The sequence below is a fragment of the Periplaneta americana genome, chromosome 1 (assembly GCF_040183065.1).
Source record: "Periplaneta americana isolate PAMFEO1 chromosome 1, P.americana_PAMFEO1_priV1, whole genome shotgun sequence".
NCBI classification, from domain to species: domain Eukaryota; kingdom Metazoa; phylum Arthropoda; class Insecta; order Blattodea; family Blattidae; genus Periplaneta; species Periplaneta americana.
In genome coordinates this window covers 77,254,961-77,327,049 of record NC_091117.1, presented here as the reverse complement: position 1 = coordinate 77,327,049, position 72,089 = coordinate 77,254,961, and the positions used below count along the sequence as shown (strand labels likewise).

The following is a 72,089-nucleotide window of genomic DNA, read 5'->3' as shown; positions in this document are numbered from 1 at the left end:
GTCAGAAGCAAAGGAGTATAAGTGCACTTCAGTTATTTTTGAGAAAATGTGGTTGAAAGTACTTAAGCTTTATCGTGAAGAATCACTAGAACAGAGAAAAATTCTCTCCGACACTGGGACTCGAACCCAGATTTCCAGCTTTACGTGCTGGCTTTAATCCACTAAGCCACCCCAGATTCAAGTTCCGATGCTGGATTGAATCCCTCTCATTTTTAGTTCTACCTACTGTGTTACTGCACTGAAACTCCATATGTACAGTAGCGGCAAAAAAAAAAAAAACAGGACCGACCCTTGTAGCTGATTTCAAAGCCTTGTTCACTCCAGAGCACGATAGTCTGGTAACTAAGACTTTCGTGGTTCAAATCCTGCCTGGGAAGGAAACTTTTTTTTTTTGTTCCTTATTCAAATTTATTCCCAATGCTTTCTGATTGCTGGTAAAATTCATGTTCTGGGAGTAATAAGTTACCGGTAATTAAGTAGTAAAATATCACTGCAATTCCCAGAACATGAATTTTACCAGCATCGAAAAGTATTGGGAATAAATTTGAATAAGGAACAAAAAAAACTTTCCTTCCTGGGCAGGATTCGAACCACGAAAGTCTTAGTTAACCGTCTATCATGCTCTGAGTGAACAAGGCTCTGAAATCAGCTACAAGGGTCAGTCCGGTTTTTTTTTTTTTTGCCACTACTGTACATCATAATAATACTTAAACTTTAGTAAATTCCATGAAATTTTCAATTTCAATTTCAATTTAATGTGTGATATGGTTGAAAGATCCCCTTGTCACTAAAATTTTAGATGATTTAGCTTGCCTTGGACGCACTAAACTCATGTTTTTAGAAATGTCACCCATACCCCTTTGCTTCTGACATCCTCATTTAAAAAGATAGAACCACTCCACAAAACTATGTCACCAAAACTAGCCAATGGCACGAACTTCGTTAATTATACAGTGAACACAAAGTTCGCACCACTCACTACAATTGACTACTACTTTCAAACACAGCAGAATGGGGATATTGCTTGCTCGTTTAGCATTGGAATATTAACTTTTAGTACATAAAATTATATGTTGATAAAGCATTGTAAAATAAACTGCAAAAAAAAAAAAGTACATAAAATTTCGATCTTTAATCCCAGTGTTCATTATTATTATTATTATTTTAACTGGCTCCAGGTGGTTCTATAACAATTTTTTTAAGTGAAAAACTTGATGCAACATAATTATTGTTAAGTCATATGTTTTTCTAAACAGAAATTTTACCATAACTTTGTGTAACATAGTGTGACAAGTTTCTCTGAAGATTTTATGTTCATATATTAATCCTAGGGAGTAGCTCTCGGTAACAGATCCAACAGATAAGTTGCCCTTTCTCTCTACCTTCCTTGAACCAATAACTAACTCCGAAAATTGGATGTTTCTACATGTAAAACACATTGCAAAAACTCTTGCATCATCACAAAGAACCAATTGGAGAAAGGATTAGAGGATATAGATAGGGAAGACTGGATGGAATGGAAAAGTAAAATTAAAGTGCCATAAACTTCGGATACAGGAAGATGTGTATGCATTGTAAACCTATTAGTATAATAATATTTTCAGTTCAGACACTATATATAGTCATATAATTTACGATAGTAATCACTTGCTTCTACCCTTCAGCAGAGGTACGTCTTAGTAACAAATAAGTTAAAAATCAGCTGATTTCAAACAGTTACCGGTATTTTTTTTCTTAACCAGTGGACGTTAATCTAACAAACTAATACATAATATCGTATAATTTGTAACTTAGTTTCTCCTGATTTTCTGCTACCCATTCTGTTCATGTGACGTCTATGCAATTGATTAAATCAGGGCTGAACACCAGGAGCGAATCCAATCTCTAAATGGGGATGCTTAATATTCATCTGTCACGGCATCAACTCTGTGCGGTGTTCGGCAGGGAAGAAACAGGTTGAAGAGAAGTCATGGCTCCCTGTGAGACAGTGGAATCCGCTCTAGGTGCCCAGCCCTGGTGTAAATGCTGCTGGCTTCCACAGTTTTTACTATATTTTGATTCAGATAAGAACGTATAAAAACTTTGATGTTTCATTATGAAATAAATACTAATTGGCATTAACAGTTTCTTAGGTTCCTGAGATCTTGCATTGTGGATATTTTATGGTTTAAACTTCATTAATTTTTCAGCATTTCACAATGAACTGTAACTTACGTCTTTCCAGGGGAATTTTTCAAATGCTACACAATTTCATTCAAATTTTTCCTTGCTTAATACCATAAGCTGTTGTCTCAACTTGTTTTAAGTGTTAAGACACTTCCAGTTTCCTGAAATTTATTTACCCAGTCATAATTTATTTTGCATTTTAACACTATGGAATCTTTCCTGAAATTATTTTTAAACTTCGTGGACCAGCTTTTAACATGATCATTCTTGGTGGTCTCATTATTATGCTAATTACTGGATCCAATAACCATGGGTTTAAAGCCAGCAGAGGGCAATGGATTTTAAAGGGTGATCAAATTCTTAGCACAGTTTTCTCCAGGAGAGAAGTAAAACTGCGGATCCTGTGTCGTATATTTATGGCATGTAAAAGAATATCCCTGACAGAGGGCTTCAGGCAAAAGCTGTCACCCATATTGGATTTCGACACTGAATAACTTCTGCAATGAAGTCAGTGTTAAATAAAATACTACTACAAGTACTTTTAACACATATAGACTGCGCAAAAGCACTTTGTGTAGTAGAATAATGCATATGTTCACTACTGCTGTGACCTTGGTTGTAGCAACACCTGCCTCTGCAAGTGCGTCTGCAAAAATGTGACACTTCGGACACACAATTTGGTGTTATGCTGAGTTGAAGTATAGGTCTGACATCGTTGATTAGGGATTAAGATGATTAAAGTAGATTTTTTAAATTGAGATTTTAAAAATACCTAACAAAACTGCTTCTTGCATCTTTTTCTGTATAGGAAATTACATATTTATTTTCTATACTCATTCTCTTAGCTCATTAAAATATCTTCAGTACGGTACCTTCTATGAAATTTCATAAGAACTGGTGATTCGGGAAGAGTAGGAAAATAAGATATTTCAAAGATGAATTTATTCATCATACAATTTTTTAAGTCTACTAATTATTATTCCATGATTTATATTTCAGGCATAACTTCTTTAGTACTTAAAGGATTAAAAGGTTAAGAATAGAGTCATATGTAGTGTTCGGAGTGCAGAGAATAAGTAGCAGTATGTACCTATACCGAAGATTCTGTATTGGCATATCTTACTGTTAAACAAGTTGCATGTTCTTTTGTGTTTTTTTATAATATTTTTCATGTAGGAAATTCATTGGTATTATTACATACCACTGCTTCACTTCGAGAACTTCAAATGTAAATTTCAAATATTTTAAATTGCGATATGGCATCTGTTCATAAACAGATATTTTTGAGTACCTAGTAACTTTTCATATTATTAACCTTAGTTTATAATTAATTTAGACTTTATACAAATTTATTTTCCTTGCTGTTGATCATAATATGCTTGTTTATAAATAAAAATTTGTGAGATATCAAATGTTGTGAAAGCTTTAATAATATTACTATGTAATGTATTTATGATGTTACTTTGAAAAAAATGTCCAATGTGAAAGGTGATAAATTATTTTTTATGTGTTTACACGTGTCTTTTATTTCATTTATACCTTTATAATTTTGAAAGTAATATAATATGTTTCAGATATGTGTTTAATACAATTTGTGAGACTCGAATTTTTCTAAATTCAAGCATTCATTATTACAAAATGCATAATGTTGCAATTGGTTTGAAAATAAAGACAGAATAGGACACATACCATTGAACAATAGCATCTACTACTACTACTACTACTACTACTACTACTACTACTACTACTACTACTACTACTACTACTACTACTACTACTACTACTACTACTACTACTACCACCACCACCACCACCACCTCCACCATCACACCAACACTACTACTACTACCACCACCACCACCACCTCCACCATCACCACTACTACTATACTACTACCACCACCACCACTACTACTACTACTACTATACTACTACCACCACCTCCACCATCACCACTACTACAATACTACCACCAGCACCACCACCACTACTACTACTACTACTATACTACTACTATTACTACTACTACTACTACTATACCACGACCACCACTACTACTACTACTACTATAATACTACTACTATACTACCACTACTACTACTACTACTATAATACTACTACTACTATAATACTACTACTACTACTATACCACCAACACCACTACTACTACTATAATACTACTACTACTACTACTACTACTACTACTACTATACTGCTACTATACCACCACCACCCTCACCCCCACTACCACCACCACCATCACTACTACTACTATACCACCACCAACACCACCACCACTATTACTACTACTACTACTACTACTCTACTACCACTACTACTAAGCTTACTACTACTACTACTACTAATACTACTACTATTACTATACTACTACTATACCACCACCACCAACACCACTACTACTACTATAATACTACTACTACTACTACTACTACTAGTATATTGCTACTATACCACCACCACCACCACCACCACTACTTTAGTTGGAAAATTAAAACCTAACTCTTTAAAATTTCCAGATTTGGTCGAAGGGATGTTGTTCTGCAGTCAAATCAGCTATATATTCCACCAAAAAGGGCATTTCTTATTGTGGTTACAATCTCATTTATGGAGCTAAACGATCATTCACACCCAAATGTTGATAAGCAATAGTGTCCGAAGCGCAAAGAAGTGGCAATAGATCATCTGGCTTTCCTTCTTTCATAATTTTTATATTGTTTATACTCCCTGCAAGCTCTAATAATTTTTCTGTTATCTGAGATTCTAAATTGATTACAGAGGTGCACTTTGTTCTCCATACATTAATGTAGTTCCCCAGGTCATTCGGATGGATTTAACACAGTTAAGTGATAGAAAAGATCATTATAGTTACTACTATTTTGCAAATTTTCATTCATTCTCTGTGAAATGACTGAGTAGTTAATAATCTTGATTTCAAATTGACAGCAAGACATCTATACAATTGGCGTGCATTGATGCTTTGTATGTTACTGCATTTTGACAGAGGCACAGATTTGAATTTACCTAATTTAGTCTTGCTATTAGCTACCTTGGAGAAATAGCACAGTCTAGTATATACAGTCACGAAGCTCAGTATGTAGGGAATATGCCTCCATAGATAGTTGCTAACCACTAGGATCGCTACTATCGCCTCATCACAGACAATGCGAAATAGTACCTGCACAGTCTATTGTTCCTAGTACTCTCAACAACTCAAGCTTCGTGACTGTATACATTAGACTGTGGTAATAGACTGGATATCTGCTGTTGATATTTCCGTAAATCAGGATCTTTAGCTCTTTCTTTTTGATCTCTTGTAATATCATTCTGAGCCTTTGCAAAATGGGAATTTAAACTCTCAAAGTTTTTCCACGCAGCCTGCAGAGTTCTTTCAGTTGATGAAATCCACCGAATTGTGAAAATTTTACCAATATGCAACATTTGTTGCCCCCAGACTTTTTTTATGGGTGTTTAATTCCCTTTGATTCTTAGGAGATCGATTATACAGTATATAGAGCATATAGTTTTTCTAAAATATATCTGAAAGTAATTTATTCTGTGGACTTCTCTGATAGAATCATTAACAGCTAGCTCTAGTCAATAGTTACTACAATGCCAAATTATGATAGAAGGAAATAATTTTTAAGTTCCACCCATACACCACTCTTTCTGTCTATCACTGTTGAGGCACCGTCACATGAAACACTTATGAGACATTCTTTTAAATATTCTTCACTCATTCCGAGTTTTTCAAGAAGGGCAGTAGTAATACTGGAAGCTGTTCCACTCTTGAATTCAATTAGATCTAAAAACATAGTTTGACACCTGTCAGTGTCCTGCATAGAAGCTTATAAACACAACTAGTGTCTGTTTTTTGCTTAGTGTGGGAGATTCATCTATTGTTGTTTAGTCAACTGTCCGAAGACAAGTCTGAACCTCACAAGTGATACCAAAAAGCACCACTTATGAAGCAATTAAGTCAGGAGATACTGGGGTAGGGTGGCCAGTTCCTTTCCCCCTCCATTGCATACATCGCCGATTAGCTACATGTTACACTAATCAGACCAGATGTATACAAACAATTGTTCTTCCTCTGACACATATCGTCAAGTGAGATGTACTGCCTAGTAATGTACATATCAGCCAGAATCTCAATCCAGAAGATATTCGTCTATTAATATACTTTTTTTTTTTTTTCCGTTTATTTTCTATAGTGTGTTTCACGATCCTATCACGCATACTTTCACCAATATGGGATGTAATGTTAGTGCAAGAGAAATTTGTGTGAAGGATTCTTCTTATATTGAGCTCGTTAAGAGATTGGAGATCTATATTAATTGGCATATTGGCGTAAACTGTTCTAAAAAACACGAGCAGTTGTTTCAGCCTCTTCTTATTGCATTGTTATAACCCAATGTTCTGAGTTTTACTTTTTGCTCAATTCTACTGTTTCTGATGCAGCTGTGTATGATTTACTTAGTTTATGTTCACGATTTTTTTTTTCCTTAGACTTTGTTGTTGAGCTTTCTTATCATTTCCATAGCAGTTTATTTTTCCCTCCACACCTGTTCCTGCGAAATGTGAAGTCCTTGAAGCGTGTTAGGAATAAAATTTGCTTCTGAACATATCTTACATTCTAAGTCACCTTCATTAATAATGATCCATAGATTCTCAGCACTAAAATAATTCCACTAACCTGAGGTACAACAAGGAGGCAAAAGAGGGATGAGTGTGTTACACAATTTATTCCTGAGCTTTCAGTGGTACCGGTACACTAACGTTCAAAGTTATCTGACCTACGATTTTATGATCGTGTAGGCGAACTTTCTAACCACAGATAAGTCAGAACCAAAGATATAACAAATTGACCAACTTTGAAATAGTTTTGCTAGTTCTCAGTAGGTTGACACCATTATTGGGGCGATTTAAAAAATGTCAGGGAAAATTATGATGTGGATTAAGCGTAAATTATTCTCATAATTGACGATATCAGCAGTTTTCAGCTAAACACAGTGTTGTTTTTACAATCAGTAGAGTGGTATGTAAAATTGAATTCAACAATGTGGGTATATTTGTGTTCGATTGGCGACACTGACTATTATCTACGCCATCTATTCATAGAAGTAATAACTAAAGAAGCCACACTTACACCAACAAATTATCGTTCACTATCATTTAGTCGGGTCATATATCTTTGAATGTCAGTGTACCTACTGCACTTTCCACTGCAGCAATTGTTTCTTCACATTCAGGTCTTTTCACTTCACCTTTGGCTTTATCATTATCTTTATACCAGACTTGTGCACTATATTAGACTGTGCTATTACTTTCAGCTTCACCGCACTGCTTTTGTTTCAGCCACTTTCACATTTTACTTGTCATCTCACGACCACATTTGTATGAACTAATTTCTAACAAGTCGTAATACCAAGAGCAATTGGGATTTGTTTCAGAAGTGAACAGAGTTGTTTTAACATTGTTGCATCATGTGACATGTAACAAAGAAGTCAGAAATACCATAGTATAAAGAAGATCTTCTCTATACTGTGGAAATACGTTGAGAAGTTTAATTTTGTTTTGTAAATTATAGTTTCCTAACTCTAGATACAAGGAGTCTGGTTAACTATAAAACGAAGATTAAATCTTGTTTTATTTCAATGCTAAGCAGTAAGGTATTATACTGACTATTACCGACAACATTTTACTTGGTTTGATGCAAGCGATCAACAATCAGTAATGTCACCGGGGCCAAACTAACTCATTGTCGAAACACATTTTTCTTTCTATTCTTTTGTAGCATGCTGCAAAAACAAATCTCTTTCTTCAATATTATTGTTTCCCCATCATTAAGTAAATGAGATTATTTTCTATTCAGTAAGTTTGTAGAATTTTATCCAAACAAGTGGAACAGCGTTGGTCTTGTAAGAACCTGTGCATACCACCATAGATCTGCAAGTTTTAGAATTTCCGGTACTCTCTTCAGACAATTCTATAACTACTGTACAGAGTACCAGCCCAACTAAAGCCCTGAATTGAATACGGAAATTATCTTTTATTTCGAGCAGTAATCTGGCATGTTCAATTAATTATTCATGGTTAATGTATTTCAACAAAATCTATTTACACGCTTACATTCTTCAATTCAATATGTTACCATTTTATTTTAATTTGAGTTACGTCACTAACATCATCAGTTGTATGTTATATGAGTTAATTGATAGCCTACAAGAAGCCTTGATTATTTGAAGCTCTAACATATCTCTTTTTCTTATAATAGTAAAGATGATTCCAAGCTTAAGTCTTATAGCCTTCCAAGTTGAGGGTTGTGCAGAAGTCTTGTAACCTTTCACATAAAAACTACAGTATATTACTCATAAGCTTCACGGAAGGAAAGGACTGGATGGGCTTCACAAAATTATATTAGTTAAATGAACAGTTTCATCAGGTAATAATTTTCTAGATAACTTCCTGAGAGTATAGTATACTATATCATACTTCATACATTGTATTGTATTTTATTCATTTACATTCTATGGTAGGCTATTCGTACATAACTTCACAGCTAGAATATAGAACATGTCAAATAATCTTAATAGTACTACAGAGTCTTAATAATTAAGACTATAATTATTATAGTCACAGTCTGGTTGAAATATATACAGAAGAGTTTTACAGTATATTAGTCAAACACAAGAGGTTAATATTGATACATAATATAAGACAAATATTCATGCAGTGTCATAAATTCATCTACAGAATAGAAGGTGTGAGAAATTAGATACTTCTTTAATTTGGCCCTAAATAATATTATGTTTTGATACCCAATAATTTGAGAAAAATTCGTTCTGGCACCGGGAACCAAACCCGGGACTTCTCAGCGCGCAGAGCTGGGTATATACATGTTGACTACTAACACAAAATAGTAGTCATGATTATTCAATGAGGATGGCGAGACCTCATATATATGAATATAGGTATACTTATGTTTCGAGTTTGATTTTTTATATCCATAGAGGGGCTATTAAAAATTTTTACTGCCATATAATGCACTTCTTTTTGATGGCATGATAGAGTTGCCAATGGAGTATGAAAGTCATTTTTTGACGAGTATTTATGCTGTGAACTGTTGCATTAGCTAAAAGTTTTCACGATTACATACGAGGAAGTTTATTAATGAAAAAAATACATGGGCATTATTTGTAGTTTTTTAAAAATGATCCTACGTGATTCCCTAGATTTGGCATCTACTATTTTTTTTAAATACTCTTTTTTGTAATAGGAATATACTGTTACTATCTGTAGAATTTCCCCAGAATATTATATTAATCCAAAACTCTTTATCAACTGGAAGTATGCAAAATACATTGTTTTTAAGGTATTGATATTTGCAATCTCTTGCACAGATCTAATAGCAAAACATGCTGAATTTAATTTGGGGTTAATATCTTTAATATGATTTTTCCAATCGATGATAATGATATAAGATGTATATTATTCCAAAACTCTTTATCAACTGGAAGTATGCAAAATGCATTGTTTTTAAGGTATTGATATTTGCAATCTCTTGCACAGATCTAATAGCAAAACATGCTGAATTTAGTTTGGGGTTAATATCTCATCATCATCATCATCATCTTCCTAACAAGTATTAGGCCAAGTGGCCTGTTACGGTCTCAAACTAGAATTTTCAGTCCATCTCTTCTTTGGACTGCCTAGAGATCTTTTGCCATATGGATGGTAATGAAGCAGTGCTTTTGGAATTCTGCATCGATTCATTCGTTCGAGATGACCCTTCCACTGAAGTTGATATTTGCTGATGAACTGCATAATGGGTTCTATTTGAAGTTCTTGCATTAGGTCCTCATTTTTTTTATGATCCCAGCGAGTATATCCAGCTGTTGCTCTCATAAACCTCATCTCACTTGCTGTTATTCTACTGACATCTTTATTCTTCACAGTCCACGCTTCGCTACCATAGCTTAATACTGGCTGTGCTAAGGTTTTATACAAGCCTATTCTTGTGTGTCTTTGTACTAGTGAGGGTTTCATGATTTTATTAATGATCCCCATTGTTTTATTATATTTACATATTTTTTCAGCAATATCTACTTCATCATAAGGTGATAGTGTATAGCCAAGATAAGTGAAGGTATTTACTCTTTCTATTATTTTATTATTCAAACAGATTTTGCTTGGTACAGGGAATTTCCCACAAAATGACATGATTTTCGATTTTTCAATATTAATTTCCATGTTATATTTTTCACTGACCTTATTTAAATTGTGTACTGAATATTGTAAATCATCTTCAGTTGATGCCATGAGAACTAAATCATCAGCGAAAAGTAAAGTATCAAGCTGCAAATTTCGATTAATTGGAATAAATCCATGTCGTGTCTGTCGCCAATCTTGAATGATTCTATTTATATATATAATAAACAGAAGTGGTGAAAGGCCACAGCCTTGTCGTACTCCACTATAAATGGGTCGCCACTGTGAAAGTTTATTGTTGCTTCGAATTGCTATGATGGTTGTTTTATATATATTGTAAATATTTTGTATAATCTGTTGAAGTACTTGATCATCTGCCAAAATCTGAAGTAATTTATTCCGATTGACTTTATCAAAAGCCTTTTTAAAGTCAATGAATGCCATATGCGTTTCTAAATTAAATTCTCTATGTTTCTCAACCAGTAATTTCAATGCGAAATATCCATCACAACAGGATCTTCCTCGACGAAAACCATTTTGTTCCTCACTGATAATATTGTCGTAATGCTTATTGAATTTGTTTTTCAAAATATTTGCATAAATTTTATATCCTGCGTTCAATAAACTTATTCCTCTATAATTATCCGTAATTTTCAAATCTCCTCTCTTATGTATAGGAATTACAATAGATTTAGTCCAGCTTTCGGGAAATCCTTGTCCCTCCCAAATCAAATTTAAAAATCTCAAAAATCTTTGTAGAAATTTATGGCTAGCATATTTAAATAATTCACTATTTATTAAATCTTCTCCTGGAGATTTATTGTTTTTCAATTTAGCCAAGACTCTTTGTAGTTCATAGAAATTGACTCCAATAAAGGATTAGTTGAAAATGGAAGCGTGAGAGATTGTGTTGATGTAGACCATAGTTGTTGAAAATACTGTAACCAATTGTCCTGAGAAATAACATTTATTCTTAGATTATCTTTTACTTCACAATTTAATTTCTTAAGAATTTTTTAAGTCTGTGGTTGAGGCCGAGTGATATCATTTTCTAAGTATGCCACAAAGTTTATCCAATTCTGTTAATATCTTTAATATGATTTTTCCAATCGATGATAATGATATAAGATGTATATGCAGAGACTCGAAGTATAGTATAATATACCTGCATTTGTGATGTAACTGTAACCTGCAGAATTTTTTCAGCATTTTTCTTTGTGTCAGTAATTTTTTTTTGCATTGTAAAATTATATTGAACTTAAAAAATAAAACAACAAATGTCTCAGGACTCAGGAGGCTGTGGTGAATGTTCGTAGATAAGCCTACTGAAAGTTTTAATAGGACTTAATTAAAGGATTGGAGATGCTCAGTAGATGTTATTTTATTTGCATTTAATTAATTTTTTATGTACGAATACTCTCTGACTGTTGCTGACCTGGGTGGCACAAAAAGAAGAGGCATGGAATGTCTCTATTGCTTGGTCTGAAGGGTTCATATAGTGTTCCGTAGTAGTTTAAAAAAACCGAAAACAAAAGAAAAACTTTAGGCTGGTGAAATTTATAGAAGATATAATAAAAACTGGAGAATGTGTTATTTCTGGTATTTTTAAATGCTATTTGTATGCCATAAATTGAAGGTTCAACTTATTTAAATGCATATTAAATGATATCATTTGTGTATTTTTAATATAAATTAGTTCTAGAAAATAAATTACTTATAAATAGTTATATATATATATATATATATATATATATATATATATATATATATATATATATATATATAATATGGTAATATTCACAACACAGCATAAGAACTTAGTTGTGAAACGTGTATCCTACAATGTATAATGGGAAAGTATATGTCACCCTCGTGACACTCATCCCATCCATTATTTTACATTGAATTTTGCAGTTTAATTTTTATTTTTCGTGTCTCCTCAGTTCATGAAGGGCTAAGCCCACCAGACGACGGAAGTCTGCTGGCCTCACCTCTATCTGTCTCAGCATTGGTGACTGGCCATTCAACCAGAACGAGGGTAACGTGTGTTCAGCACGATGATTCCTCTCTTCCCAACCATTGTAGCTTGTTTTCGTTCAGAGGAAAAGCGCATAAACGTGCAGATTGATTGTAGGTGGTTTTCGAAACCGGATTTTACTACTAGCATGGCTATTGTGGGGAGCTCACAAGATCAGCCCTGGTAGAAATGTGGCATAATGCCAATCTTACACGCAAGCAACAGCTAGCGTAAAGTTAACGTTTGCAGAAAACGACATAATTACTCAATACTTTACAGCAACTGACCAACGTGAAAATATTCGCCCAACAATAATTAAATAAATAAGATACAACATACCGACACAGAACTAGTCTCAAACTACCTGATATTTTCAGCCACAGTATAATTAAACACCATGTAGTGTCATAAGTCTGTTATCTCTAGTCGGTTCTAGGAAGAGCGATGCTTCATTCATCAATACCTCCCCTAATTAAAATACACCTCGCAGAGAGGCTAAACTACAATAGAACTGAGGTAGTTCCCTTCTTACTCCGCTTATACACTTTGCATAATTATATGAATCTGTGACCGGTTTGGTTTGGTTAGGTTAGTTTAGGCTTTTGTTATGCCTTGCATATAAGATCAACTACATCCCCACAAAAAATTCCTTACAAATTCAACGATTTTCACTTTCGATATCACCGTAACTACCTCAGCGCTAGTTTCTCCTTATTATAATAATTTGCATGCTCGGCAATGTATTTATTATTTCTTTTTTCATGATATCTCGAGGAATATAATTGGCATGAGTTTTCTTACAAAAATTGACCGTGGGCGAAATCGAAAAAGCCTCTCTTTCACATCCCACGATAGTGATCTATCACTTCTGAAAAACGTTAAATATCCTACGAAGGAGTAATAAAAGTCTGTGTAACCGTCTCTTGTATATTGATAAAATAAATTTCTTCTTACGTAATGGAAATTATTAGGGATTTCATCAATCATCAGTCGATTTTGAAATATGTAACTACACGTTTGTTTAATGCTTAAGTAACATTCTTTCGAATGTAAAGTGTTTCTGTAGGTATTTCAGCACTAAAGTTCTATTACGTTGGTACTCCTGATGGCTGACAGTTCTGTAGTAGTGGTAGTAACGAAAAGTCCATTTCTTATCGAAGTAACGCGCTTTAAGTGCGTGTTTGTGCTTTTGCTTTAGATTATTATTATTATTTGAAATTAGTTCAAAATTTTTAAGAGAACTCAGTCACTTTCATTTCGAGGTAAGCAATTATTGTGACAGTTTAATTACAGTTGTCTATAAATGCACAAAAATAATTAATATAACAAAGCACATGCACAGGTTCGATTGCCGTTCATGGGCGTCTGTTAAAGCCGGCAATTAGTATTTGAAAATAAATTTTAGACATATTCATTTCTTTACTTCATGCATTTTGAAGTTGGTTTCTTGTTTTATTTTTCTAACCGGGTTTTTTTTTATTATTTCATAAATTGATAGGAATTTAGCGAAATGACCTTCACGTTTTGCAGAGTGTTCCCCCACCCTTGGTACAATTGCCGATTATGCTGCATTTCAAATATTAATATCAGACAATGGACCTACAGTATCTCTAACCTACCAAATTGCATGTGCATGCGTGGAAGTATGATTTATAGTATATTTTGTATTTATTGCAGTTACAGGATCATTTTGTATAAACAACGAGATGTACGTTACATTTGTGTAATGTTTACTTAAATTTGAACTTGTGTATTATATTCTACTGTTTACTTTGTGCTAATTCAGATGAACGTTAGAATCACATGTAATTAAACATTTTTCAAGTTTAAAATATAATTTATATGACTTGCGGTTATGCTTAGGCTATTATGTTTATCAACTTGTATTTTTCTTCAGAAAATGTCTGCTGCTGTTGGAAAAACACCGGTTTCTGTACTTCAGGAACTTCTGAGCAGACGAGGAACAACGCCAAAATATGAACTTGTTCAGATTGAAGGTGCAATTCATGAACCAACATTTCGATATCGTGTCACAGTAGCGGATGTTGTAGGTATGTGCGATAATAGTTTTAGCAATATATAAAGTGTAGTGAATGTACCTCTTAAATAGCAGGCCTATAAGTCATTAAGGAACCTGATCTTTGAGTACATGACATTCCGATATTTGTTAGTTATTTGTTTACCTGCTCCTTAGTTCTCATTTCTACTGCTACACGTGCAAGAGGAGCTTTTTTGTTCACCGCTAGGGGTGCAGGAAACGTCCACCATAGACAAATGAGCAGATTTGTATTTTTGATCCAGGGAAATACTTGCACTGGTTCTGAAAGAACATAACAATGGTAGGGGAACTTATCCCACTCTCACCGCTTCTCACACAGCAGCTGCTCTATTATGTAGTGCCTACCGTCTCTCTCTACCCCCCCCCCCCCCCCGTCACAGTGGCTTACTCCCTAGGCTTTCTATAACAAACCTACGCCCGCCAAAATTCGTTGTGCATTCGATATTCACTTGGTAAAAATTACACATATTAACTCACTTTCTCAAAAATTAGGTGTGCATTCGACACTGACGTGGTAAAAAGTACACATTTTAACTAACTATCTTCTGCAAAAATTAAGTGTGCATTCGACAGCCCTCAAGTGATAACAATTACACTAATAACAATTTAAAATGACCATACTTAGCATAACAGGGATGTTCATTGTTGACTCAATTGAGTCACAAACACCACCCCTCCTTTTCTCCCACCACTTCGCAGCACAGCCAGTGCAGTTATTTGTGGCAAACAGTAGGAGAACATCATAAACATTCAGTGCTGGATTCATCATGGCAAGTTGATACCGGCACAATTTCTATAATGAGTGGGAAGTGCAATATTTTTTTGTGTACAGGAAGGAGTTTATGGAGTCAGATGCCTAATATGTAAAGCATTAATTAAAATTAAATCATTCTCCAGTTTCAACTTCAAAAGACATTTTAGACTGCATGATCGTGATTATAGAAGTCATGTTTTGTCTGGTAAGTGTAGTCATATTATCTGTAGTAATTTATTATCTCTGGACGTTATGTTAAAACGATTCTTTCTCCTTCATAATAAGATTGACACTTTCTTGAAAAAAAAAACTGGTATTATAATTTTCTTTCAATGGATTAGGGCCTACATTAAAATTGTTTAACTATGTGTACAAATAAATATTAGCTTTCACTTCTTTTCAGGGAACAATCATTCCTCAATTAACAGAAAAGAAGTGGATAGTTGATTTGGCTTTTATGACAGATTTGTATTCACATCTTGATGACTTAAATGTAGGTACGCAAGGAAAAGACAAAAATATCGTTACTTTGAATGACAGCATATGCAACTTTGTTAAAACTAAAAATGTGGAAACAATAATTACAAAATCGTTATTTTTCTTGCTTTCCGCTGTTGGCATCAGTTGAAGTGAATCAGAACACTGACTAACCAAGTGTTCTAAAGGAACTGCTTTACTCTTTTGAAAAACAGTTTTCAGAATTGCAGCCAATACAGGCAGAATTGCTCCTTTTTTGTATTCCTTTCAGGTGACAAGTCTCAGAAGCTCCTTATGATTTGCAAAATGAATTAACTGAGTTGCAGAATAATATCTCTTTAAATTTGTTCTGGTAGAGAAGGATGGGAATTGTATAAATCTTTGTTAAATGTCACATTTTCAAAGTTACGTTACTTTGCAGCATGGGTGTTGTCAGTTTTTGGTACAACTATATCTGCGAACAAGCCTTTTCTCAAATGAACCACATTAAAAATGATACGCGTACACTGCTCTCAGATTTTCATCTTGTTTGTCTTTTTTTGTCTTTCCTAACCTCAACAAACTTATAAATATGAAAAAGTGGCGTCTATGTTGGAATGAATGTCAGAAAGATTAATTTATTTTGTAAACAGGTTTAACTTATACAATTTGAAACAGTTGATTACAAGAGAAAAAAAAAAGTTTATTTTCGTTATAGGCCTACTGTGTTGTCTAAAAGGCACACCATCTGTTTGAGTTTGAAAGATTAAAACTATTATTTGTTGTTTTGAAGTTATTTATACTAATGTTCCTGGAAAGAAAAATTGTGCATGTTAAACCTATAGCCAAAGTTCCGCCACTGATTGCTACGTCGTCTCGTCCAAGTAGTAAGCAGTTGCTTTGCTACATATGAGAGGGGTTGGGGGCGTCAGATACTTCCCCTACCATTGCTTGTGAGCATGCCTGGCATAACACAACATTCACCTCTGGAAGTAATAGATCATTCCATAGATCATTCATATTTATCCAGACCATGTCACCCACTGTTAATTTTGCTGAGACTTTGCATATGTGTTACATATCTCAGTGAATGGCTTCCTTTAAAATTGTATTGAAATCTGTGAAGTTGTTGAAGCAGAAAAAGGTAATATTGTTATGGATGTAGTCACATGTCAGCAGTTGAGAAAATTGCAAATATTGCCACAGTTTCCAATGTAATCATTGGATTTTTGTTAAACTTGCTCTATAACGGAGATTTATATTGGAGATAATAAAAATTGCACATTTAAATTACTGTGACACTTTACCTTTTTTTTTTTTTTTTTGTAGGTATTATTAAAAATTATTTTTTTCCCATATATATATATTTTTTTTTTTTTTTAGAAAATGCTGAAAATTTTGTGTAATAATGAGAATACAGTGCTATATCTGTAGACAATAAATGTATAATGGGGAAATGATAACTTACTTTGTGGCAGAGAAATATAGAAGTGTAAGTCAAAACATTTCTCAGTGTGAACAAAATACAACTTTTTACAACTGAGACACTTTGGCTTCAGTTCTCGTGTAAGAATCTTGGTTTAAAGTATAGATCCTTCCTGTGGCTGTGCTGACATGAATTTGGCACAGAATGTTTGAAAATGGAACTTCACAACTGTCATTGTCAGGTCAATAAAATGATGGAGAGGGCCCATGTGGATGCATGAATTTTATTGGAGCATCAACTTCCTAATTAACTTTCTCAATAAAATTCAAACACAAACAACATAACATAAGAATTTACCTTGAAATTCGAATTCACAACGATTTAAATATGTCAAATATCACGCTGTAGCCCATATCAGAACTTAATCGCTATTCTCCAAAGGTACAAATTGATGCATACTGCATATCTCAGGAATGGTTTTTGCATTTTCAAACCATTCACTGAGATCATTTCGAACTTGAACCTTTTCCTCTTTTGTTACAAAAAACACAGTAATCTCCTTGAGATTCTCCTTACAAAAGTTGAACACTTGTGATGCAGTGGTTATTTGTTCATTAAATAACATTTGTAAACTGGCTTTCAGAGTACTCCCAATTCCATCACAAGGAGATTTTCCATGGCTAGTAGCAAAAAATGACCATTTGCAGTTCTTGTACTGAGCAGCACAACCATCTCAGAAGTATTCTAGCCTACAGTTTTAACATGTGAAAGAAAGAGCTCTGTTTTCGAGAAATTGATTATGATCTTTCGAGTTTGGTAAACAAAAGATACATCATGATCCATGTCATCAGAAATTAGGCACAAGCACTTTGAATAGTCTTTCATCTTCCTTGTAATATACCACTGCAGCATGATATGTACAGCTACCTGTGTTCCAGTGAAACCTTTGGCCTCGTCCAATAAAATGATAGCTGATTCATTTTCCAGGTTCTCTTTTAACATTTTCAAGTAAGAAGACTGTGCTTTTGCTTTAAATGAATGTGGAATGAGTTTCTCAATTTTCTGTATTAGTAAATCACAAAATTCAGAGAAATTTTTTACTTCAACAACCATGTTTACTCTATCTGTTGCTCTATCTGATTCAACGGGATCAAAGTCATCTGGGAATTGTTGTTGGATATGTTAGAACAAGATTGCTAGGGCACTTTTAACAAGACTCTGAAGACCAATTTATAGTAAAAAAATTTGCGCATTTGATTCTTTTGGATACATCTTGTGCCTCTTGCAGTGGAAAAGAGAAAAGTGTCAAAACTTTCTACACCTCTGGTGATAGAAAAGAGAGGTATTGAAATGGACTACAAGAATAAAGTGCTGTATATTCAAACATTACCAATCATTAATTCACATTACATGGTGAAGTTTTGCACAAGTTACTGGTGTAATCTGTGGTAAATCTCTATAAGTACTTGTTCTGGTTTTACCATTAAAAAACACTCAAAAAAAAAAAAACGATTTTTGCCCCAAAAATTAAAACACTTTGGAAAAATGAGCGAAAAGCATTAAAATTTCGGGAAAGTTCACGAGAAAAAAAAACTGAAAACTCCCAATTTTCGCAAGTAAATTCAAAGTACAAAAAATTCACAAAAACAAAAAACTTTATAATAATAATAATAATCAAATTAACATTCCTAAGATAATATAATCTAACCTAACCTAAATAGTTCAGTAACTGACTGCGATCCACTTACCTTACATTAATGAAGAGGTGGATACATTTCTCCCTCTTCCATGAAAAAATAGCCACCGTTTGATGAGCAATACCAAGTTCTTTCTTAAGATACTCATGACGTGGAGGATCACATGTAAACCAGGAACAAACAAACAAACAAACAAACAGACTGTTTGAACAGTTAAATGAACATTAATAAAAAAAAAGTGTTTTTATAAACCGAAATACAAAAGTTATACTGCTTCTTTTTCTTATTTCTACCAACTAACTTCTGACATCTAATTAAGTTAGATTTCCAATCTGTCTTCAAACTTCAACCACAATTTTCACATATGTATTTATCACACAAAACACCGTGACCAAACAAAAATCCACGCAAATCTTCTTCATCCTTACATAACCATATAAATTCCATAGCATGTATATCACAATCTGCACACAAACCACCATCACGAGACTTAGAAGAACACGCACCTTCCATTCTCATAACTAATGTGAAAATGGCAGACAGAAAATGAAAACAATCGAATAACGAATTAATGTGATGTCATCAAATATCAATCTATGCACGTCACCCTCGCGACACAATCTTACACAAAATTGTTAATAAAAACCTAAACTAACCAAACCTAACCTTCGTATATGCAAAATTTGTAACCAGACAATGAAGGAAACTGCTTGATTTGATCTGGAATGTACACATGAAAATAAATTCACGCCGACACTCCATTACAGCTCAGCACTTGCATCACTTCGAAACGGTTTCTATCTTCTTATATACAGCAAATATAAAATAGCTGACCATCACTTCCAATCGGCCGATATCCGTAAGTATATAAACATAATAAAATCAAAACTACAATTGCTTTCTACTCACTTTTTCTAAGTTTTTCACATTGGGAATAATAAAAAAGTTTTAATACATTAATTTAATAAAAAACCAAAACCAGTACTTATAGATAATTACCAATTGCTGTGTTAACTACATGATTGTTGTAAATATTATGATTGTCATGGATCAGCATTAAAACTTGAATCTGATTCATATTCAACTTTTTTTTTTTTAAGATATTTTGTATTGTTCGTTCTTTGTATTCGTGAATGCCAGTTTTCCTGCTTATTATTAATTTTTGTAAGTATCGATATTATTAGTAGGTAGCTCTTCTTGTAGGTGTATTTCTTCATCTCGTTTTCTGTTTATGTTAAATATCTTTGTCCCTCACTCGACTTCAGCATTTTGAGCCATGTAACAAAGAATGTATTGCCAATATTAAGGAAACCACGTTATATAGTAAACACAAAACAACTCTGAACATGGGATAACCCAATTGAATGCTGGTTGAGGCACACTGATGTTAGAGAGACACAGCGGGAACGACAGACAGAAGATAGTATCTGCGTTTTCTGTCTCTTACTACGCATTTTGTGTGCATAAAAAAATAGACAAAAAGCATCACCACATCAAGCTACTGCCTTTAGTTAACTATAAAATGTTGCAGCAATCACAGTGGCTGATTACAGAACAGTGGCGGCGTCTAACCCTGCCTCATGTTCATAGTGTTCAGATTTTGATCTTCTATTATGCCTATTTCGAATTCTTCATAATTGATATCTTTAACTTTTTGTATTATTTTTTCCTTATATTTTCTATGCTTCTTTTCCCATTGTGCTGTAGGACTTTTTTCTGTTACCTACCTACTTATAATTAAGGTATTACGGATTTCAGATATTAGATCTATATTAAGTTTACGAAAACTGATTTGTAACTCATCTTCTTCTATTGCTGCATGAAGCCACTGGAAAGCATTCATTGTATTTGGTTGGGTAGTTACTCCACATTATAGAGATACTGATTTTACTTATATTTAAACCAGGCATGCCGGAAATTGGACTCTAAATGTGCAGTTATGTGCGTAGATTGCCGGTGTGTGCAGACTGCATCAATCAAGCATTGCTCTTACCAGTTCTTAGCTGGAGCGGTGTACAGTAATCTATTCTGCGCTTCTAGTGTTGGATTAAATAGGCATTAGGACATTATGAACACATTTAGCAGAAGGAAAAAAACACAGTTATTATCAGTGTCTATATTTGACAATTGTAATACAAGAAACTTTAGGTTTACTCAGTTATATTTGACAAAGTAGTGATTTGTAAAGCATAATTTATTAATATGATTTTTATGTAGTATTTGAAGAAGAAAAATATTGCAGTAATTTCGAAACAACAAAAAAGGAACAAGTATTTCATTTTACGTAGCAGGTATTAATTATTTTAAAGTAATAGACCCTACTCTTTCATTGTTCGTCAAGCATTATTATTTATTGCGCCCATTGGTACACAAATGTTGAAGAAAATATTATACTCTCAATTACATGCAGTAGGATATTGTGTAGTTTTCACATACATCTGTTATGGTAACAATTAATATTAGAGGAGAAAAATTCGCTCCGGTCCCGGGGATCGAACCCAGGTCCTTGGTTCTACATACCAAGTGCTCTCATCATTTAGTTATGTCGACAATATGCCCAACTTGGTGTCAGACCACAGAGGAAAAACACTGGAGGAGAGGGGTTCGATCCAGTGCTGTGGATTGAACTTCCACGTAGCATAGACCCAAGAGGAGTAGAATAGAAGAGAGGGGCTCAAGAGGCGGATTAAATGTAATCTGTCAAGAAGCTTCTTTTTACCAGCAGTGGAGCGCCACATGCACAAAAATGGCGGTATTTTTAAACGACTTCCTGTGCAGGGAAATAGCGGGAATTTCAAAATACTTCTTTGCACATCCCCGTTACATTCATATTAACATGAATGTTTGAAATGTAACCATCCCCATTACAATTCCTTTTTTTTTTGTTTTAAGATCTTTAACCAGAAACCTTTTTTTGTAAATTACAATACCATAAGTGTTTTCAGAATGAGACATCTCATGAAGTAGAGTAGTAGAGGTAGGAAATGGACTGTGAAATTGGAAATGATTTAGACATGACCAAGCAAATCTGTTATGTTGGAATGTATCAGATTTATTTATTAACAATATTTCATTTTGTACATAAACACAAAGATCTTTATTGAAATTAACTGTTTGATGTTTTACTGTAATAGAGAAAAGATCGTGAGCTCACGATAGGTACTATATATATATATATATATATATATATATATATATATATATATATATATATATATATATATATATATATAATATTAACAACATAGTAGTAAATGTTACACAAAGAAAAAAATCATACCTAAACATTCTTAACACTCTACATATTTATTAATGAAGTAATCTCTGCTCTTTGAAGTTAGCTAACCGCTTAATTTTCTGATATTTTCAGATATACTACCATTAGTTATTATTGTGTTGTAAGGAAAATAATTTCAAATTACCCTTAGTAGAAATTGGAGTCTACAATGCTGTGTTCTTATTGTCTCCAAATAAGTAGCTATAATGTGTAAAGTCTTCTGGTTACATTGAAGGCAATCATGCACAAATATTTTTTTTAAGATTAACACTTAATGACATTATGTCAGTTTGTTCATGAACTTCTACATTACATTTTGGACTATATGTGGGGAATATTGGAAAATATTGTATTCATTAGTGTAACTTTGTGTTCAAACATTACGAACATTAGTGTTGGTTAGTTAATTTAAGTTCCATTTCTCTGAGAAACACAAATATAACAAACTGAAGAAATAAAATCATACACAGTACATGATAAACATAAAATTAAAACAATAAAAATTAATATTTAATGACATTATGCCAGTTTGTCTGTAAACTTCAACATGAAATTTTAAGCTGCCTGTGGGGAATATTAGAGAGTAGAGTAAGAGAGTTAATGGGTTTATTGCCAAAAACTCAGCATTTGTTGATTTCAGTTAAGTTGTACAGGTTTAAGAATTCCAACGTATATGTAGCACCTACTACTGTATTTATTTCCTCAATGGCATAATTTGTCATTTAATATGAAAATATTCTAAATGCTAGTGCAGAATACAATAACTTTATGTTCCAACATTGCGATTATGATAAATAGAGTCTACAGTACAATTCACAGGCTTTTTTGAAATATGCCAACAACATCGGTCCTGTGTTTGATATTATGATGTTATTTCAAGAAAAAAAAATTATTATTGCCTTGAGTTACTTCGTATTGTAGTTAATTTAGGTTCCTTTTGTTTGAGAAAAATACCAAATCATAACAAGAAACATAATATATATATTGATGTACCGAAGTACATATGATATTTCCATGCAGATATTCTGCGTCATCACATGATGAAAGAGTGATGGAGCGGAGAAAAATTCTCTCCGGCGCCGGGATTTGAACCCGGGTTTTCAGCTCTACGTGCTGATGCTTTATCCACTAAGCCACGCCGGATACAATCCCGACGCCGTTTAGAATCGTCTCAGATTAAGCTCCATCTCTGGGGTTCCCTCTGGTGGCCGCCCTCTGCACTACGTCATAGATGTCTATGAACGCAGGACCGAAGTCCATACATGTGTTGAGGTGCACTCAGATGAGTGACTGATTGGCCGGGATCCGACGGTATGGGCGCCGTCTTATATCACAAAGTGATTTATTACGCATATCATATATATATTGATGTACCGAAGTACATATGCTATTTCCATGCAGATGTCGGGATTGTATCCGGCGTGGCTTAGTGGATAAAGCATCAGCACGTAGAGCTGAAAACCCGGGTTCAAATCCCGGCGCCGGAGAGAATTTTTCTCCGCTCCATCACTCTTTCATCATGTGATGACGCAGAATATCTGCGTGGAAATATCATATGTACTTCGGTACATCAATATATATATGATATGCGTAATAAATCACTTTGTGATATAAGACGGCGCCCATACCGTCGGATCCCGGCCAATCAGTCACTCATCTGAGTGCACCTCAACACATGTATGGACTTCGGTCCTGCGTTCATAGACATCTATGACGTAGTGCAGAGGGCGGCCACCAGAGGGAACCCCAGAGATGGAGCTTAATCTGAGACGATTCTAAACGGCGTCGGGATTGTATCCGGCGTGGCTTAGTGGATAAAGCATCAGCACGTAGAGCTGAAAACCCGGGTTCAAATCCCGGCGCCGGAGAGAATTTTTCTCCGCTCCATCACTCTTTCATCAAGAAACATAATGTAACAAAAATACAAGAACAATACAAAATAGCAATAAATAGCAACTAAAATTAAACATGCAAAATCTTAAATCAAAAATACACAAAGAAAACATACTCATTTGGCCACAATACCACAGTATCAGTAAATGTGCACATTACTTTTCTGCATCCAGTTTCACAAGCACATTAGGTGCAAAACTTCTCACATCTGCAGTTCTCGTTGACATGAAGAAGAGGAGTGCCAGCGAAGATAAAGTTGTATTTGAAAAGTAATGTTAATATTATTTTACATATACAATCCTGCAGACAATCCTCTGGTTCATGATTTGTACAGGAATGTCCCTGGTTAACAGAATTCAAATGTAAAGCCCTTAATATCTATTTACACAGTACAAGTGAAACAGAATTGTTAGAAAATTATTGAGTATTCCTTGTAAAGCCACTCTTATACAAAAGTTTGCCTTATATACAAATGATGTTGGGTTTTGTGAGAAAATACTGGATAAGCTAAAATATGCTTGTGACAAAATGAGTGACATAGATGAGCTGTGCTGTCTCATATGCGATGAAATACCACTAAAATCAGCTTGGCTTGTAACAATAATGATGATTTTGTTGATGGGTTTCAAAGATTTGAAAAACACTTGTCAGGTAAACCTGCAAATCAGATGCTTGTGTCTATGGTGAGTGGTCTATGTCTTTATTACAAGCAGATAATGAATTACTTCTTAGCAGATTCTGCTACTCCTGGTATATGTTCAATAGTGCAACACGGACATTAAGCCATTTAGTTGCTGCAGACATTTATTGTTTGTCAACTCTGCTTTTAAATATATTTCATCCCACATAAGGCAACCTACTTTGTTAGTGTGAGTCATCTTACTACAGGCATTCCTTAGTATGTCGAATAATTTGTCACTAAAACCAACATCAGTGGTATACTTTCGCAAAACTCTAAGCAATGTAGCCTTAGAAGGGAAATTTAATAACTTCCTAATCATTCTATAGGCACTTGGACTCTGTAAATAAATATTAAGAGCCTTTGCTTTCAATTCCGGTGACCACCGAACTCTCTGTACATACCTTGCATTTGAGGAGACACAATTTTTTATCAATTCATATAATGGCCCGGGAACCTTCTTCCTTAAAGTTGCAAGGGCAATGTCAATCTTCAGATCTCTCTGTGTGGTCTTGAGGACTCTTCCTCTCAAATGATGCAGTTGTACTCGAAGACTGCAAATTTTCCTCCTCTTCAGTGTTACTATCGATGTGGCCGTGGTTTGCATTCTTGGGGGCTCCCCAGCCTCTTCTCACTGCCTCTCCTCTCTTGGGGGGTCACCAGCCTCTCTGGCGGGGGTCCTCTGTTTCTTCCCGTACAAAATAAAACAACCAAAAGGTTACAATTATGAACTGACAGCAAGAGTAAGTAGTCCTGTACCACCAAGGATAGAGGTTACAATTGAAACGTTGGGCCGAATAATGGTTTATGTTACAATTTTTGCCATTATACTTTATCTTAGAATGTTATCAAGTTATTTCGTTTCAGGAACAGATTTGCGGAAATTCTTTCAAGATGTGCTCACAGCTTGCTCTTGATGTCAGAAAGGAACTGTTTAAAATGTGTTACTCTCTTATAGTCAACATTTAAAAACTGTGTTTGTCATTGTCTTCATTATTATTCTGTTCATAATGTTACAAACTTTTCCGATGTGTAATATGACTTTCAGTAACATACAATCTATACTTTGCTTAGTGTACAAAACATATTGATGGAATAACTGTGTATGTTGCCCGTCCAATAGTAAATTATTTAGGAGTGGAATGACGATGTAACATTTTCGTTCCTCCTGCCCAGTTAGCAGATTGCAATACAGACCATTATTCGCCCCAAAGCTTTAATTATGGGATCTACTTAGCCTGATACTTCACTATTTGTGTGAATGGCTTTTCTTTATGTATTCATTCACAATTTGCAATTACGACAGAATTTATAGGTATAGATATGAAGCACTGAAATTGCATAATATAAAAGGCTTGCAGTTACTTAAGTAAGTTACCTTGACCATTGGAGATAGCTTCAACTTTGCAAGGTATGGCTCCCGAAAGCTGTTGTGCAGTTTGTTGGGCTCTTTAACCATCAGATCTTATATGCCCAATGCTTCTAGGCATGCCTTGCATCTGAAAAAAATTGAAATAAAGTGTAAAATAAATATAAATTATGAGCACAGGAAAACCATTTCATGGCACTTAATAAAATCACTTTGAGAACCAAGAAAAATTAAAATAAACTCCTCCAGTCAGCTTCACGTTAAAATACTAATTATCTCATCATTTCTATTGTAGGCCTAATTTTGGTCCAGGAAAAAATTCGTATTTAAAGACAACATTTGTAAAAATACGATGTAGGCGAAACAAAAAATAAAATAAAATATAGGTGGATAAAATATGTCATAAAATGGTTTAAGTATAAGCTACATCATCGTAGCTCACTGCAGCTGTTCCCTTTCACTTTATAGGCTATTAGAGTGATTTTATAAAGTGCCACGAAGTCACGTTCCTGTGCTTACAGTAATTTCATGCACATATACATTATAGCCTATATAACATTTAATTATATCATAAATAGACTTGTATTATTATTATTATTATTATTATTATTATTATTATTATTGCAATTTATTATTATAAATTATATTATATTATATTAATTATTATAAATATTACTATTATTTTTATAATAAATGTTATAAATATGTAAAGGTCTCAAGTAATAATACCACGCGGGGAATATTCAAGGAAAGGGTCTATTACTCTATTTTTTTTCTATTGGAATATTGAAACTCCGGTACCAAGCTGCACACGACACGACGTGGTTTGCTGCAATTTTATTGGTTATATTCAGTGTTTGAAATAACTTTTTTTCTCCCGTGTGTGGTGCGCAAAACAGCAAAGTTTCTCCTGCACTGTATAAAAAGCTTCGAAAATAAAAACAAAAAATGCATCTTCTATCTATATATATATATATATATATATATATATATATATATATATATATACATATATATATATATATATATATTCTATCAATAGAAATAATAATAAAAGTCTGTTAATATGTAACTAGATGTTACAAATTCTGTATATGTGTGTATGAATTAATATCTGATAACCTAACCTATATAATTGAAAATGATGCACGTGGCTAGCAAAATTTACAAGTATATCAAATTAGTTATAAGTGATAACATTGCTATATATTGTAAATGAAAACTCACCTCTCACTATCCCAGGTATTTTGAAGAAACATTTCGAGTGGTGACTACTCTTCTTACTTCCGCAGTACGGATATTCGCATTTAATTCGTCCGGCCATCCTTCCCTCGCCTAGGCAAGAAAATTCAATATGTCTTCTTCTTCAGTTCTTGAAATACGGCAAGAAATTGTTCCAGGACTAACAACTTAAACCAAGAGCACGCAAGTTCATTCTCCATTTCCAGGAGTCTAAAATCAGTGACGGAATGTTGGTAAGAGGCGATGTTAGCGCTCATCGTGGCAGTGCCATAGAATTAACAGCGATTAACAGGGAATAGATACGATTGACCCCCTCTCTTCTATTTCTACTCCTCTTGCATAGACCATGACCATGACCCCGGCGCCGGAGCAAATTTTTCTCCTCTAATATTAATTGTTACCATAACAGATGTATTCTGTAGAACCAAAAAAAAAAAAAATCTTTACTTAGATTCTTCGAGCAACAGTGCATATTACTGTACAGATTACTGTGCATCATCACCATCATGTGATGGTCTTCCTCTTCCTGCATTCACAACAAAACAATGAGCTGTGGAATTCAGGACATAACAAGCTCTCTGATATTTTGATAGGTCATTTTCCAACAATAGCCAGTGCATATGCATATGATAGTTGCATACTTAAGAAATAGGGGATGTTAGCTGTTTATTGAGACTAACTATGTTCCAACAGTTTACCTGCTTTCTGAAACAAACCATATTAAAATCAGAGCAATCATTTTGGGACGTGTGAAATTCTTGGATTTTGTGATCAGATATTTGTCTGCATTCCAGCACTGAAATCCTGTCAGAAATGCAGATCATGGCATTGGTTAGTAACAATAAGGAAGGACAGGTGAAGTGATGACCAACATTAAAAAACTTAACAGGGTTTTAACAGCAGTTGGAAAATAAATTGCAATTATTATTTTTTTTTTTAATTTTAACATGATATAGGCCTAATTCGGCAATTCATTCTGCCCATTGTCTCTGCACCTCATCCTGTAGACACATGAAAATCGAATAAGGACTGTAGATAGCGCTTATTGTTGATTAGTGACACTGAAGGTAGATAGTGGAAGAACTAATGCAACCAAATGGCTTAGAGAATCTCCTAAGTTACAAGTCTAAGTGGAGTTTATAGTTGACGAAGGTGATATTTGGGATAGTTATAATTCTAATTTACAATTCATTTTTATTATATACTTATTTAATAGTTATAATTCTGTTTTTTTTTTTTCCCTCAGCATTTCACCATTTATTCTTTAATCATTATCATCATTATCATTCTGGTGTTTTGTAGATATCGTATATAGTTCATGACAGGTGACAATGAAGACATGGCCACCGGCATAGCTCAGTCGTCCAAGACGTTTGCCTGCTTATCTGAAGTTGCACTTGGGTGCGGGTTCGATTCCCATTTGGACTGATTACATGGTTGGGTTTTTTCCGAGGTTTTCCTCAACCATAAGGCGATTGTTAGGTAATCTATGGCGAATCCTCGGCCTCATATCATCTCGCTATCAGCAATCTCATCTATGCTAAATAACCTAGTAATTGATACAGCGTCATTAAATAACCAAGTGAAAAAAAAAATGAAGATATATAATAGTGTGCAGTTTTATTGCATTACTTCTGAGAGAGATGCTAGAATTCAAATAAGTTTCAATCTACTATTAACTTTATTTATAATTCAATTACGCACTTCAACTAATAATATAAATAAATCGTTGTATATTGTTCACTGATAGCTTTAGACCTTCCAGGACTCTGCTAGTGTGATGGTATGATAGGTGAGGACGATAAACAAAGCTGGATTTTGATGTGTGTTAGAAATTACCAGTAAATTTTAACTATGGTAGTATCTAGTGATCAATATAGTGCGACATTTTTGGATAGGCCTACTTGCACCATGTCCTAGATGCGGACACATCCAACATTTCAAAGTTACATGTCAGAAGGTAGGGATGTTGGATCTGTTATAAAGCATAGCACTAATTTAGCCACACATCATACATCAGTTTTGATGAGGTTACTGTCTTGGTTAAGACATCTGATTATATGGAATGAATAATAATCAGAGAAGCTGTTAAGATTGGACTACATTCTTCAGTTCTGAATGGAGAGAATGGTTGCATTAAACAAGTCGTGAAAATCTTTACTTCGACATAAAAGCAGTAGATGTAAAGACACATCATATTTTGCAATTAGTACTTCCATTATAATATTCTCTTCCTAGATCTCAGTCAGCTTGGGTAGCATAATTGGTATAGTCCTGGCCTTCTGTGCTCGAGGTTGCAGGTTCGATCCCGACCCAGGTCGACAGCATTTGTGTTTAAATGCGACTGACTCATGTCAGTAGATTTACTGGGAAGTAAAAAAACTGCTGGACAAAATTCCGGTACACCTGCAATGCTCATATAGCATCTGCAGTTGCGAGCGTCATTAAATAAACCATAATTTTTTAGATCTCAGTTCAGTTTCTGTTTTAAATTATTATATTCTTTCTGTCGTGCCAGAAAACAGTCTGGCCCTTAAAAGGGTCGACTGGTTGAATGGTGGATACAGGATGGATCACAACACACTGTCAAAGGCTATAGAGAACAGAGGGCAATGTTTTTTCTATCCTTGCACATGTGCATGTACAATTTAAAATTTTTCGTTGCAAGGCAAAATGCTGCATTTGGTGTGCATCCAGTACATAAAACGTGGATCTTGCAAGTCTACTTGCCTTCCAAAGGAAGCCATGCTACGGATTTTTATTGCTCTTAAAATCACAAAACTCCTTCGATGGTTTTGTGCTATATTACAGGCTTATCATGACGTGGATTCAGGTTTGATCTGAGCATTGGTTGGAATGATGCTTGTGGACAGAATCTGAGGGAGGAGGTTTTTCTTGGTGTTCTCCCATCTTCCTCAACTTCAAAATTGTAGTAATATCACGTTGGCAAGAACTTCTGGTAGAGAGTCCCATGTCCCCTGTTTGTAAGTTTGTTGTTTGTTTCTGTTGGTGGGAGGAGAGATCTCATTTATGACCAGTATGGTAAGCTGTGAATTATACGTCACGAATGTATGATATCATGAATTTCACTCCAGTGAGACATAGTGGAAGTCATTTGTCCCTGTAATTATGTAATATGATACTGTATAATATGGCTCACTACAATTTAGAGTTGTATACATTTATTTATGACTCTTACATGAAGCATAAAATGTATATAAGTAAGTTCGAAAGGAAGGCAAGTTTACTGAATGTAAGGAGAGACATGTTTTTTTAGTAGGTTATTTTACGATGCTTTATCAAGATTTTAGGTTATTTAGCGTCTGAATGAGATGAAGGTGATAATGCCGGTGAAATGAGTCCAGGGTCCAGCACCGAAAGTTACCTGGCATTTGCTCATATTGGGTTGAGGGAAAACCCCGGAAAAAACCTCAATCAGGTAACTTGCCCCAACCGGGAATCGAACCCGGGCCACCTGGTTTCGCGGCCAGATGTGCTAGCTGTTACTCCACAGGTGTGGATAAGAGACATGTTCGGTGATAACATAATTAGCATAGGAGTATGGCCTCACCTGATTTAAATTCATGTAATTTTAATCTGTAGGGAACAATGAAGGATAAAATGCATGAAAATAATCAGTTTAAAATAGAACAATTAAGAGACAATATTAATATAGGTAAAAACTTACTCAAGATGTGCTAATTACGTCTGGACTGTGTTGAAGGTCATTTTCAGACTTTTTGTAAAAGTAGGATTGAATTTGTTAAATTCATTTTTTGTTGTACATGCACAGTCATCCAATGGTTTCTGCTCATGGAACTTGCTTGCTTGTGTTCCGTCAGCATATGACTAGCACAGGCAACTCACAGATACTGGACCTTGTATGCAGGCATGATCTGTAAACTCTGGTGACCGTTAGGGAATTTTCTGTATTTACCTCTGTGATATCTCTATCTTTTAAAATGCATGCATTGAATTCTCTCATATGCAGCATATATGTATCCATAATAATTGTTACTGGTTGCAGTTCAGGACTTAAATCTGCCCACTTGCTCTTTAGGAAATATGAATCATCAGCCATAAATCTAGAAAGTAATGACAACCAAAATTTACACTTGATCATTAAGAATGATGTATGAGAAAATAAATAAAAGAAGAAAGAAAGCTGATTTAAGGTTAGGTTGTTATGCTAACCTAAAATTATGCAAAAGGTATAGCCATCATCAACAATACACTTTCATATTATTGAAGTGTGTACAGATTTTTTTTCTTGTTAAATTATTGCTGTTAATAATGTTAATTCTTTATTAGTTTATGTTATTTTTTATTGTCTTCTCCTCCCCTCCTGATTTATGCCACTCTAACCTTACATAGAGGTTACTATTTTCCTGTATGTAAGAGCTCAGGTATTATTTTGAAGTAGTGGCAAAGAAGAAAATATTTTGTTAGTTGTGATATTTAAGCCTTAATGGTTACATTGATTTACTGTGTGTAAAAATGTCTTGGGAATAATTATAATTTAAATTGTGCTAATGGACGAAGACATTTCTTTGTTCACAGCTATGGGAACTGGGCGATCTAAGAAGGAAGCTAAACATGCTGCTGCCAAGGCTGTACTTGATAAGATGATTGTTGGTTCCCAGGAAGACGGCTCGGGTGGTGTTGGAGCTAACAATGCAGTGTCTGAGGTGTAAGTTTGTATTATGGTGATACAGGTGTTTCAGATACAAGCTAGGTAAATGGAAGGATGAAATAAAATTAAGGTAAAATTCTAGGATACTTATGGTGTGACTTGAGCCATTGTTGCGCGAACATAGCGACATGACAAAAATTTCCAGCTCTTAAATAAAAATACGGCTGAACAAGTATTGTGATACCACGGTAGGCTGCAACTCGCTGCTCCATGTCATTGTTGGCAAAAGTCTAAATGCTTTCATACCCAAATCTTTTTTCATGTGATCATGCATTGTTGAATGCGATACATGAAGTTCAGCGGTTTTTTCGCAAATTTATTTAGTTGGAGACTGAGCGACCGTGGCACATGTTTCCTGTTGCGTCTTCTTACATCCAGTACATGATCTGTCTTTAACGCTGCCTGTAGAAAATGCATGTTTCTCCAAATCAAGCAGGGTTCCTTTAAGGTGCGTCCTTGCCAAAGTGATCACTTAACATATTCTGTGTCATTGTTTGCCCTGAGTATGATCATTCATGCACCCACTCATGCTACTAATCATTCCTCAGTAGTGTAAAAGTGTCTGTTCACATCAGCCATGGGATCACAACTGAACTGCTGACTGTTCTCTCAGTGCCTTCAAAGCAGGATATCAGTATCACAACTGAAACAACACAAGAACAAAATATAATAAAGGGGTACAGGGACTTCTTGGACAGTTTGTACAAAAACCTTAACCTTGTTACTGAACTAGGGTGTATGCCAAGTAAGCTAACGTAATCACTTGCACAAGGCATAACTATTGTCTACACAAAACTTCTAACCTTGTCACTGAACTAGGGACTAAACCATGCCAATCTAACCTAATTCTTTGTCAATCAATCATTCCGGTGTCATAACAGCTGTTGCCGTCTTCTGGAAACCAAACGTCACTCCTCTCTGTTCATCCATTGGTGCAACAACTCAAGTCGCATTATACCTATTCTACACATACCCAAAATTACGAGGGCTATTCATAAAGTAACTTCCGTTTTCATATAGCGTGCGTAATGACAGACAGTGGCGCTTCTCTTGCGGTGGAGTGTACCGTGAAGCAATACTCGTCGCGTGGTAGAGTCAAGGTCGTGTCTTTGTTCCTCTCTGAGCCACGTGCTGTCAAAATATGTGCTGCAATCGCAGGTCCCGCCAGGTGTGAGATACGTTCTGTAATAAGATTTCTTGTGGCCAAAAACTGTAAAGCTAGTGAAATCCATCGCCAAACTTTGTAAAGTTTATGGGCCATACGTAATAGGTGAAGGTGGTGTAAGACAATGGTGCCGTATGTTCAGAAATGGGCGAGCCAATGTCCATGATGAAGAGAGAAGTGGTCAATCGAGTATCATGAATGCAGATCTGATTTGTTTGGTTGACGAAAGGGTTAGAACAAACTGCAGGTTCACCATGTTGGAGCTTAGTGAGGATTTTCCACAGATTAGTTGTACTCTTCTATACAAAGTGATTACCTAAGATTTGGGCTACCGGAAACTTTCTGCCAAATGGATGCCAAAACTCCTTTCTGAGGAACAAAAGGCTTAGTGGATGGGAGCAGCACTGTCCTTTCTTGAGCGTTATGAAGGAGAAGGTGATGCTTTTCTCGATCAGATTGTGACAGGAGATGAGTCTTGGGTGCGGTATGTGAATGCAGAAACAAAGTTTCAATCAATGCAGTGGGGCCATATTCACTCCCCGAAAAAACCCACAAAGTGTCATCAAACACTTTCCATGAGGAAATTCATGGCAGCTGTCTTCTGGGACAGAAAAGGAATTTTGCTAGTGGAGTTCTTTGAGAGGAATGCCACAATTAATGCTGAGTGTTACTGAACACACTAACAAACTTGAAAAGGGCCATTCAAAACAAACAAACGCCATGGCATGTTGAGCTCTGGGGTGATTTTCCTGCATGACAACACCTGGCCGCATACAGCGTGTCATACTGTGACCAAACTGCAAGAGTTCAACTGGGAAGTATTGGATCACTCTGCGTATAGCCCAGATTTGGTGCCTAGCAATTACAATCTCTTCATGCACATGAAGACGTGGCTTGGCTTGAAGTGCTTTGACGATGACGAAGAGTTGAAAACCAGCGTCGTAGGTTGGCTTCAGTTGCAGGTGGCCAAGTTCTACAATTGCAGAATTTCAAAGCTCGTCAGACGCTACGACAAGTGTCTCAATGTGACTGGAAACTATGTGGAAAAATAAACTAGAGTGTATACTTTCAAACGTATTGTAACCCAATTCTGTAATGTCATTCACAGGTTTGTAAAAAATAAACGGAAGTTACTTTATGAATAGCCCTCGTAATTAATTGTATACAGCATTACGTTTTTTTTATATTCAGTGTGATCTATAACTGAAACAGTAATACAGTATATATTAATTTTTGAAAAGATAATTCTAAAACAAAATGTAAACCACATATTTTTTTTGTCTTTATTGAACTTGAATAAATGATGTCATTATATTACCCACATTTTCTCTATACAATTGTTCAGCAAGTAAAATAAACATATTAAGCAAAGCTTTGTCAAATTATTCATTATCACTTTCTTGTAAATTTAGGAAGTCCACATTTTTTTTTGTTGTGATACTCTCACATATCTCGTGAAAATCTGAGTTACATCTACAAGCTTATTGATGACATAACTTAGAGAGTTGAACTTTCTGCACTAACAGGAACGTAGGTACTGCAAGTAGGTTAGATTATGATGCTCACTGCATTTTTCACTCCTTCATACCTCGTGTCTGATGATGGAACTTGAAATACCTTTTAAGCTATAAAGTAATATGCAACTCAGCTACTGATTTATATTCACTTGTATTTTTAACTTTCATAATAGGACCATCCTCTCTAATGCACATTTCACATCTTTTGAAAAATATAGTATAACATGCATATTTCATATCTGTTGATAGAATTGAACCATAGGCACATAGTCCATTTCATTCACTTTACGAACAATTGTTTTATACGTCTTCAGTTTTAACAATTTTATTGCTTTCCAAGCTGATGTCTAGGATACAGCTGTTTGTTGAGTTACCTTTCTCAACAGGTTTGTAGGAGACTGTTATAGCCTATAGTCTATCTCAACAAGTTCTTCTTCAGTTAGAATATGATTCATGCACCTTCTTTTTGCATTTAAAATGAGCTAGTTTCTTTCACAAAATTCTATATTGTTGAATCAGATGATTATTGAACGCTAGTGTATTTACAAAAAGCTATACTTAGTTAAGCTGTATCTACACAGTTCAGTTTTCCATGCGCGTACGTATGCAGCCTGGGAAGAATATTGAAAGAATCAAATTTAAAACTCGCATTCAGTTAAGATGCATGAAGATTTTGTGTCTACATGGTGCGCCGGGTTTAACATCATCTTCACTGTGTGTGTGGGTATGTATGTGTTTGCGCTTGTGTGCGTGCGTGCACGCACACGCTTCTTCTTGAATGTGTAAAGTTGAAAGAAAACTTGAACCATGTAGATGCACCGTTAGTTAGTTTCCAATGGCTGGATCTTGACTTAACGTCATCTTCCTTCTTGCTTTCCAGTAGAGGCTACATAGAAATATAGCATGATACTTTTTGTGGGATTTTTTCGTAATTGTATAAATGAAGATTACTCTTCTAACGTGTACTACCTTACCACAAACTAAACTGAACTGCACTGAATGGAAGTCAGCTGTATACTAATGATCTAATCTTGATGTCCCTTGAGCCTGTGTTATCTGTCCAATCAGTGCAACATAAAACCTTCCCACTCTCAAGCCAGTGGAAATGTGCACACTATTTTCTCGACTGTCACATTCAATGTATAACTATAAAAGGCCGATGGCAAGTACCTGAGCGAAACCTGTTCCCTGGCAAATGCTCTGTACCATCATAATATATTTATACAATGAAGCATGTTGCTTGTTAATTCTGTTAATCTCTGCAGATTTTTCCTTTTGAAGTGTGCAAATTTAATTTTATCAAAATGGATCTTCTAGAAATGTTTGATGTCTGACCTTGTAAGGGACGATAATTGGGACTTTGTAACATTGTATGATTATGAAAAGTTTTGAAAGTATTCTTTTTTCTTGAAAGGATTGCAGTTTGTGTAGCGAAATATTACATATGTTATTTTTTCATTTTGAAGAGACAGTGTAGACCGATAAGCAATTGAATAAAGCGAATATAGGTTTAATGGGTCCGTCTGTTTGCTTATCATGTAATGTGTAGTCTTGTATTAATAACTAAACCACATTTATTGATGGGATTAACGTTTTCGGCAATTGTTTGCCATCATCAAATCATCACAAGTATCATATTATACACGCTAAATACTAAATACAAATGTGCATTGAATGAAGTAATATTCGGGCAAACAGAACTTGGTTACCACTTGACTTAATGAAAGCTACATTCTAATCAAATGCGTCCTGACTCAGCTGTTTACATAATCAATTTTTTTTACATTTTGTTATAAGTGTTATTGAACACCAAATTATGACAAAATAATTACATATGTTATTGATTCTTCATGTGGAAATATGTTCCATGAACTGCGTAAGTTAAAACAATCAAGTTGTGGACATACTTAATGTAAAATAATTGCTGTGTTTAAAAATTGCTATTGAAATTACATTTACATATATCAAGTAATCACCCGTATTATTGCATTTTATCATAAATGTTAAAATTGAACATACAATAAATAAAATTGTGACGTGAAATGATTACATTTGCTGTTGATGTAAGAAGTATTATGTTCCATATGTTGCATAAGTTGAAACAAACAGGTTATCAACATTCATAATGCAAAATGATTGCTGTGTTTAAAAATTATGATGTTTCTTTCATTTCGATAGGAAGGCTGAAATAATATCACCCTATGATGACAAGATTCCAGGCAATCCAATTGGAACACTGCAAGAAATGTGCATGTCTCGCCGTTGGCCACCACCTAGCTATGAGATGGTGAATGAGGAAGGTCTTCCACATGAACGTCTATTCACTATTGCCTGCGTTGTATTCAAACATCGTGAAACAGGTAGGTTGTTACTGTGGATTGACGAAATTACATTGCATCATTATTCTCTTTAAAACTCTTTCTTAGAAAAAAGGTATAAGGAAGGATTATAATTCCCTATGCTACAGATTCTGTTGCTGTTTCAGGTCTATGTTTTGAATTACTGAGACTGTAAGACTTTAATCCTAGCTTTATTTTTCATACTAAGAATATGGCATAGAAGAGAACCTTAATGCTATAAAAAATGTTTAATTAATTTTAAATTTTCTACCCACAGTTCTATGGCACCTGCTGACATCTAAAATGTAGGAATTATGTGAAAATTATTAAGCAGTAGTTCAGTAGGTATTGTAGAAATCACAATTCTACAGATCTTTGTGAATTGTGTAAATGGTTAACAATGGCATGTATAGGTTTCAAGAAACAAGCATGTTGTTGGAGTCATGATATTGTATGATCTCTGAATGTTTGACTTACGATTGTTTTATATGCATGAATCTAGTTATAAGGGCGCTATTGATTCTGTAATTTTAGAGAGAGAGAGAGAGAGAGAGAGAGCTTCAGAGTTCACTATATCGTAATTTGTATGATGAATTATTCATTCATTCATTTATAGTTTTCTGCCCAAGGGCAAGTCTTTCACTCCAAATTCGGTATTCTCTAATATTTCTTATATTCTGCCTTTCTCTTAATCTCTGTATAGGATCCATATATCTTAATGTAATCTATCATCTGATATCTTCTTCTGCCTCGAACTTTTCTCCCTTTCACCAGTCCTTCCAGTGCATCCTTCAGTAGGCAGTTTGTTCTCAGCCATTGACCCAGCCAATTCCTTTTTATTTTTCTGATCAGTTTCAGCATTTTCTTTCTCAATTCTTTCCAGTATAACTTCATTTCTTATTCTGTCTGTCCATTTCTCATGCTCCATTCTTCTCCATATCCATATTTCAATTGCTTCAAGTCGTTTCTCTTCACTTCGTCGTAAAGTCCATATTTCTTCCTGATACGATGTCACATTTTACACAAAGTACTTTCCTAGCCTCTTCCTTAATTCTTTTTCCAGAGGTCCGCAGAATGGTGAATTATGATAAAATTAATTCAGAATTGAAATATAAATTTTATTAAGTCTCAAAGATTCAGATGATTTGGATATGTACATAGAATGACAAATGAAAGGTTAACTAAAGAAATTGTAAATAACCATTTTGAATAAGAACACAGGACAGACCAGAAATGCAGTATGGGAGGATTACGAATAAAAGATGTGAAAACCATGAAAATAAAAAATTGGATAAAATGCATGCAAGTTAGGAAAGAGTGGAAGAAAATTGTTGATATGGCCAAAACTTTCAGTATATGAAGTTGTAACATCTTAAAAGAAGAAGAGAAACTAATTTGTATTCATTGTGTCTCTGAACTCTAGTGAAACCTATTGATCATATCATGCCCAATTGAGAAGGGTGTCTTCCTAAGGCAAAGAATTAAATATTGTAAGATATATGATCTGATTTAGTTAATAGATAACTTGTAATGTATTCAGTAATCCATGAGTTACGAAATACTGGAACATACATACAGTAAAAGTTCTTGAAACTGAGGTCTTACTTTACAGTATACATACGCAATTATTAACTGAGTATACTGTGTTACGATTTTATGACATTTGACTTTAGGGAATTCTAACATTTCTACTTTCAAATACCACCAGAGAGCCATTGAACTGACAGTAGAAGTGTACAGGGTGTTAAAAAATAACGTTTACAACGTTTCAGGGATAATAGAGGAGGTAAAAACAAACATCTTTTTTAAGTAACAAAACTTTGGCAGATGCGCCATTTATTGTGTACATAAATATTAGTATAATCCATAAGGAATGAGACCAATTATTGTTTTAGAGGTGGTGTTCAAACTGCCGTCCATTGAAGACATTGCACAACTGATACCTTCGTACTATGGAGTGTCTGCGATGATGAAAAAGGCCAACATTGTCTCGAATAACATGTGCAGCTCCAACAAAGCGAGTAACTAAGTCTTCTGCTGTATCGATTGGTGTCTTATACACAAGACGTTTCACGTCTCCCCACAAAAAGAAATCCAGTGATATTAGGTCTGGTGATCGAGATGGTCACAGTACTGGCCCACCCCTGCCAATCCAACGATTGGGGAATGTAGCATTTAGGTGGCTTCTGACACTACAATCAAAGTGCACCGTCATGCTGAAACCATATTCGTTCTCTGATGTTCAATGGAATATTTTCTAAAAGTTCTGGTAGGACGTCGCGTAGAAGAACAAAATAACTACCACCATGGAGACTGTTAGGCAACAGATAAGGCCCTACAAGATGGTCGTGCACAAACAGAACTAACCAGAGTGTGTTGTGATGGAAGTCAAGTCATCTATCCTTCAGGCCACTTAGCGGCAAAACAGCGCATCTGCTAAAGTTTTGTCACTTAAAACAGATGTTTGTTTTTACATCCTCTATCATCCCTGAAACGTTGTAAACGTTATTTTTAATACCCTGTATATGTCAGATACAGTGGTTAGTTTGGATATTATGTTATAACGTTAATAGGTCGAATGTCGAAGGTTCCTTTAAATTCTATTAAATTAATTTGATCTAGGATCCAAAGCTTTACTTCCCTCATGAATTTTTTTCATCTGAAAATCCATTTACCTCAAGTGCACTTACATTCCATGCTTGGGAAACCATTGAATGACTAAGGACATTAATTCCTAAAAGAACTCAGTCTACTGTTGTTGTTTAATCAATTGTTCGAAGACATATTTGAACCTCACAAGTGATATCAATAAGGCAACTAGGTATACTTTTAAATTGTGTCTTACTTCTCTATATTATGTGTGTGTGTGTCTAATGCCTACCCACTTCACTTGAGTGATTCAGGTTCTGCATACTGCACATAGATGGAAGGCTGTGACCCATTTGCAAGTTGCATACCACTTGGCAGGCCACGTTATGCATGATGTGTATGAAGGGTTATGTCGTGTACTAAGACTTCACCATATATTTGCTTTCTGTTATTAGGTACAGGGAAATCGAAGAAGTTAGCAAAAAGGCAGGCAGCTCATAGGATGTGGGAGAAACTCCAAGACAGTCCTATTGTATCTTCAAGTGTTGGTCCTGGTTTGGATGATGAAGATGAGGTATATGCATATGTAATACAGTAATATACTGCTTTTAAATATATCTAATATTTTCTATATTCTCCTCTCATGTAGTTTTGGAAGTCAGTTTCGTAGGTGTGTATATAGTTCGAATTGTATTTTATTATGTTTTATGTAAGTAGGTTCTGTTTGCAAACTTCAGAAAATGATGTGCTACGGTACTTATTTATTTTTTTACATCATACTACAGACTTAGAAACATCCTAGTATTTTGGAGCTTTGTAGAAGCTTATAAGGAAATGAGATAAACCTTTCTGTAGAATATGTTACAGAGAGCTATTCTCCGAGATTGGACTTAAGTCTTAAATCATGTTAAGGAAATAATATTGAACAATAACATTTCAAAACATTAAACAGCTGTACAAAGTATGTCTATATATCATGATAAAAATCAGTATAGGATTTGGAATCTGTGAAAATTCTAATGCAAAAAAAAAAATTGCTCGAGCGAGTTTGGAGATATAAATCAGTTGAACCTTGCTTTGGAAGAAGATAATGATTTTCTGGAAAAGGAAACAGTGGTGACTTATGCAGGAGAGATTAAGGTTGGAATTTTCCCATTGCTAATGAATGTAGATCAGGAATTTTCAAGGTTGCACAACCATATTAAGAAGGATTCTTTCTCTCTCTATTTCAATTGCCATTGCCCTTTTCACCTGATGCTGAAAGCAGACCAACTTCTCAGTTTCCCTCTTTCTTAGGGTTTATAATTTAATATTTTATGTTCCTTCTCTTTGTTAAATTTATACTACACATTAAAGCAAGAATGTTTAGTCCATTTTCGAACACAGTCCATTTTCGATCCACCCTATTTTGCATACCACAAAAAAAAGTATGATCATGTTAGACTCTGTGATTTTCAGCATTGACCCATAATGTTATGTGCAAGATGTGTCACTAATTTCGAACCATGTTCTTACAATGCAGGGGAGGAAAGGTACTTAGTGAGTAGCCTAAGTTTAGTGTTTGTGTGATGGTGTGAGTGTTTGTAAAATCGTGTTCTTTCATGCACAGTTACATAATAGTTGAAATTTGAAAATGTTGAAAAGATTATACGAGTTCACAAGAGTATAATGTGAAAAGGTTAAATTTGATGCCCTTGTGTCATTTGTGCCGTTTTATGTAAATCTAAGAAGTTATGGAATGCATGAGAAATCATGTCTGATTTGTTTCATATGTTGATCTGAAAAATGGAAGAGGTAAGTGTGTGGAATTAGGGAAGAAAATAGAAATGCAACAGTTTGGTCACTTCATTTCTGGCAGTAAAAAAAATGTATTTTTATACACACATACATAGTGTTCTGCCAAATGGCAAGTCTTTCACTGCAAATCCAGCATTCTCCAATCTTTCCTATTTTCTGCCTTCCTCTTAGTCGCCACATATGATCCATATATCTTAATGTTTTTTTATTATCTGATATGTTCTTCTGCCCCAAACTTTTCTCCTGTTTACCATTCCTTCCAGTGCATCCTTCAGTAGGCAGTTTCTTCTCAGTCAGTGACCCAACCAATTCCTTTTTCCCTTCCTAATCAGTTTCAGCATAATTCTTTCTTCACCCACTCTTTCCAACACAACTTCATTTTTTACTCTGTCTTTCCATTTCACACATTCCATTCTTCTCCATATCCACATTTCAAATGCTTCTATACTAGTTTCCACCTTATGAGGTGACTAAACAGGAAATAACATGTTGCTGTCAGTATAGGCTTGGTTGCCATATTGTCATAGCGTGAGTTCAGATTTAGTTAAACACTTTGCAATGTTCACTAGAATATTTGAAGTATGCATATAATGGAGTATTTGAAGTGCTTGTGATTTACAGTTTACAGTCACAATAACAGCGACAGTGATATAGCACACAAAAGCACCTACATATAACACATATAACCTGGTACCGTAAGTTTGGCAATATTGTCCTGTAAAACAAGAGAACATCATATTGTGCTTTTTTGGCATTGTATTGCCAATGTGTCATTAGCAGACTAATTTTTGCAATATAAATTTCCATGAAAAGTTATCTTCTAACCCAATGTGACAATGCTATACAAGCTACCCTCTAGCCCGCACTCATACCTCTCCGATAGAACTACTTCCTGTTTTGTTGCTTTAAAACTTGGAAACTAGTATACTCGCTTCTCTTCACTTCGTCATAATATCCATGTTTCTGCCCCATACAATGTCACACTACACAAAACACCACTAGTTTCTTCTTCCTTAGTTCTTTTTCCAGAGGTCCGCAGAAGGTGCTCTTTTTTGTATTAAAAGTGTATTTTTATATAATTTTGAATTACTCTACCCTTTCCTTCCCAATTACATGTGGTTAACATATTGTAAAGTATATATACTTTTATAAAGCTTTTTTTCCGTCATGTCTAAATGTACTTCAGTGTTCAGTATAAAGCATAAATATTTTCTGATTTTGTGTATTATAGTGTAATATTCTAATTATTCAATTGTTGCACTAAACTTGTTCATCGTATTTGAGAAACTTAATTGTACTTAATAGAACACTATGGGCCGATTCAACAACCATATTTAATTTTAATTGTTACTTAGTCTTCTTAATTGACACTTACAGGGATAATGCATTCCACCAACACAAATTGGGCTTTAAGCTTTCATTAAACTACATTTAAGTTAATTGGTCAATATTTGATCATGTAAATAATTAATCCTGCATTATCGACAATAATTTTCATCATGGCGAGGAGAATGATGGAATTGATACTTGAAAATGATTTCTTACCAACATGGGTGGTGATAATTTCAAAAGAGAAGATTATTTTTATACAGTGGTTGAAAATCATTTGCAAATGCGGTTTAGACTAAGCAGAACATCAGCATTGTATATTTTGAATAGTACAGAAGGTGATTTAGAATTTCCAACTGGTAGTTATATACTTCATGATATTATTTAAATGATGCATTTATTGACGAAACGTTTAATCAATCTTCAGTTGCCTAAAATATAGAAACTTTTTGCTTGTTGCATGATATTTCCTTGTATCTACTTTCTAATTATCCCGTTTTGTCTTCAGTATTGCTGAAGATACTAGGATGAAGTTTTTTTTTTCATTGAAATCTGTTTCTACTTATTTCCAACCTTTTGTCTTTTCTACTAAATTCTGCCCATCCGACTTTTTAGTTTTCGATGATTTTAATATGTTTTGAGGTTACCTCTGTTTATGATGACATTTCATAGTCTCAATATATACTCACTATAAAGGTCACTACTTACATCAACAAGGCACATGGCCTTCGTAATTACTATTTTACTATGATTCCGAAGGCCGTGATGACTTAATTGGAAATTAAATGGACATTTATTTTAAATGTGCATTATTTTTGTAAAATGCAAACGAATTAAATATGATTTAACTTCTGCATTTAAGTTAAATAACAATTAATTATGGTTGAGTAACATGTTGGTGAAATTGACCCTAATTATCCGAACTAATTAGAATCTAGATTAGTCTATGTAATCAAAAATCCAAACAATTTGCCTCATACACCAAAATAGTGTGTACATCCTTTATTGAAAGTATGCATATATGTGTGTCTGTGTGTATTGCACAATAAAAACATAAATCATCGAGCTTTGTAAAAGCAATTATAGTAAAAAATTACTACACATAAAGATCAGGATATGTATTTAAAATTACTTTCTTTACAGGTATGTTTTCATAGACATTTGACATAAACAGTTTTTTCTCTTCATTGCAGCTAAATCTCTGTTCAAGTCATTTGTTTGAATGTGCTGTTCGAATATGTACTGCATAGCCAATGCTGCATGGGTCATTCGAAAATTAGTGGCAACACTTTAATTAAGATCAAAAACTTATTTATTCACAATTGATATAATTACAGTTCTTGAAGTTACCTTCTCCAGTAACACCCATTGCCACACCAATGGAAGATGACCAATGCAATCCACAGCTTCACTTTGCTCTATAAGCTTCTAATTCACTACTCTACAGCTGTTGTAATGGACTGTCTATTTCTGAAGCCTACCCCACTCAGTGATTATTTCATCTTAGGGAAAAGGTCGTAGTTGCATAAATTCATATCCGGAGAAACAGAGGCTGCTCTAGAACTTTCCAGTTCCACCTGCTAAATAAATTACCCACGTAACGAGCACCATCGCAATGCACAATGGGATGAGTATGCAAGAGATTTTGGTGCTTCCAGTGCATTGCTGGTTGTAAATGGTGTTGCAGAAGATGACATATGCAGCATCCATACGCATTTCATTTGGAACAGAATGAGTGATTATGCAGTACATAAATTATAAACAATAAACATAATTTTGAGAAGGTCCTATTCTTGTCTACATTTTTTAGGCATTATGGCATTGAATATACGTCTTCTTATTACGTCCACTGCATATAGAAGATAAATGATATTGTTACCTTATAATTAGGGAACGAATTTCTAGGTGTTAAAAAAGAGAGATTTGGAACTTTTAGGATTTATATAAAGTTAACAACTAATAATTTTAATTTGAGTAAATATTCCATTTTAGGTGGAATTTGTGTACAAAGAACTTGTACTGACAATGAGTGCTACTGAACTGAAGACTCAAATTCTATGAGTGAAGAGACTATTTGCTGATTGGTCAGTTTCGCTACTCATAACGGGGTGCACTGATATGAAAACTAATTTGTAAGAGCTCATCTAACTTGAACAACCTACCACCCTTTTATGCTAGGATGCGCTTTTCCAAATAAAATTTGGTTCCTGGAAGGAAATTAGGTACAATCTTCTTCCCTCCCCTTCTAAGACCAGTATGAAACAAACTTTCCAGACCATTGTTTTTCTGTAAGGGAAATTTTTTACATTTGAAGTAGCAGTTTTTGTATTTTTTTGGGGCATATTTGCAGTTTTAGTATGTATATTTTTATTTTAAATATGCACAAACTTCTAAGAAGATGCTTTTTAGGCACAGATGTATACTTTATAGGACTTTATGGTTCATTTAGGCATTTTAATAGGGGAATTCTGTCTACATGGAGAGAGAGAGAGAGAGTGTGAGAGTGTGTGCGCGTGCGTGTGCATGTGTGTGTGCGCGATGCTCTGGATTTAACAATGAAGTCATCATCCTTCTTGCTTCCCAATATTTTGATGGAAGGTCCACAAAGGTCCTAAGAGTTTCACAATTAGCCAGGTGCTCCATCTCCATGTCCTCTTCTCTGGTGCACAGTAAGCATTTAGGTGAATTCAGTACTCCAATACGATGGAGGTGTTTACTGAGGCAATCATGACCAGTAATCAATCTAAACATGGCCACAGCAGATTTTTGAGGTAGATCAGGAATTAGTTTTGGATCTTTGAATGATTCTTTCCATTTTGAATTTTGTTCGCTGTTACTTATTCTTTTTATGACTCGCTTTATGAAATGTAGAGATATCTGATAGGTAGAGCCCTGAGTATATGTATGAAAGACCTATTAGAGATAAACACGTTTCCACACATTTAGGGACAATAGGCCCAATTTTTATTTCGCCTTTTTTGCCTATTTTAGCTCCCATTGCCTATTTTAAGGTTAAATGCCTTTTTTACGTTGTTATTGTACATTTTCTATATTATTAATGCATTTAAAATAAACCGCACATAGGCTAAATCATATCAAAAACAAAAAAGAATGGTTGTGCAAATTAAAAATATATATTCACCTCGCACAAATATTTGCTGAGAATCTTATTCTCCAGCAAAACATATGTTTGTAAGAAGTCGTACAACTTTTCTCCCCTACTGATTTCATATTTTATGTCACTTAACAAAGATGTTTGAACAGTATAACCTCAGTGCTCAGGTCACTTCGGGGTTTACCAGCAAAAGAAAGGGGATGAGGGAAGTATTAAAAGCAAGTCTCCAGGTCCTGTTACTCTTGTTGCTTGCATGCACAAGTTACACATACTTTGAAGTCTCTAATTCCTTTTCACACTCCTCTTTTTGAGAGAATACACAGTCGGTTTTTCCCGATCTCTGAAAGAAAATAGAGACAGTCCTTCTGAAATAAGTTTTAAGTTTGTTCCAGTCACTTCAGTAGAAGTAGAAAGATCTTTTTCCACCATGAAAAACGTTCTCTCTGACAGACGGCTCACTATGACAGTTGACAACTTAAAAAAGCATCTTGTTGTGACATGTAACCAAGGAAAGTGAGTACCGTATGGGATAGTTTATTAAGTATTTGCCAATTTTTTGTCTGTTTCCATGAATAATAAATGCCTGTTTCACTGCCTATTTTTACTATTTTTAGCGCCTATATGTCTGCCTATTTTAACCAAAATAAATGCCTAAACATCTGGGCTCTACTGATAGGTCATAGCAAACAAAATACTTATGGAACTAGAAATCCAGTCCCTATTTATAAGTTACAAATAAAACGTATCCGGTACCACTCCATCTCATACTACCAGCTTAAATTAATAATTGCTAGGGGAGCTGAATACTAGCAGTGTTGCTACTAATTTTCGAATTACCTTACTTAAAGCCATTGTAAAATACAATCTGGATAACTGGTAGTTTGAATGATTGGCAGCCAAATAATCAGCTGTCCACTTTCTTTTTTTGTTCAGATTATTTGGCAAACATTTATTTTCCATAAATAGACTGCTAAAAATGAAATGAATATAAATAACTGTGAATTTAAAAGTGCCGACTATGGCAACTTGTGAGGGGGCACAGTTGTCAGAGGCAGATGTCATATGATGGGCTATTATAAAAAAAAAAAGATAACTTTCTTTGTTGATTATAGATTGCCCATGGTGTTGCGAATGTTGCTGCCCGCTATGCTGACCTGAAAGATAGTAAAATCTCGACTCTGACCACACCCCACAGTCACAAGGTGTCACAGTTCCATAAGAATCTGAAGCTGTCTACAGGCATTAAATTGAATGAACTGCAGGTAAGCAGCTATATTCAAAAAATTGAAAAAAACTTTTGTAAAATTTAATGTTCACTTACATGCATTGCTAGGCAGCAGTTTCTACGTGCACACTGCTAATTTGTATATTCTGGCATATATAAGATTGTTACAAAACTTATTATCTTTAGTCTCAAGGACTGTGCGCTGATTTATACAGAATGATTTTTCTCATTTTATTCTCCATTCCAAATTAAGGAAAACTTAGTGTTGATTCTTTTCTGAATATATGCTGAATAACCGACAGTTCAAGTATGCCTGACTCAGTTTCGATTCTGTATTTTTTATAGGCACCAAAGAAACTTTAAAAATACTTTCTGCTATGAAGAAATTCAGAACAGCTCTATTATTAAAATAAATAATTTCTTTTAGATGATTATACAGATTTCAGCTTCTAGAAGTACATTATATCCAGAGCCAGGTTTTTTTTTTTGAAAATTTTTCAAATTCTTCGTGAGAAAGAAATAAGATATCGTACTTGCGGTAAAATTGTGACTGCAATTTCATGGTTATTTTTTTCACCATGCAATGTCATAAACAATCGTAATTAGCAGTAATTTTATATATGTGCATTTGCAACATCCGTGGTGAAATAAAGTTGTTAATATAATTTGTACCCTTTGCAAATCAGCCTGTTTGTTATTTAGTTTTATAAAGAAAAAAAAAAACAGTCATCAACGGTCCCGTAAGCCATTAAAGACAATAATAGAATTTCCAGATACTTTGTCTCCTTACTGTTTTGCAGTTAACATCTTAAAAACTAATATACAAAGTGTCCACAAATTATCCCTACAACTTCAACAGTGAATTAAAAAAAAAACAGACAAGGTATCGTGGTGAGGCTTTTTGCACTTGAAAGAACATTTCTCCAAGTTTTATGCAAATATTAGTAGACTTCTACAAATGTGTCCTGTATTGCACATAGAACATCCAAGTGAGACTTCAGTTCCTGCCAGGTTTGTGCAAGCATTCCTTCATTGACAATTGTAGTGACTGCCTTATTCCATTGCTTTAGTTGTTCAAATCGCAAACAGGGGTTTGATACACGACATCTTTGACAAACTTCATAAGAAATCCAGAGGAGTGATATCTGGTGAGCGAGGTGGGTATGGAATTGGACAAGCTCTGCCAATCCACCTTCCAGGAAACTGATCATTCAAAACTTCACGCATAGGCAAATCCTAGTATGGAGGTGCTCAATCCTGTTGGAAGATGATGTTAGATTGAATGTTTGCAGGATCACAAATTCACTGAGCATGCTTAGGTACACATTGGCTGTGATTGCCTTTTCTGTAAAGAAGAATGGGCCTAGGATTCGATTGCACATGACTTCACACCACAAATTCATCTTTGGGCTGTCATGCACAAGTTCACGTGTGTTAAGGGAGTTTTCTGAACCCCAGATCCTAGCATTATGACTTTAGTAAACTGGACATATGAAATGTTGCTTCATCAGTGAAGAGAGCACTCTTAAGGAATGTCAATGTGCACCAACATGCCAAGAGAAAATAAAGACGCAAGTGCTTGTGCAGAACTTGGCAAATTGGCGATTGTGGTAACTGCAATTGCTTGCCAACATTGCGAACTGATTTGCAAGGGCTATCCAGTATGCATTATGCCAGCACTCTTCTGCTGCCAAACACTGACAGTATTCATGAAATTCGTGTGTCACTCCCAGATTGAGGATCGTGAAGGCAGACGCTTTCCATACCTGGTCCTGAAATTTCTCTGCACTTGTGTATCTTATTTCGTATGAATAAACCAAGACACACACTGTGCTTTCTCTTGTGGAGTAGTCATTTTAGTTAATTTTCAGTCATGTAGTCACACATGAAACAAAACAAAAATTCCCTTAAAAATTTGGAGGGATGTTCTTTCAAAGATAGAAAGCCTCACCACAATATCTTGTTTTGTTAATTTTTAATTCAGTGGTGAAGTTGTATGGATAATTTATGGACACTCTGTACTGTATTTCTTTAAAATGAAAGCCCTGTTTTCTTTTACTGCTGAAGTGAAGATTTTTTAGCAAGTATTGTTGCGAGAGTTTTGATTTTATTACCCGTTCTATTGATGAAAATGGAAAACAGATTTTTTTGTTTGTAATAGTGTTGTCCTTTTCCTTGCAAGCATGTCGGCAAATTCATCAGAAGTTAATCAATGAAGATTTTGAACAAAATTTTTTATTTTGCGTTTACGTATTTTCAACTGTTTTTCCACATACACATTTAGACATTTATCATACCATGAGACAGGCTTTTGCATTTCCTCGTCATACAGCCTACTACCAATTCACCCAGAAATGTAGTGACTGCTTCTCTTCAGCCTTTTCTCACTTGCAAATTGCTTTCTTCTGGAAAAGTCCTTATGTTATGTGTAAGTCACTAGGACCAGGTCTGGACTGTAGGTTGGTTAGTCCAAAACTCTTGTGAGTCTAGTTGAAAAACACATTACTTATGGTATTCATTATTTCAACTTGTTTTCAGACTACTTCTTTGAATGATGCTAACTTCAACTTTGTGCAGTTCCTCCAAGAAATAGCTTCTGAACAACAGTTTGAAGTAACTTACGTGGATATTGAGGAAAAGTCCATCACAGGTAAGCTTAAGCTTGAGTAATTTATAAATTTTGACTATTTTAAATGCAGATATTATGAAATTAAACTTTAGTTTTTTATTTTTTTTTTTACTTGGTTACTTAACGACGTGTCAACTATGAGGTTATTTAGTGTCGATGGGATTGGTGATAGCGAGATGATATTTGGCGAGATGAGGCCGAGGATTCGCCATAGACTACCTGACATTTGCCTTATGGGGAAAACCTCTGAAAAAACCCAACCAGGTAATCAGCTCAAGCGGGAATTGAACCCACATCCGAACGCAACTCCGGATCGGCAGGCAAGTGCCTTAGCTGACTGAGCTATGCCGGTGGCTTTTATTTATCGACTATAATTTAGATCTGTCTACTTAATCAACAGTTTTATCAGAGTCAGTAAATCTATGTGAGTTTGTATATTGATTTGCCGTCATTTCTATAAAATTCTCTTAATAGTAGGAATATTATTTCTGCACAAGCATCTTTTTCTAAAACCTATCTGTTCAAGTTACATTTCAGAAATGTTTTTTAGCTGATTGTTAATTACTTTCTCACATATATAGTTTCTACAGTTGTTTTGTTCTCAAAAGGTTACATCCACCAGAGAAATTATTTCTGAATTCAAGTGGAAGAGTGTCAGATGATAAAGTGGGGCTATATTTCCTTATGTTTTGTTGTGAGAGTTTTGAGTTATGTATACATAGATCATTCCACCAGTGCTTAGGGTCCATAATCACCTCTACAATCATTCATCCTGTGTAGAAACCTAGCTGTTATAAAAGTAGTAAAAACATTTGTAAAAAAATTGCTACTATTGTTGACTGTAGCCTACTTAGCCTATTGGAAAATCCATGTGAATATACTGAGAGAGCCAGTAAAATATGAACCATTTTGATAATTAATAACCTTGAACTGATGTTATATATTTAAATTATTACTGCACATATTTAAAGATAGGACATGGGAGATTCATGCATGTTGAATAACATTTTGAAAATGACCACCGCGAATGACAATACAATGATTTAAACCTTCTTTAAAATTGTCAATTCTCTGGCACATGTCGATAGATATGGACTCATATAAAGTTCTCCACGTTTCTCTTCAGCTCACAGATGGTTCTAAAACTGTTAAAACCATTTAAAATTAACTCCCAAGGTTGCTTTATGTTCTCCAACAATCAATCAATCAATATTCCCATCATTCCTAGGTGGAACATAGGGCTCTCAGAAAGCTTCTCCATCTGACTCTATTCCTGGCCAATGCCTTAATCTCACTCCATGTCTTCCCCATCGTTTTTGCTTCTGTGAGAACAGTTCGTAGTCCTTGTTTTGAGATTCAGGGTCGTCATCATAGAGTACATCCGGCTTTTGCTATTGAGAGTTTCAAAAATTGGCTATTTAAAGGTGAATAGATGATTAGCCTATTGCACCCGAGTCAGGCGATGGGGTTGCCATCTTTAGCCTCCTGACCTGCCTCTAGATGGTTTGAGGATGGATTAGGGTATTTTCCTCCCAAATAACCAAAGTCTATGGTTATGCCGCCAATGCTCGGCCCTTGGTGGAACTTAGTCACTAAAGATAGTGTCCACCCACCGCGACGAGAACGCGTCCACCAAGATCTGTCCAAGTATGCTTTGTTACAGCCGAGGCCCCCTAACCATCCTGGACCTAGGGGCTTCTCCAACAATACCATGAACAAATGACAAATGGCTTGTCAATATTAACAAAATAAAATACATATATACAGGGTGGAAGTGAAATATTCTTGCAGATTTTCAGAGCTAATAGCTCATGTTGTGCGTAAAAAGAAAAACTATGACATTATATTGATGGAAAGTTAATAATTTTTTTTTTTTTTTCAGAAAAAAATATTTTTTTCTCAAATGTTTAACAATCTCTTATTTGGTAACTATTGCGAGTAGAATCGTGATTTTTATCCATATCAATAGGAAAACTAACAAAGAATAATTTATCCCTCTGGGGTATTTCAATAATGTGGATGGATTTCGTGTAAATTTAATTTTAAAAACCTCTAATTTCAAACCACTGCACTGTGGGAGTTGGTTGCAACACAGTGCCAGAGAACAACTCATCTAGTGAGACACACAGAGTTTGTTGACCTCTTACATCTGTATCACGAGAAGAGTGTATTAGCGATGATGTTGGCGGAGTGCCAAACTTCAAACTTAATTTTCTAATTAACCGTGCATTTAATCATAAAACCTATATTAATAGGTTTTCTATTCATTTAAGTGTACCCTGTCGTCTCTTTCAATCTCCAAAATCAATCAATCTTAATGTATCCAACTGTTTGCTGACAACATAAAGTCCACTATAGTCCACTGTAATCTATTCAGTTGTTTTTCACGAGAATCTATCTCCAAAATATATATACACTAATGTTTGTGAAAATTGCAACACCAAGAAGGATACATGTAACTGAAATGAAATTGTTACCACGGATTAGGTACACGACAGTACACAAATGATTAGAATTACAGAACTGTACCTGATGTGTGGCCATGAGATTTCAGTATGATGTGAAGCCTCCATGCAGAGCCTCTAAGTGTTGTGGCATGGAATCAAAGAGGGCCTGGATATGCTCCTGGGGAATCTCCCTCCACACAGTTTGTATGCGAATCCACAAAGCGTCAAGAGTGGTTGCTGAAGGAACATGATGGACAAGTTGTGGACCAACCATATCCCAGACATGTTCAATGGGCGACATGTCTGACGAGCGTGCAGGCCAGGGAAGCAGTGATATCAGTCATTCTTCGAAGAAGGCTCGCACAATCCTCGTCACATGTGGCCGGGCATTGTCCTGCTGAAATATGATATGTGGAGTTGCCTGAAGGGGCTCTAAAATCTCCCTAATGTAGCGGTTGCTGTTCACATTGCCCTGAATACGTAGGATGCAAGATCGCATATTGTATCCAATAGCGTCCCAAATCATCACACTAGGCATTTGTCCATTATGCCACTCAACAATGCAGGCTCTTAGATTGCGTTCAACACGATAGCATCTAACATGTATGCGGCCATCATTGTAGAACAAGTTGAAGCGGGACTCGTCCGAAAGCACTATATTTTGCCACTCAGCATGCCACTGACGGTGTTCACATGCCCATTGCAGTCTGAGGCATTGGTGGTTTCTGGAAACCGACAACGGCATGTGAGCCACTAGATCAGCTCTCAAAAGATGGCGACGAGCTGTTGACGCAGACAGGTCCACACTCATTGCAGTACTCCAACGTCGACTCAACACTGTGGATGAAGCTGTACAGTCCATCACTGCCATGCAGACAAGATGGCGGCCATCCCATGCTGTGGTCTCATTAGGTGGTCCAGTACCCGCTCATCTCTGCGTATGACCCTTTTCTATCCACTGGTTCCAGACATGCACCACTGTCATAGCAACATGCCCTGTACAAGCCGAAATGTCATAGCATGACAAACTTGCTTCCCGGAGACAACCATTCTGCCCCGTTCGACTCACTCGTGCTGATATTGCACCCTTTCACATCGACGAGGCATACCTGCACTAGCTTTCATGTTTCCACTTCATTTGGAAGCTCTGCAGTGACTGAGCAAGGCATAACACTGACCTTGCTGGTGACACAAGAGACGTCACTGTTGGGCCTATGTGTACACCATCTCTCTGGAAATGTAATCAGTTATTGGTGGTACACTGTTCTACATATCTCCCAAGTTTGGAGTCGTTCAGGCCATTCTTTCTGGGTGTTGCAGTTTTCACAAACAGTAGTGTAGATATATACTACTGGGTTCAAAAAGTTCCCGAAATTTTACTACCATTTTTTGTATTAATATATAACAAGGGATATTATACATGTGTTTTGTTGGTAACATTCATGATGTCATTTCCTTAAAGTTTGTTGATAATGGCGATTGTTGGTTTTGAGTTGTAGGCAATTGTTTATCATAGTGTTTTGTTTGTTCGTCGCATTTTGTAATTATGTCCACAGAGCAACGTACAAACATCAAGTTCTGTGTTTTGTTACACAAAACTCCTGCAGAGACATTAAGATTGTTGGAAGAAGCATATGGCGAAGCAGCAATGAAAACAACTCAAGTGTATGCCTGGCATAAACGCTTTTCTGGTGGCTGCGATAGCATCAAAGATGACGTACGCAGCGGCCGACCAACAACTGCAACAAATTAAGCGTGTGCGTAATGTTGTGAGGGACGACCGACGTAAAACCATGAAAGAGATAGCAGCAGAGGTCGGAATATCAGTCGGAAGTGTACACAATGTTCTTCACAAGCATCTCAACATGCATTACGTGTCTCAGAATTTAGTTCCGAAAATGTTGTCGGCAGAAAAGAAAGAAACAAGAATGACTCTTGCTGGGGACATGATCAGTATGGCTGATGAAGATGGTGATTTCTTAAACAAAATTATTGCTGGTGATGAAACTTGGTGCTACTTGTACGACCCAGTCCCTAAACGACAGTCATCTGAGTGGAAATCGAAAACATCTCCTCGGAAGCAAAAATTTCCTAGGGACACTTCCAAAGGCAAAGTTATGTTGGAAGTTTTCTTCGACTCTCAGGGTCTCATCCACCATGAGTTCATTCCAGAAGGTCGTACTGTAACGAAAGAATTGTACGTAGAAATCCTCCGTCGCCTCCGGGACGCAGTGAGAAGGAAACGTCCAGAAAAGTGGGTAGAAAACAACTGCTTCCTTATGCATGACAATGCACCTGCTCATCGCGCAATTATTGTAAAGAATTTTCTTGCCAGGCACAACATAACTGCTTTGGATCACCCACCATACTCTCCTGATCTCTCACCACCTGATTACTTTCTGTTTCCCCGTCTGAAAAGTCATCTGAAAGGACGGAGATTCAATGCTGAAGAGGTTATCGCAAACGCGACGAGAGCACTAAGACGGCTTTCACAAAATGGCTTCCAGGCCTGCTTCCAGGAACTCTACACGCGTTGGCAAAAGTGTGTTGTTGCGGAAGGCAACTATTTTGAAGGGAATGCTGTAGAATAGTGTTTAAGGTACGTTGTTTCTATGATACTAGCAAATTCCGGGAACATTTTGAACCTAGTATGTATATGAAGGGTACACGGGAAAAACGAACAAGGTCACAATGCTGTTAAGGGTGATGTCATTATCTAATTCACTGTATTACTACAAACTTTAGTGTTATTTTTACCAAAAGTGCTAAAGGAGAATTAAAATCACGGATACACTCATCATTTCCTTCATTTCAAGTAGAAACAACAATAAATTTTGTAGTAATATACTGAAATAGATCATTACGTCACCCGTAATGGAAATGTGACATTGTTCATTTTTCCCGTGTGCCCTTCATATATATATATATATATATATATATATATATATCTGTGTGTGTATGTGTGTTTGTCTTTTTTTTATATTTAATTATTTTGTTTAGTTATTTGTGATTATTGTGTATATTTATTTTGATGGTAATTTTTAGTCTAATTTTGTTGCGTGTTTATTTACAATGGAATAATGAGAAAACTTGTTATTTTAGGTAAATCGCAGTGCTTGGTGCAGCTGTCTACGTTGCCTGTGGCAGTTTGCTATGGATCTGGCAATTCTTCAAAAGAGGCTCAAGCAAGTGCAGCTCAGAATGCCCTAGAGTACCTGAAGATAATGACCAAGAAGTGAACAGGTATGTCAGGCAGGTAGTGGCAACACGACGGCTTTCACACGGGAGTGAAATATTGACCGTGTTAATTTGAATCTTGTGCTTACTGAATCTGAAGTTGTACTGTAAATCAGTAGAGCACTTTCAGTGGGATTTACTTTCAGTAAGAATAAGTGTTCAAATTAACAAGAAATGAATGTTGGAGTTGGTAGCTGGAGGTATCCATGTGTTTACTTGAATAGAAGTATAATCACATGTTAATTTATGTATGTGTCTTGTAGAAAATAATTTCCAAACTAAAAGTTCGTTGATGTAGGTGTGTGTATTAGCAGGTGTCTTATATTCAAGTAAAAGGGCCTACCTGGCTGTAAGGATGGATGTAAATCCCGTGTCTGGAATGTTCGCTCAAGTTGCGATGACCTGTGTGAATTCTCTAATAATATAAACTTGCATGTCACTGTAATGGTCTTTGCAAGTCAGTGGTTAGAAGTAAACGAATACAAGTTAAAGATACGTGCAGCGTTGGGCCATTCTGGTCGGCAAACATACTCCCACTTTAGCTCTTAACATGGAATAGAAGTTTCATTTAGTTGTACCATATTGGTAACATTATGTATTGATGTTTAATCATATGGGTAATTATCAAGATTTATAGTGATGTATTGTTGATTTTGAATTGATTTTGTAGGCTTAAGAAGAATTTCAGACCCAAAATGTTTGTGCCTTTGTGTGTGTGTCCATGGATGAGTGCAACAAAATGAAAGAAGGATAGCTTTGCTTCTATACAGTCATATTTCCTTAATATGTAAAGGAAATTATTGTATGTTACATATTACTTGGCAGAGAGGTAAATTATTTCCCAGTATTGATTCGTTATATCACATACTTTCAATTATATATTCTATAAACATTGTATAGTTCACATATATTATACATTGTACTGCTTAAGTAGTAATTTGCGTGCAGATTTTAAGTTACAGGAATATTTACCATATAAGATTATGTAAAGCCGTGCAGTAACATTTACAACAGTTCTCTAATAAGTAGTAAAGAATAGCAGATGTCACATGTTAGATTGTAAAATAAAGGTACTGTAAGAACTTCGTTACAGAACTATTACTCGAACATTTTTTTGGACCATTTATAATTAAGAAACTTGCACAGTTACATTTAATGAAGAATGTTACAAGGTTACAAATTTATGTAAAACAAATGAGAATATGTTTTTAAGATGTTAAAGCTCTTCTGTGGCTTTTTCAATCATTCTACTGCCAGGTGATTTGAAATAGACTGAATCTTTTGCAAAGAATGTAAAATATTGCATTACTTTGATATGTTCATTAGAAGGATTATTAATCGATTCTGCCTACTTCGATATTCATGTTATCCTACCACACCGAGCAAACAGAATTGACTTATTGGCTGCCAAAACTCAGAACAGGAGTCGTCATAATTGCCGAAGGGGGAAGAAAAGAAGAAGTTTTCCTCTTTCTGAAGTAATGATTGACATTGAAAAGCAAAGAAGTCTACATTGACGTATTTTTACCTTAATACATACAGCTTGATTCAGGGCTTTTGCCCCTGAAAAAATAACTAGATAGACTGAGAGCGAGTTACTCATCACTACTGGTGGGCTTGGTCACACAGGTCAGGTCGCACAGTCATGACACCAAACATTTCTTTCTTAGCGTGTCGCACTGTACTCCGCCTTAAAACACAATATTTTTCCACACATCTGTTTCTAACCACTACATCTGTTGACTAAACAATGTCATGATGACGTATATTTTCTTGACATGAGTGTCCCTCAGCTACGAGCATAGATATTATTTTCATTCTTCCTCTTCCCTCTTCCCCTCCTATGCACATTTGTGATTAAATTCCTTTCTTATGACACAACACACAGCTTGCTCACTAGCCAAACAACCAAGAACAAGGGCCAATAACGTTGAATCGAGCTGTACTTCAGTTCTTTTGTTGATATCGTAGTAGCTCTTCTGTATATAGATTCAGTACATTTCATTGCAACTAGATTGGCAATGTAGTGCATCACTACAAGTATTATTATTTCTGCTTTCATGAGTTATATGTTACAGAAGAATATTGAAATTAGTTGCCAGAAGAAATTGAGAGACTGATCTATATGGTTCAAGTGTATGCAGTCTTTACAAAGGTATACTTTCAGGAATTCAGTGTACTACACAAATATACATGAATGATATTAAGGAGGAAGTATGTTGCAATGTACAGGCTATATATATTGCTAATTTTGATATATCAATCCCTACTTTAGAAAGAGGAAAACTGAAACCCTTCAAATAGAAACAGAAAGTAATGCAATGGTATCACTGCTGAAAGACATGGTGTTCTGTCTACTTCTATTTCTGGCAGTAGAATTGATGAAAAAGTCGCAGATGGGCTGTACAATCTTTCGGACATATTTTCACTTCTGTTTTAGATAAACTGAAATAATGAATGCATTCTTATGAAATGCAACTGTACAAGTTGTTTAGTTCATAATTACACATCCTTCAGAGCTACTCGTTAATCTTAGAAGATATGTGATGGTGGGGTTATAAGTATTTACATTCGGTCATGTCTTCATTTCAGTTTGTGTAATGTATTGAAGTGAAGTGTTAGAAATCAGAATTGCTTTCTGAAATGGAGATATGGCAGTATATAGGCATCTTTTATGTAGTGTATATCTTAAGTATTAGATTTGTCTTTAGTATGTAGTTTGTAATGGGAGTCTGAGTTTGAATTGGATTAGTACTTTATTTTGCTCAGTGTGTTTGGTTAACTTTTATTTGTAAGGTGTGAAGCTCAGCTCTTGATTGTCCACTTTTTAGTATGGGAGTAATAACTATTGTGACTGAAAGATCTTGTGTTTGTTTGTTTGTTTGTTTGTTAGTTTTTTTTTAAACTTTGTTTTATTTCACCAAATCTACATAATGTATGTAAAATCCAAATATGTATAAAAAAACTGACATGTGGTTGCAGTCACCCTTAGCAATTATAATGAATATCATCGTCCTCCAATCCTGTATTAGGCTATGTGACCTGTTAGAGACTCGATCCATCTTTTTTGCAGGATGTCCTATTGATATTTTCCCTTGTGGTCTGTAATGGAAGATAATTTTTGACATTTATTCATCCTGTTGACATGGTTTATCCATTTTTCTCTCTGTGTTGCTGTATATTCTAATATTGTTTCGATCTGGAGTTCATTGAGGACGTCTTCACTTCTCTTGTGGTCCCATTTAATGCATCCTGTCATTCTTATAAATCGCATCTCAGCTGCAGTTATTCAGGGCTCATCTTTTTTTCTAATTGTCCGTGCTTCACAACCGTAAGTAAAAACTGATTGAGTTAAGGTTTTGTAAAGTTTTATTTTTGTTTGCTTTTGGACGAGTGTTTGTTTCATGAAAAAATCAAATCCCCTTACATTAATGCGTGTGAATACTGATCACCGTGACACGAGGAGAGTTCATGTTGTTCTAAATATTTCCATTTTCAGTTGCAGATTTTTTTTGTCTGCTTATACTCTATAAAGAGAACTGACTTAAGATCATATCTTAAAGTAATTATAATGAAGTTCACATTATTTTATTTTATTTTATTTTATTTTTTTTTACTGTTTGGCATCATTTTAAATGTATTATATAAAAAATGCTGGAAGTAAAAAAAAAAAAAATTAAATTAAGTTATATAACTATATTCAAGAACTTAAGTGCAAAATTGCTTCACAACAAAGCATGCAGTTTAAGGGATCTAATATAATCTTCACAAACAATTTTAAAATTTGGGTCTTTTACTGTTTCTTCTGGAAGAATTTGAAATCATACAGCCATGTTATAGTTCATTACATTTTGATATATTAATACAGTAATATATATAAATAGATAAATTAATTGTTTTACAATGAAAGGAACATAGTGAATTTAAGATACAAATTTTATAAGTGTGGTCATCATTCATTTTGGGTTTGGGTACATGTACCTTGGCGCGAGGAATTGATAATTGACTATAAAAATTACAATGACAATTTGCAGTGATGTTTCTTATTTAGAATGTACCAATATTTTATAATTATAAACACTACATACTAAATATGTCGTTGTTTCCTATGGCTTGTTGGGTTTTACTCAGTTTTGCTTCGGACGTCCCAATGCAGTCCTGCAGTGCTATTATTTCGTTCAAAGATGAGATTTAATTCCTGGCAGGATAGAAGGTGCTCAGCATCCATATTTGATCCAGGTTGTTTGCAAATGGTGCATTTTTCAAACTGGTAGATGTTTATATGCGTGAGATGAAGTCAGGCAGTCAATCTGAATGTAGCTACCACCTCCTCCTTGCTCAGGTTCAAAATTTTTCGATATCTAAATACTAAATGTGTAATGCAATATATTATAAATTATAACACATTAGAGTCTTATGAAACAATACTATTTTTATTACAATTCACATTGCAAAGTATATAAGTTCAGCTTCCATTTGGTTAATATTCAGCAGTTTCATAGAAAATCCGAAACAATTAATGATTTATTATCGTCTGTCAAAGTGGCAGAACGCAGGAATGTACTTTCTTGCTAAAAATGTTAATTGAAATTGCAGAGATATTAACTTATTATCTATTTTTACTGAATTTGAGTACATGGTAGTTTCTTGCTGCATTTAAGCATGTAGATATTGTGTTTGTCTTTTATTCTGTGTTCTTTAACTAGATCAAAGGTGTTTGTTGGTTGTCTTTGCAAGTTGGTTGACATTTGCTTGATTTTCGCATCATCTCCTTGCAATTAATATGAATAGCGACAATGTAAATCATCCTGAAAATACGGTAATTATTTCTTCAAATTTGAGACCTCAGAATAGCATTCTGACAAAGTGCATAATATTTTGTGAATTTGTTGAAATGGTATAAGAATGAATGATAATGGTGTAAAAGAATTATTGGATAAAAGATACAGTGAAATTTTACTTAATTATGTCCATGTTATTTTCTTATAGATTGTTTTTATTCAATTTCCTGTAAATTGTGAATTTTTTAGTTATACACAATCCACATTAATACATCTTAAAACATAAGACTACATAAATCTTTTGTCTTTGAAATTATGGAAGAATGTCTGCTTAATCTGTGTTTGTGAATGGATTCGGAATGAGACATTGAATTTTATATTTTAGAGTCTTTGTTTATGAATTTTATATTTTAGAGTCTTTGTTTATGGACAATCAAGGGTCATTATTAGCTCCAGTAAATGAAATTTAGATATAAATGGGCAGGCGCCATCTGTGGGAATGTGTTTGCTGAACGGAATGGCCCACACTCCAGATTGACGATGCACGTAAAACTGAATATAATAATACAAGCTATACTTTGCATAGAATTAGTGGAATTTTCCAAGTAATAAAATAATGACGTGAATTTACCTTCTTCCTATAAACTAAAGTAAAATGGGAAAAAAAAATCTGCAGTGATGTTTTGAACCATGCTAGTTATTATTTTTCTTAGTGTAGTGTTAAGTCAATGTACTTGAGCTATTTGCTAAAAAAATTAAAAGGATTGTGACTAGTGAAATAACAGTGGGATGAATGGAAGATCCAACCAGACAATGGAAGTGAACCCCTTAGGAAAATGGGCATTATTTTGATGCAAAGTATAGAGGTTGTAAATGATGTACCCTGCTGAATATTTAAATGACACGAATGTTTTAAAAGGTTATTTTTTCCTCCATTATTTGGAAGATCTGTGGTATTTTGTGCAGCCCTCTTGGTACACCATGTAACCAAGGAGGATATTATTATTCATCACATTTATGCTTTATTTGTGTTTGAAATCTTAATCAACTCTGCAGAGGTTTATTGAATATGTCAAGGAATGTCACATTGTTTTAAATTTCTGTCCATGGTGTAATTTTTGGTGTGTACATAGCTTATTGATTGATGTTCACAAGTATGTTACTTCTAGTTAAGCTGAAGTGCATACCTTTGTTGAGATTATTATTGCAATGGAAATAATTCTCTGGAAAATATTCTGCTCTCATTAAACATTTCTTAAGCATTATGGTATTTTAACAGATTTTGAACTTCGTAAGGCATTATGTCAGATTTTGAACTTTGAGGTTTTGAATTAAAGGAAGAGCATTTGTTTGATAGAAAGCATATATCATTTGCAATTGAATTGCTACAAACAGATTTATTAACCCTTTCCACTCGAATGAGTCTATTTGAAATCACCAATAGTTCTGTAATCTCTTACTCATACGATTTGTCTGATGATTCCATTTGGTATTCTCAGAAGTAGTTTCGTTCTTTACTGGTAGAGTTCACCACCCACCAGTTCTTTGGCCAGCTGTTATTAGGAAGAGGATTGCTTTTTTTTTCATGATGTGTCTATAAAAAAAATTCTGGTCAGAAAGGTTATTTGTTAAATGTATCAGGTGACTTGAAGGTATGTAGTGACTGTCTCTGAAGCCAGTTTATGGTAAATTAACTACTACTTCTGATGAGACATTAAGGAATATTTTCTTTATTTGCGTAAATAGACTTATGCCAAACAGAACATTTTATTTTGTAATGTAAGAAATTGTATACATACTATATATTTTTTATTTATATTAATTTCTTTTAGCACATTCGGTTTTGCATCTGACCAGCTACTTGAAGTGAAATTAGATTCATTCATTCAGTGTTCTGCCCATGGGCAGGTCTTTCACTGCAAAACCAGCTTTCTCCAATCTTTCCTGTTTTATATTTTTAGATATGAGTAAAATATTTACATGAAATGTATCTGGATAATTAAATATGATATAAATAATTCCAATAACACAAAATATGTGTGTGTTAAAAGACAAATATTTAACATAGAATTGGAAACATAAATTATAACAAATAATACTTCTAAATATTTGGGTTCCACCTCTTAACTTCAAGGGATCATGTAATTCAGATACAGAAAGTAGAATAGCTATGGGAAGAAGAGCAACAAGACGTTACATGAGTTGATATGTAATAACAACATTAGTTTAAAAGTTCAGAAAAGAATTTTTCATAGTATAGTAGAAAACAGTTTTATATAGAGCAGAAATGTGGCTAGTTACAACTAAAATAAAAAATAAAATTCTAACGGTGGAAATGGACTGAAAAGATGCCTAAAACTTAAAAGGCAGGACAAAATAAGAAATGAAGTAATCTGGGACAGAATGGGGGTTACTTCATCAAGTACCAAAACATTAGATAGTAGAGCACTACAATGGTATGGACACATCCAAAGATGGCCAAAGAAAATAATTAATTGGTCTCCTGCTGGAAAGAGAAGAAGAGGTAGATTGTCTTAACATGGGAACATATATTCACCAAGTAATGGACGAGAAGGCACTACAAATAGGAAACTGGAACAACCGAAGGCTGTGGAAATAAAAAAACAGCAACCTTCTAAGAGGGAAAAGCCAACGAAGAAATAATTCCTCTAAGCTTAGAAACTTGAGAATAGAAATGCCAATTTTGAGTAATGAAATTGCAAAGTGTATTTCCATAGTAACATGCTAGTGTTTATGAAATACAATGATTTTATTATTCAATTTTGTAATAGAATTATTCAGTTTCTCATATTGTGAGTGAATTAATTATTCAGAAGTAGACCTTTTGGAGATGATACTAGAATCCTGAATTTTGAGATGGTTAGCAGGAGTTAAAATGTGTCTGGTGGTTTCATGAGTTGTGTTATTTATTGAAGAGAATATTAAAAATAATTTTACACATTATGTTGCAGCAAAAGTACGCCATGGACTAGAATTTTCTAATTTCAGTACTATTGCCAACGTTGTACTTCCCTATGGAATATGGGATAATTAATACTGATGTATGAATATATCCAGTGTATTTTGAATTTTTGTTTTATTAAAAGTTATTTTGTCATTCCAGTAAACTTCCAGTATAACATGAGGCGTATCATTTGTTATGGGTAAGAGGGCAGCTGATAGTAGTATCAGCAGGGTTGGATTAATTCTGAATGGAGAATTATAGGAATATCACAAAGTTGCGTAGATGTCTTGGTAGGAACAGTTTGAGGTAAAAATTAGTTTTTATGCGTACTTTTTCTCTTTGTGTGCTTTATACTCATAAAGGAAAGATGAGAAATAAGATACAACATTTTATTACTTCTCTATCCATAATGTATATGTTGATATTTATTTGTCTTAAACATATTTAACGATGCATGAATGAAAATAGTTCCGATTTTCGTTAAATTGTATGGTTTATAAAATCTGCTCCGACATTTCACACTCTGAGTTGAATTTCTTTGTACCTCAAAGCAAATAAAATAATAGGTCTTGAGATACAAGATAGCAATATACACACACATACACCTAATCACATTTTACAGGTATAAAGACATTTTCTTTCCTCCATGCTTCCTTTATAATATTCACCTTTAATAGAACTTAATATTTTTGAGAAATATTTCGATGGTATTTGACTAAAGGAAGATATGTTATAAAAATGAGCTTTGATATAAATGAAAATTGAACATCAGAACCTTATTGCAAATAATTTTCTACACAAATAAAACACATCAAGAGCTAATATTACTTTGTTTACTTGTAAAATTTAACTTGCGTGAAGGTTACTTATGTCCTAGCCACTATATGAACTTGATAAAGTACCTTGAAAATACCTTGGATTTCTAGTATTGATTAGTAGAAATTGATGTGATCATTGGGAAAGCTATATGCTCACCCAACCCACCCTAAATACGCACCTTACTTATATACGAAAACCACCTTATGTGAATGAAGAATACGACCATATTTCGTTAATGTGACAGCGGGTTCCAGTTTCGCTAACATAGTAATAATACTACATACCTAACCAAACATAACCTAATCTCTCTCGTAATACTACACACCTGTAGTAACATTCCTCACGTTTAGTAGTATTTTGTTTGCATGTATTGCCGACCTGTACTCTAGCCATCTAGTGGAAGTGGATCGTAATTCCAGAAAGAAAATATGGCGACTTTCATAATAATTACATTTAGTTCGTTCAGTGTATGTATTGTGATATATTAAATGTATTAATGTAGTCATAATTCCATACATATAGTACAGTAAGAATTTAAATGTGTTGTGGCTGTGATAAAAGTATTGAAGAAAATTGGTTTATAGTGCCATATTGGCAGTGTGCAATATTCGTTCAGTGGCCAGTGGATACTCTACCTTGTCCTTAACTTGTATATTCACCTAGAGAACAAAACTCCATTTGCACAAAAAACGACTTAATCCCCTTTACTCAAACACCATCGATTTTGTTTTAACATTTTGCTAACAGCAACACTAAAACAAAGTGTTCGCCAGGGAAACAAGATATAAGGACCAACCCAGATGGTTCAGTGTTAAAACACTGGACTTGCATTAGGAGAGAACCAGGTTCAAATCCCAGGACTAACCAATTTGGTCGCAGTTTAGGAATCTAATTATTTTAAAAGGTGAATGCGGAATTGGTTCCCATTCACACTACAGAAAAGTATGATGTTTCCACAAGATCTCGATCCCTATTATTGTACATGATGAACATGTCTGCTGATATGGCTACTAGATGGTATGAAGGTATGCAAACTTTTTGATAGTGACAGCAATCCAACATATCCAGACCAATGTACCAGTTGACAGTGACGACCTTACAGTTACATATACAACAAATAAAATCAAAGATAAAAAGAAATCCAAAGAGAGAGAGAGAGAGATTCAAAAATAATTTCACATATTATAAAAGACAGAGAAGACTATGACCAGCACCAACACTTTGCCTTGGAATTTAAATGATGAAAACAACTTTAATATAGAATTAATTGATATTTAAGTATTTGCCTGTGTAATTCTATTATGCAATCTAGTTAAAAATCTTAGCTTAACTGGACAATATGTTATGTGTGAAACCCCAACTTTCTTTATATGTTGTGGAGCTGAAGAAGACAAATTGACAGTATGTAATGTCACAGTTCTTGGATTTTGAATTGAATGCTTTATTGTATGCTGTAGTGTTACAGAGCTTATAATATTGTCTGAGCATTACATTTAAAGAAGAACTGTAGTAAAAAGATAGGAAATCCAACCCTGCATACTACTGGAAAATTGATATGAGAAAATGGGATAATATATATTTCCGATATTTGTTATTATGTACTTTCAAGCAACACATATTTAAAATAGAATTACATACTTACATAGAATCCTCACTTAGACTGCACCTGATTATCCCAGTTAAAGTTATTATTATTTTTTTTATTGACAGTGTATTAGGTTATTTTTCACCTACAGGATTCGAACTACTGTAAATTGTTTTAAATTCCTAAATTTTATAGTTAAATTTTAGTTTATAAAGTTTTGTGGTTTTGAGGTGTTTTGTGCTAAGCAGGGTTTGTGTACTTCAAGGGCATTTGCAGAAAGGAATTCAAAACCACAAGATGTTCGATCTGTTTCTATATATAATTGCATTCAATAGACAACATACAGTAGTATTGTGAGATTGCAAGAGCACAACAATTTATTTTGCTTTAATGTCGTACAATGTGCTTGGCTACTGTTGGGAACTGTTATTTACAGCAGATCTTCATGTGTTTTATTGTGTGAGCATAACTAAAACCATTTAATATACGGTATACAATTTGATTTTATGTGTAATATTGTGCAGAAATGGCCAGTTTTTCCTTTCCTCATTTGAAGGTGAAATGAATGTTAGGATTGTAATTGGAATATTTGATGTTGCTACTAAAATTATACGGAACAATTTTCGTTGCTTACTTGAAACAGAAGTCTTATAGATATAAACTTCCTTGGATTAATACAATTCAATTCATAGTTGTTACTAAGTCAGTGATGTATCACTGTTTTCAATTCATGTACAGTGTTAAATATTTTGTATTTCATGCTCTGCCAATAAACACTGTATTACAATAATTTTAACAATTTGAACATCACATCCTGAAAAAACAAAACCTACTTTAGTTGAGTGAATTTAGCTACTTTTCACAGTATTATGAAGTGAAATTGTCAACATTAGTCATAGTGATCAATTGAAAAGTGTAATTCCAAAACACTTCAAATCCATTTTTATGAAAGAACTGGGATAGATTTTTTTTTTTTCACTGGTATATGGACTGAGCGAGTTTTCAAGTTATGTGCAAAATAATACAAACTTTTAGACAAGATTTGTCATTGTTTTGGAAGAAAAGAAGCTTAAAATATATTGACAGAGGTCTAAAAATATAATATACTAGTGGCTTGTGCAGCAAATGCTGCAAACTAAGTTCATTAGACGTTGAAATAAACATTTTTCAGATTTATTTTCAATGAAGAATACCAGACATTCGGAAAGTTATTTGCTTCCATAACAATGAAAGATACTCTGATACTGAAGAGAACCACGCATATAAATATCTACACCACATCGCCATTAAATATATGAAAAAGACCCAACCCCACTTGATTAATAATTATAAAAATAATTGAATAATTTCGAGGGAAAAATTGTTCCGGAGCCAGGTATCGAACCCGGGACCTTTGGTTTAACGTACCAACGCTCTACCACTGAGCTACTCGGGAACTCTAACCGACACCGATCCAATTTTTCCCTCTATATCCACAGACCTCAAAGTGGGCTGACAACCGTCAAGCAACCAACTTCGAGTGCACACTAACTCCGTGTGACTTAAATTGTGGTTTTCTGTTAACGAACAGTGACGTGTATTATGCAAATCAAGATTTCAGGTATAACTCCCTGTAAAGTTGATTTGAATAATTTCGAGGGAGGTAGAGCGTTGGTACATTAAACCAAAGGTCCCAGGTTCGATACCCGGCTCCGGAACAATTTTTCCCCCGAAATTATTCAAATCAACTTTACAGGGAGTTATACCTGAAATCTTGATTTGCATAAAAATAATTGATTTTTAATAATATTATTATCTTATGTAAGTTTTATAGCTTTCAGTAACATATACTATATAGCTGCCACTCAGTAAAATATAGAAATCAAAATCTAATTTAAGTTATTCTCTACATCTACTTATATAACCCCAAAACGTGGTACAGACGCATTATAGGGGCCAATCTCCTTATTGGTTGAATGGTATGAATGTTACTATCGAAATGTATTGTTGTTACAATCGATATAAAATATGTTGCCAACTTCTAAATTAACAGTCAATTTTATATTGTTGACTTGTAGCCTACTTCAAAATGGAAATAACGATAGTAACAGTAAAATATATTTTCCCTGGACCAAAAATATAATACAAACTGACTAAAATCACATCTAGTAATAAACTATTTAAATCATTTTTATTCATTTTTTTAATTTGGTAGCATTTAATGCTTATCGAATATCGAATACTAAAAACGATAATCGAACCATTATTTCCGCTGACCTTTTTTTGCGTGTAATGTGTGATGGGTGGCCCCTATAATGTATCTGTTCCCAAAACGTTTCACTTTCATATCATCAATATAGCATTAATATGTATAATTAATGAAAAATAGTCACATCATGCCATTAACTACAATAATATTTCATTTCTAATGGTAATAATGTCATCAAACCACCTCAAATATCCAATACACAGCTGTACCCAGAAAATTACAAACCACAGAATCGAACCTGTAAATTATTTTTAGTAAGTTCAGTTTTTAATAACCATTTTAATTTGAGCTCTAAATATGTCAGCATTCTTGCAGATCATGGCCTTCGTGTAATATTGTTTACTGTAGTATGTGTTTTGTTTTATTCTGAAATGCAACACGGCAGACTTGATGCTCGCTTCGCTTCTCCTTTACAAAAAAAGCGAAGGAAATATCAAGTCGGCCGTGAATGCTATTAGCTAGTTCTCAAAACTGACGACAGATGGATTTTGGAAAATAGGAAAATTATGTTTAAAAATTGACATTTCACTGAAAACTACTATTTTTCCGAAAAACTTTGAGTTCCAAGCTTCAAAATGAGGGGTCATTTATTAAAATCCGTCCAGCCATTTTCCCGTAATTTCCATTACCAGTTCAAATTATATATATAGATATAAATAATAAAATTGACCAAATGGGCTGAGCGAGTTTTGGGATCACACTCTTCAATTGCTTGCTAAAGGTCCTAGACATTTTCACATTAAAATTACTATAATATCAGAAAGAAAATTTTTGTACAGTAGTGGCAAAAAAACCGGACCGACCCTTGTAGCTGATACAAAAGAATCCTGTGCTGTGTATTGTGTGAAACTGTGGTAATTTCAATATGGATAGTGAAGCCAGAGGTATGTACTGCTATTTAATGTAAAAATACGCAGTTATCTTTGCCGAATAGAGGTAGAAATGTAATATTGATGCCAGATGAAAATAAAACTCAAAGTTTTTTTCGTCTGCAAATTTGAGGCAGTGAAGAAAACAAAAGCCAGAATCGAACAAATGCAATAAATTTCATTGTTACAATTAATTATACAAGATGGATGTGTTTTATGACTAGCAAAATTTGAATCTGTGACTCTGAAATCAGCTACAAGGGTCGGTCCGATTTTTTTTGTCACTACTGTACATACATCTTGAACCAGTGCTTAAAGTGTTTCAAAAAGGTGCTGGTATGTTCAAAATATACTTAATATCCAGTCAAAGTGAAGTTAACAAGTACACCAAAGAGAAAGCAAACAGAATTCAGATAATGTTAAGGTACGGAAGTAAAATATCTTGTGAATGCCATGATAGGCAATAATTTGTCATCAAAATTATGTACAATTTGTGTATCATTGGTGGTCCTGTTACATTTCCGATAAGTAGTAATATTATAATCTGTTCTATTTATTAATTAACACTACAAATGTTGTATTATAAATTAATATTAATATTTTAATTAGGGTTCTAAGAACAACAGTGGAATTGTCAATATTATAATCTTAAACATTTTATGACTAGGTAATAACATAATGATAAATTACAAACTCATCAGATGGTGACATTCAGAGATCAAAACAGATGTCACAGCTTCTTGTATGGTCCTTTCTCCTGCTGTTCCCATAAGCATGAGATACAGCCTTTGTAGTTCACTTGTCATCTTCTCTTTAGTAACCACGTTCAAACATGTTTCTGCAGTCCCCTAACTGCCCATCGTGGAACTCAAACCAAGAAATGGATTCAGAACACGTCAAAATCTGTGCTTCAATGGCTGACCATAACAATATCTTTGAAAAATATTGGAGTGCAAGAGGTCAAACAACTTTGTCAAATGCCTGGCATTAGAAAAGTACAACAATATATGTTTCTGCATTGAATTTATGAATGATAAAAACATCAGATTTATAGTAATAAAAACTTTTATGGAGTTTTGAGTGTCTGTCATCCATTTTGCCAAGTCCACATTGGTGTGAACAGTGATATAGTATAGACTGCCTTAAACATTTTTCTTAAATTTTGTGTAACAATTCTCTTTTCGGTAGCCTTTGAATGTTATATATGAATTGAATCCAGACCTCGATGAAAATTCTTTATCTTTTTTTACCCTAGTGTGGTGTGTTTTCTGCCTCTCCCAAAGTATACAGTAGAACCTCAATTTTGGATTCCCCAGTTATCCATTTTGTGGATTAATCGTCTGTTTCGTTTTTTTAATAAGCGAACATTAAGTACATAAAAACCATGAATCACACAAAAAAAAAAAAAAACCTAATGTCAACTTACATGGCAGTACAGATATGTTCTTCCGCTGAAATGCTGACAGTGATTCACTCTGCTATCACAGAATGTGATTTAGCATGTGCATGCTGTATAGTCTGGTTAATGACGCGATGTGTTATGTTAAGAACCGAGACTAGGTATTGTGTTGTATTGATAGATACAGCAGTACCAGTATTTCTAATATTCAAAATCATGTACTGTTCACAAAGCTGTATAGTTCATAGACATACAGGAGGAAAAGTACGAGGGTCACTCCAAAAGTAATGCATAACATTTTTTTAAGTTTATTTTCTATTCTACACCTTTGCAATTTATGGAGGTCATAGATACATCCTTCCCGCTTGTATTCAAATTTAATTTAAGTCATTCCGGTGAATGGTGCCATGATAGCACTCCTTCAAGATGGCTGCTGTATTTGATATTCAACAGAAGCAACATGCTGTTATCGAGTTCCTGTGCTGTGAGAACGAGACAGTGGGAAACATTCACAAGAGATTGAAAAAAGTGTATGGAGTTGCAGCTGTCGATCACTGTCTGTGGGTAAGCAGATTATCTGGTGAAAGAGGGCACACCAATATTCAGGATACTCCTTGCAGCCGCAGACCCTGCACTGCACGAAGTCTTGACAATGAGCAGCGCATTAAAAACATTGTTGTGGCTGACAAATGCGTAACAGTGAAAGAGGCAGACATTGGAGTGGCATCATGCAAATTCACCAAAGAAAAAGAAATTCAAAACTGCCCCTTCGGCAGGAAAAGTTATGGCTACTGTGTTTTTCGATTCAGAAGGACTGTTGCTTGTGGACATCATGCCACACGGAACCACTATTAATTCTGGTGCATATGTGGCAACTTTCAAGAAACTTCAAGCTCAACTGAGTCATGTTTGACCACATTGGGAGTAGCAGGATGTTTAGCTATTGCACGACAACGCATGGCCACATGTCAGTCACAAGACCACAGACCACATCGGAAAATTTTGATGGACAACATTGAAACATCTTGCTTACAATTCTGATCTGGCACCATGTGATTACCATCTCTTTGGTAAACTGAATGAATCCCTTCGTGGAATGAGGTTTGAAGATGACGACTTGCTCGTGCACTCTGCTAAAGAGTGGCTCAGACGTGTTGGTCCAGACTTTTACTGTGCAAGTATACAGGTCCTTGTTCCAAAGTGGCGCAGTTGAAAGGGACGGAGATCATGTAAAAAAGTGACATTTTGTTCCTAAAGGATGTATCTGCATTGTGTAAAAATAGCAAAGCTGTAGGATAAAAATGTAATTTTTAAATAAATGTTATGCATTACTTTTGGAGTGACCTTGTACATGGTGTGAGGGTTGGTAATATTGGTGATTCAGAACAAAAAAGTTTATATGAACATATGCGCTGTTGCATGCAGATGCAACCAAAACGAAATTAGGTTGTAGTAGGATTAATGAAACGTGTCCTGGGTGTTGGATTGGTCATGATTGAATCTTTTCTTGGCCACCAAGGTCATCCGACCTTACTACATTGGATTACTGTGTGTGGGGTTGGCTTAAGAACGAACTCTACAAGTGTGAAGTGGAAACTTCTCGCTCGCATTTTTACATGCTTGTGCTCAAGTAAAGGAATGTCCGAATCAGCTCAGATCAGCAACACAGCAGCTGTCTACAAGAGCTGCAAAGTGCATTGAAGTTGACGGTGGACTTTTTGAACATGTTCTGTAAAGAAAAGAGCACAATTAAACAGAACATAAGGTGACAGTGTTCTGATTTACTATCACCTGCACTTTTCCTGTTCCTCATTGTTTTCATTAGTTTTCTCCGAAACCGCTAAGAATGGGACATATGTTCATATAAACGTTTTTGTTCAGAATCACCAATATTATCACCCCGCAAACCATGTACCTTTCTTCCTGACTCTCCCTGTATAAGATTGACTGTAAATTACGATTAATACATTTTTCGTGTTACAGAAAGCAGTTTCGGATGTACAAATTCATAATTAATAAAAGTAATGAAAGACATTCTCTATTTCGAACTAAAGAGAATCTGTTTACAAAACAGGCAG

General features: G+C 34.7%; 1 protein-coding gene and 1 long non-coding RNA gene across 3 annotated transcripts; one reads left to right on the top strand and one right to left on the bottom strand.

Annotated features, from left to right (window-relative positions):
• Nucleotides 1–13,526: 13,526 nt before the first annotated feature.
• On the top strand, nucleotides 13,527–66,285 carry loqs (loquacious). Of its 2 annotated transcripts, XM_069822406.1 has the most exons (8): nucleotides 13,527–13,673; nucleotides 14,309–14,462; nucleotides 31,824–31,953; nucleotides 36,817–36,998; nucleotides 40,022–40,140; nucleotides 46,920–47,069; nucleotides 49,571–49,682; nucleotides 55,211–66,285. In XM_069822406.1, exons 2-8 carry the CDS (start codon nucleotides 14,312–14,314, stop codon nucleotides 55,345–55,347), a joined length of 981 nt encoding a protein of 326 aa, XP_069678507.1. In that variant the 5' UTR covers nucleotides 13,527–13,673; nucleotides 14,309–14,311; the 3' UTR covers nucleotides 55,348–66,285. The 2 variants fall into 2 exon arrangements, with proteins under 2 accessions (XP_069678507.1, XP_069678515.1); XM_069822414.1 differs by lacking the exon at nucleotides 46,920–47,069.
• Nucleotides 24,376–27,599, bottom strand: LOC138696928 (uncharacterized). Its single transcript, XR_011331489.1, has 3 exons — nucleotides 27,249–27,599; nucleotides 26,031–26,151; nucleotides 24,376–25,340 (listed from the first exon to the last, which is right to left on the bottom strand). It is a non-coding gene; the product is annotated as an uncharacterized lncRNA (long non-coding RNA).
• Nucleotides 66,286–72,089: the final 5,804 nt, after the last annotated feature.

Bases quoted from the DNA above. Each gene is read 5' to 3' on its own strand.
- loqs (XM_069822406.1), top strand. From the start codon at position 14,312: ATGTCTGCTGCTGTTGGAAAAACACCGGTTTCTGTACTTCAGGAACTT. The intron at 31,954-36,816 runs GTAAGTTTGTAT...TCATTTCGATAG, and splicing joins AACAATGCAGTGTCTGAGGT to GAAGGCTGAAATAATATCAC. The intron at 40,141-46,919 runs GTATATGCATAT...TGTTGATTATAG, and splicing joins GTTTGGATGATGAAGATGAG to ATTGCCCATGGTGTTGCGAA.